Source organism: Salvelinus namaycush, chromosome 8 (genome assembly GCF_016432855.1).
Source record: "Salvelinus namaycush isolate Seneca chromosome 8, SaNama_1.0, whole genome shotgun sequence".
Lineage (NCBI taxonomy): Eukaryota > Metazoa > Chordata > Actinopteri > Salmoniformes > Salmonidae > Salvelinus > Salvelinus namaycush.
This window is the reverse complement of record NC_052314.1, coordinates 10,021,244-10,073,580: the sequence shown is the minus strand read 5'-3', so window position 1 is coordinate 10,073,580 and position 52,337 is coordinate 10,021,244. Positions and strand designations below refer to the sequence as shown.

General features: G+C 43.8%; 1 protein-coding gene across 1 annotated transcript; it reads right to left on the bottom strand.

The window, feature by feature from the left end:
• Nucleotides 1–38,933: 38,933 nt before the first annotated feature.
• On the bottom strand, nucleotides 38,934–40,418 carry LOC120051741 (kelch repeat and BTB domain-containing protein 13). The gene has a single exon (XM_038998624.1). It carries the CDS (start codon nucleotides 40,416–40,418, stop codon nucleotides 38,934–38,936), a length of 1,485 nt encoding a protein of 494 aa, XP_038854552.1.
• Between the last annotated feature and the right edge of the window lie 11,919 nt (nucleotides 40,419–52,337).

Below are 52,337 nucleotides of genomic sequence, written 5' to 3'. Positions count from 1 at the left end.
GATTTATTACCTCTGTGTGTGTGTGTGTGTGTGTGTGTGTGTGTGTGTGTGTGTGTGCGTGCGTGCGTGCGTGCGTGCGTGCGTGCGTGCGTGCGTGCGTGCGTGCGTGTGTGTGTGTGTGCGTGTGCATGTGCGGTCATACAGAGGACTATTGGAATGTCTAGGTTCCAAAGGAAGCGTGATAAGTTCCAGCTGTTTTGTCTTGCAGTGGTGGGTGGGCAACCTGACCTCATAGCTCTGTGTATACGTTATACGTGTGTGTGTACCTTACTTGGTCAACTGTTCCTCAAAAGTGCTCCAGCTGCACGGCACGAGAGATTAGAAAGTAAAGGGGGGGAGGGAAACGAGGGAGCATGGCCTTTCTTGGTCACGAGATGGGGAATGGAAACGTGAGTCCAGAGTCAGACTGTCACACAAACCTGCATGCCGCGGGCTGAGACGTGTCCAACAGGATCATTTCCAGGCTCCGTGAGTCAAGCTGTTGTTATGCTGCAAGATGAGGAATCGAAGGAGGAGCAGGAGACGGTGGAGGGGAATTCCAAATGCGGAGACCACTCCCTTCTACTCTTGTCTGCTTGGTTCCTTTTCTCTTTTGTGCAGCTTTTCTCTACTGTATGTGACATGTACAGCACAAACACATGATCAACACTGCCCAGGTCTATGATATGACTAGGGCCAGGTCTACGATATGACTAGGGCCAGGTCTACGATATGACTAGGGCCAGGTCTACGATATGACTAGGGACAGGTCTATGATATGACTAGGGACAGGTCTTAATGATATGACTAGGGTCAGGTCTATATGATATGACTAGGGCCAGGTCTATGATATGACTAGGGCCAGGTCCATATGATATGACTAGGGCCAGGTCTATATGATATGAGCAGGGTCAGGTCTATATGACATGAATAGGGCCAGGTCTATATGATATGAGCAGAGTCAGGTCTATATGATATGACTAGGGCCAGGTCTATATGATATGAGCAGGGTCAGGTCTATATGATATGACTAGGGCCAGGTCCATATGATATGACTAGGGCCAGGTCTACGATATGACTAGGGCCAGGTCTATATGATATGACTAGGGCCAGGTCTATGATATGACTCGGGTCAGGTCTATATGATATGACTAGGGCCAGGTCTATGATATGACTAGGGCCAGGTCTATATGAATTGAGCAGGGTCAGGTCTATATGATATGAATAGGACCAGGTCTATGATATGACTAGGGCCAGGTCTATATGATATGAGCAGGGTCAGGTCCATATGATATGACTAGGGCCAGGTCTATATGATATGAGCAGGGTCAGGTCTATATGATATGACTAGGGCCAGGTCCATATGATATGACTAGGGCCAGGTCTATGATATGACTAGGGCCAGGTCCATATGATATGACTAGGGCCAGGTATACGATATGACTAGGGCCAGGTCCATATGATATGACTAGGGCCAGGTCTACGATATGACTAGGGCCAGGTCTATGATATGACTAGGGCCAGGTCTACGATATGACTAGGGCCAGGTCTATGATATGACTAGGGCCAGGTCTACGATATGACTAGGGCCAGGTCCATATGATATGACTAGGGCCAGGTCCATATGATATGACTAGGGCCAGGTCTACGATATGACTTGGGCCAGGTCTACGATATGACTAGGGCCAGGTCTACGATATGACTAGGGCCAGGTCTACGATATGACTAGGGCCAGGTCTATGATATGACTAGGATCAGGTCTATATGATATGACTAGGGCCAGGTCTATGATATGACTAGGATCAGGTCTATATTATATGACTAGGATCAGGTCTATATGATATGACTAGGGCCAGGTCTATATGATATGACTAGGATCAGGTCTATATGATATGACTAGGATCAGGTCTATATGATATGACTAGGGCCAGGTCTATTTGGACAATGTAACTTTGGGTGCCTAACCATGATACTTTTAAAGCACTGTCATGTGAATGACACAAAGACATACAGTAATATCATAAAAAACGAAATGTAGTCAAATATACTGCTTCCAAGTAGTATATTTTCAATTGGATTTGAAAGCCCCTTGAGACTTGAAAGACACGTGAACACAATTAGATGAGATGGATCCCTTCCACAGCCATTGGAGTTTCCAAATGAGGTCATGGGAACGGTTCAGAGCAGTCGCTCAGGAGGAAAGGTCTGTTGTGACCACTGTGGATTGTGGTTTGCTTCACTAAGCTTTTCCATGCTGCCCGTACAGTAGCTTTATTGTTTTCACTGTTTAGAAAGTCTCGGGGGTGGTGTGGGGGGGGGGGGAGTCTTTAAACATATTTGTACTGTATACTACACATTTGAGTGTATGTGCGAGTGCGTACATGGGTGGCTGGGTGGATTAGTTGTGTGTATGGGTGACTGGGTGGATTAGTTGTGTGTATGGGTGACTGGGTGGATTCGTTGTATATATGTGGGAAGCTGGGTGGATTAGCGGTGTGTATGGGTGGCTGGGTGGATTAGTTGTGTGTATGGGTGACTGGGTGGATTCGTTGTATGTATGTGGGAAGCTGGGTGGATTAGCGGTTTGTATGGGTGGCTGGGTAGATTAGTTTTGTGTATGGGTGGCTGAGTGGATTAGTTGTATGTATGTGGGTGGTTGGGTGGGTGGATTAGTTGTGTGTATGTGGGTGGATGGGTGGATTAGTTGTGTGTATGGGTGGCTGGGTGGATTAGTTGTGTGTATGTGGGTGGCTGGGTGGGTGGATTAGTTGTGTGTATGTGGGTGGATGGGTGGATTAGTTGTGTGTATGGGTGGCTGGGTGGATTAGTTGTGTGTATGTGGGTGGCTGGGTGGGTGGATTAGTTGCGTGTATGTGGGTCGATGGGTAGATTAGTTGTATGTATGTGGGTGGCTGGGTGGGTGGGTGGCTGGGTGGATTAGCTGTGTGTATGTGGGTGGATGGGTGGATTAGTTGTGTGTATGGGTGGCTGGGTGGATTAGGTGTGTGTATGTGGGTGGCTGGGTGGATTAGTTGTATGTATTCTTTGTGGCTGGGTGGATTAGTTGTATGTATGTGGGTGGATGGGTGGATTAGTTGCGTGTATGTGGGTCGATGGGTAGATTAGTTGTATGTATGTGGGTGGCTGGGTGGGTGGGTGGCTGGGTGGATTAGCTGTGTGTATGTGGGTGGCTGGGTGGATTAGTTGTGTGTATGGGTGGCTGGGTGGATTAGCTGTGTGTATGTGGGTGGATGGGTGGATTAGTTGTATGTATGTGGGTGGCTGGGTGGATTAGCTGTGTGTATGTGGGTGGCTGGGTGGATTAGTTGTGTGTATGGGTGGCTGGGTGGATTAGCTGTGTGTATGGGTGGCTGGGTGGATTAGCTGTGTGTATGTGGGTGGATGGGTGGATTAGTTGTATGTATGTGGGTGGCTGGGTGGATTAGTTGTATGTATGTGGGTGGCTGGGTGGGTGGGTGGGTGGATTAGTTGTATGTATTCTTTGTGGCTGGGTGGGTGGGTGAATTAGTTGTATGTATGTGGGTGTCTGGGTGGGTGGATTAGTTGTATGTATGTGGGAAGCTGGGTGGCTGAATTAGTTGTATGTATGTGGGTGGCTGGGTGGGTTAGTTGTGTTTACGTGGGTGGCTGGGTGGATTAGTTGTGTGTACGTGGCTGGGTGGGTGGATTAATTGTATGTATGTAAGTGGCTGGGTGGGTGGGTGGGTGTATTAGTTGTGTGTACTTGGGTGGCTGGGTGGATTAGTTGTGTGTATGTGGGTGGCCGGTGGGTGGATTTGTTGCCGTTCTACGGGCTTTTAACCAACTGTGTTATTTTGTTTGTTTTTTCACATTGTTTGTAACTAATTTTGTACATAATGTTGCTGCTTCTGTCTCTTATGACTGAAAAGAGCATCTGAAAATCAGAACAGCGATTACTCACCTCGAACTGGACAAAGATGTTTTATTTAATGAGTCTGACGCCCCGTAGCACTCACGAATCGTAGCACTCACGAATCGTAGCACTCACGAATCGTAGCACTCACGGCCAGAATCCCTGCTGCAGTGTGTGCAAACCTGGTCAAGAACTACAGGAAACGTATGATCTCTGTAATTGCAAACAAAGGTTTCTGTACCAAATATTAAGTTCTGCTTTTCTGATGTATCAAATACTTATGTCATGCAATAAAATGCTAATTAATTACTTAAAAATCATACAATGTGATTTTCTGGATTTTTGTTTTAGATTCCGTCTCTCACAGTTGAAGTGTACCTATGATAAAAATTACAGACCTCTACATGCTTTGTAAGTAGGAAAACCTGCAAAATCGGCAGTGTATCAAATACTTGTTCTCCCCACAGTATGTGAGTATGCTGTTCATTGACTACAGCTCAGCGTTCAAAACCAGAGTGCCCACAAAGTTCATCACTAAGCTAAGGACCTTGCAACTAAACACCTCCCTCTGCAACTGGATCCTGGACTTCCTGGCGGGCCGCCCCCAGGTGGTAAGGGTAGGCAACAACACATACAGCACGCTGATCCTCAACACTGTGGCCCCTCAGGGGTGCATGCTTAGTCCCCTCCTGTACTGCCTGTTCACCCACGACTGCCTTGCCAAACATGACTCCAATACCATCATTAAGTTTTCTGATGACACAACAGTGGTAGGCCTGATCACCGACAACGATGAGACAGCCTATAGGGAGGAGGTCAGAGACCTGGCAGTGTGGTGCCAGAACAACAATCTCTCCCTCAATGTGAGAAAGACAAAGGAGATGATCGTGGACTATAGGAAAAGGAGGGCCGAACAGGCCCCCATTAACATCAACGGGGCTGAAGTGGAGCAGGTCGAGAGTTTCAAGTTCCTTGGTCTCCACATCACCAATGAACTATCATGGTCCAAACACACCAAGACAGTTGTGAAGAGGGCACGACAACACCTTTTCCCCCTCAGGAGACTGAAAAGATTTGGCATGGGTCCCCAGATCCTCAAAAAGTTCTACAACTGCACCATTGAGTGAATCCTGACCGGTTTCATCACCGCCTGGTATGGCAACTGCTTGGCATCTGACCATAAGGCACTACAGAGGGTAGTGCTTATGGCCCAGTACATCACTGGGCCAAGCTTCCTGACATCCAAGACTTATATACTTGGCGGTGTCAGAGGAAGGCCCAAAAAATTGTCAAAGACTCCAGTCACCCAAGTCATAGACTGTTCTCTCTGCTAAAGCATGGCAAGCGTTACCGGAGTGCTAAGTCTAGGACCAAAAGGCTCTTTATCATCTTCTATCCCCAAGCCATAAGAAGGCTGAACAATTAATGAAATGGCCACCCGGACTATTTATATTGACACCCCCACCCCTCCCCCTGTTTGTTTTTACACTGCTGCTACTCACTGTTTACTATCTGTGCATAGTGACTTTAGAAATGACCTAGACTAACATGTACCCCCGCACATTGACTCCGTACCGGTACTCCCTGTATATATCCTCGTTATTGTTATGTAATTTTGTTGTATCACTTTTTGATTTGATTTGATATTTTTTACTTTATTTTATTTTGTAAGTATTTTCTTAGCTCTTTTTCTTGAACTGCATTGTTGTTAAGGGCTTGTAAGTAAGCATTTCACGGTAAGGTCTACACCTGTGATATTCAGAGCAATTTGATTTGATTTTATATGGGTGGCTGGGTGGATTGGTTGTGTGCATGTGGGTGGCTGGGTGGATTAGTTGTATGTATGTGGGTGGCTGGGTGGGTGGATTAGTTGTATGTATGTGGGTGGCTGGGTGGGTGGGTGGATTAGTTTTATGTGTGAGCTCCTGAGTGGCGCAGCGGTCCAAGGCACTGCATCTCAGTGCTAAAGATGTCACTACAGACATCCTGGTTCAATTCCAGGCTGGATCACAACTGGCTGTGATTGGGAGTCCCATAGGGCGGAGCACAATTGGCCCAGCGTCCTCTGGGTTTGGCCAGTGTAGGTTAAATTAAAAGATGTAGGTGACTGGGTGGAATAGTTCTGTGTAGGTGGGTGGACTAGTTGTTTGCATGTGTTTCAGAAGGGGATTAGGGGATTCAGAAGGTGTGGGGACGCAAGGTTGTTCTCACAGATACACAACCTTGTAAAACTTTCATGTTGGGGGGGAGCGCACGCACCCTCTGCATTTTATATACAGTCTCCTTTCCACCTCTACTTTCTTCCCATCTCTGTTTCTTCACATAATGAAGAAGGAAGACAGTCAATGCATTTCTACATGTTAAAGACTCAAGATCTACAGCCATTTTCAACCAAAAACACACCAAGTCCATATTAGTGTGTAGCCTGATGCAATGTGTATCCAAGGAAACCAGTGTAATGCAAACCCATTGGTGGTAAGAAAGACCACATTCATCAGACGATCTCTCTATGACAACGGGTCATCTTTTTCTTCAAATGGGATGCATCAACAGCATGTTTGTCCAGGAGGTGTGCCCCGTCCCTCAGCGTGGGAAGATTCCAGATCCAACTGAAATTCCGGTAGAGCATTGTCACAGCGGAGTGGGCCGTTGCTATGGCGACCCCGGTGCATATCTGTGCATGTGTTTGTGTATGAAAGTGTGCCCCTTGTGTTGAAATGAGTTCTGGAGGAGGGAGTGCTAGACGAGATCCAATCAGATCAGAGTGTTTAGGTTTTTAGTGAATGCCCCCCCCCCCCCCCACCCCCAACATGATAGTGTTAACGACGTTGCACAACACTTTCCCAAACCTGCTGCCAAAACACCATGTAGGCCTACATTTCCAGTCGCTGTCACCCCCACCCCTTTAAAGCCCAAACCCTCTTACAGAAGAGGACCAGTGTGGGCTTTCCTCATAGGATGCAGGGATAAGAGGGGAGTTTAATACTAAGCTGTCAAGAGTCCACACTGACACCATCTTTTTAAAACGAGCTTGAGAATTCAACAGCATTCACCTCCTTGGTTACATAATGAGAGATGTCGAGAGTCTTCACATACCCCTTCCCACCCCTCATCCTCCCACCCCTCATCCCCCAACCCGCCTCCCCGTCCTCCCACCCCTCATCCCCCCACCCGCCTCCCCCATGTCCTCCCACCACTCAACCCCCCACTCGCCTCCCCCCCCTCATCCCCCCGTCCCCCCACCCCTCATCCCCCCGTATGGGCACACTGTAGTCAAACCAGCTCGAATATGGATCTACACAGCCCTCTCATACTTCAAATCAAAAATCTCTTGTGAGAATAGACATTCATTGTACACGTGGATACACTGGAGGTCTGTCTGCAGGGAAAATGTTATTCTTTTTCTTTCCTGCAGATGGCTGGGTAGGTCTGAATGTGTTTGTGTATGAGTCAGTGTGTGAGCGTTAGAAGGGAGGTCTGAATGTGTTTGTGTATGAGTCAGTGTGTGAGCGTTAGAAGGGAGGTCTGAATGTGTTTGTGTATGAGTCAGTGTGTGAGCGTTAGAAGGGAGGTCTGAATGTGTTTGTGGATGAGTCAGTGTGTGAGCGTTAGAAGGGAGGTCTGAATGTGTTTGTGGATGAGTCAGTGTGTGAGCGTTAGAAGGGAGGTCTGAATGTGTTTGTGTATGAGTCAGTGTGTGAGCGTTAGAAGGGAGGTCTGAATGTGTTTGTGTATGAGTCAGTGTGTGAGCGTTAGAAGGGAGGTCTGAATGTGTTTGTGTATGAGTCAGTGTGTGAGCGTTAGAAGGGAGGTCTGAATGTGTTTGTGTATGAGTCAGTGTGTGAGCGTTAGAAGGGAGGTCTGAATGTGTTTGTGTATGAGTCAGTGTGTGAGCGTTAGAAGGGAGGTCTGAATGTGTTTGTGTATGAGTCAGTGTGTGAGCGTTAGAAGGGAGGTCTGAATGTGTTTGTGTATGAGTCAGTGTGTGAGCGTTAGAAGGGAGGTCTGAATGTGTTTGTGTATGAGTCAGTGTGTGAGCGTTAGAAGGGAGGTCTGAATGTGTTTGTGTATGAGTCAGTGTGTGAGCGTTAGAAGGGAGGTCTGAATGTGTTTGTGTATGAGTCAGTGTGTGAGCGTTAGAAGGGAGGTCTGAATGTGTTTGTGTATGAGTCAGTGTGTGAGCGTTAGAAGGGAGGTCTGAATGTGTTTGTGTATGAGTCAGTGTGTGAGCGTTAGAAGGGAGGTCTGAATGTGTTTGTGTATGAGTCAGTGTGTGAGCGTTAGAAGGGAGGTCTGAATGTGTTTGTGTATGAGTCAGTGTGTGAGCGTTAGAAGGGAGGTCTGAATGTGTTTGTGTATGAGTCAGTGTGTGAGCGTTAGAAGGGAGGTCTGAATGTGTTTGTGTATGAGTCAGTGTGTGAGCGTTAGAAGGGAGGTCTGAATGTGTTTGTGTATGAGTCAGTGTGTGAGCGTTAGAAGGGAGGTCTGAATGTGTTTGTGTATGAGTCAGTGTGTGAGCGTTAGAAGGGAGGTCTGAATGTGTTTGTGTATGAGTCAGTGTGTGAGCGTTAGAAGGGAGGTCTGAATGTGTTTGTGTATGAGTCAGTGTGTGAGCGTTAGAAGGGAGGTCTGAATGTGTTTGTGTATGAGTCAGTGTGTGAGCGTTAGAAGGGAGGTCTGAATGTGTTTGTGTATGAGTCAGTGTGTGAGCGTTAGAAGGGAGGTCTGAATGTGTTTGTGTATGAGTCAGTGTGTGAGCGTTAGAAGGGAGGTCTGAATGTGTTTGTGTATGAGTCAGTGTGTGAGCGTTAGAAGGGAGGTCTGAATGTGTTTGTGTATGAGTCAGTGTGTGAGCGTTAGAAGGGAGGTCTGAATGTGTTTGTGTATGAGTCAGTGTGTGAGCGTTAGAAGGGAGGTCTGAATGTGTTTGTGTATGAGTCAGTGTGTGAGCGTTAGAAGGGAGGTCTGAATGTGTTTGTGTATGAGTCAGTGTGTGAGCGTTAGAAGGGAGGTCTGAATGTGTTTGTGTATGAGTCAGTGTGTGAGCGTTAGAAGGGAGGTCTGAATGTGTTTGTGTATGAGTCAGTGTGTGAGCGTTAGAAGGGAGGTCTGAATGTGTTTGTGTATGAGTCAGTGTGTGAGCGTTAGAAGGGAGGTCTGAATGTGTTTGTGTATGAGTCAGTGTGTGAGCGTTAGAAGGGAGGTCTGAATGTGTTTGTGTATGAGTCAGTGTGTGAGCGTTAGAAGGGAGGTCTGAATGTGTTTGTGTATGAGTCAGTGTGTGAGCGTTAGAAGGGAGGTCTGAATGTGTTTGTGTATGAGTCAGTGTGTGAGCGTTAGAAGGGAGGTCTGAATGTGTTTGTGTATGAGTCAGTGTGTGAGCGTTAGAAGGGAGGTCTGAATGTGTTTGTGTATGAGTCAGTGTGTGAGCGTTAGAAGGGAGGTCTGAATGTGTTTGTGTATGAGTCAGTGTGTGAGCGTTAGAAGGGAGGGCTGAATGTGTTTGTGTATGAGTCAGTGTGTGAGCGTTAGAAGGGAGGGCTGAATGTGTTTGTGTATGAGTCAGTGTGTGAGCGTTAGAAGGGAGGTCTGAATGTGTTTGTGTATGAGTCAGTGTGTGAGCGTTAGAAGGGAGGTCTGAATGTGTTTGTGTATGAGTCAGTGTGTGAGCGTTAGAAGGGAGGTCTGAATGTGTTTGTGTATGAGTCAGTGTGTGAGCGTTAGAAGGGAGGTCTGAATGTGTTTGTGTATGAGTCAGTGTGTGAGCGTTAGAAGGGAGGTCTGAATGTGTTTGTGTATGAGTCAGTGTGTGAGCGTTAGAAGGGAGGTCTGAATGTGTTTGTGTATGAGTCAGTGTGTGAGCGTTAGAAGGGAGGTCTGAATGTGTTTGTGTATGAGTCAGTGTGTGAGCGTTAGAAGGGAGGTCTGAATGTGTTTGTGTATGAGTCAGTGTGTGAGCGTTAGAAGGGAGGTCTGAATGTGTTTGTGTATGAGTCAGTGTGTGAGCGTTAGAAGGGAGGTCTGAATGTGTTTGTGTATGAGTCAGTGTGTGAGCGTTAGAAGGGAGGTCTGAATGTGTTTGTGTATGAGTCAGTGTGTGAGCGTTAGAAGGGAGGTCTGAATGTGTTTGTGTATGAGTCAGTGTGTGAGCGTTAGAAGGGAGGTCTGAATGTGTTTGTGTATGAGTCAGTGTGTGAGCGTTAGAAGGGAGGTCTGAATGTGTTTGTGTATGAGTCAGTGTGTGAGCGTTAGAAGGGAGGTCTGAATGTGTTTGTGTATGAGTCAGTGTGTGAGCGTTAGAAGGGAGGTCTGAATGTGTTTGTGTATGAGTCAGTGTGTGAGCGTTAGAAGGGAGGTCTGAATGTGTTTGTGTATGAGTCAGTGTGTGAGCGTTAGAAGGGAGGTCTGAATGTGTTTGTGTATGAGTCAGTGTGTGAGCGTTAGAAGGGAGGTCTGAATGTGTTTGTGTATGAGTCAGTGTGTGAGCGTTAGAAGGGAGGTCTGAATGTGTTTGTGTATGAGTCAGTGTGTGAGCGTTAGAAGGGAGGTCTGAATGTGTTTGTGTATGAGTCAGTGTGTGAGCGTTAGAAGGGAGGTCTGAATGTGTTTGTGTATGAGTCAGTGTGTGAGCGTTAGAAGGGAGGTCTGAATGTGTTTGTGTATGAGTCAGTGTGTGAGCGTTAGAAGGGAGGTCTGAATGTGTTTGTGTATGAGTCAGTGTGTGAGCGTTAGAAGGGAGGTCTGAATGTGTTTGTGTATGAGTCAGTGTGTGAGCGTTAGAAGGGAGGTCTGAATGTGTTTGTGTATGAGTCAGTGTGTGAGCGTTAGAAGGGAGGTCTGAATGTGTTTGTGTATGAGTCAGTGTGTGAGCGTTAGAAGGGAGGTCTGAATGTGTTTGTGTATGAGTCAGTGTGTGAGCGTTAGAAGGGAGGTCTGAATGTGTTTGTGTATGAGTCAGTGTGTGAGCGTTAGAAGGGAGGTCTGAATGTGTTTGTGTATGAGTCAGTGTGTGAGCGTTAGAAGGGAGGTCTGAATGTGTTTGTGTATGAGTCAGTGTGTGAGCGTTAGAAGGGAGGTCTGAATGTGTTTGTGTATGAGTCAGTGTGTGAGCGTTAGAAGGGAGGTCTGAATGTGTTTGTGTATGAGTCAGTGTGTGAGCGTTAGAAGGGAGGTCTGAATGTGTTTGTGTATGAGTCAGTGTGTGAGCGTTAGAAGGGAGGTCTGAATGTGTTTGTGTATGAGTCAGTGTGTGAGCGTTAGAAGGGAGGTCTGAATGTGTTTGTGTATGAGTCAGTGTGTGAGCGTTAGAAGGGAGGTCTGAATGTGTTTGTGTATGAGTCAGTGTGTGAGCGTTAGAAGGGAGGTCTGAATGTGTTTGTGTATGAGTCAGTGTGTGAGCGTTAGAAGGGAGGTCTGAATGTGTTTGTGTATGAGTCAGTGTGTGAGCGTTAGAAGGGAGGGCTGAATGTGTTTGTGTATGAGTCAGTGTGTGAGCGTTAGAAGGGAGGGCTGAATGTGTTTGTGTATGAGTCAGTGTGTGAGCGTTAGAAGGGAGGTCTGAATGTGTTTGTGTATGAGTCAGTGTGTGAGCGTTAGAAGGGAGGTCTGAATGTGTTTGTGTATGAGTCAGTGTGTGAGCGTTAGAAGGGAGGTCTGAATGTGTTTGTGTATGAGTCAGTGTGTGAGCGTTAGAAGGGAGGTCTGAATGTGTTTGTGTATGAGTCAGTGTGTGAGCGTTAGAAGGGAGGTCTGAATGTGTTTGTGTATGAGTCAGTGTGTGAGCGTTAGAAGGGAGGTCTGAATGTGTTTGTGTATGAGTCAGTGTGTGAGCGTTAGAAGGGAGGTCTGAATGTGTTTGTGTATGAGTCAGTGTGTGAGCGTTAGAAGGGAGGTCTGAATGTGTTTGTGTATGAGTCAGTGTGTGAGCGTTAGAAGGGAGGTCTGAATGTGTTTGTGTATGAGTCAGTGTGTGAGCGTTAGAAGGGAGGTCTGAATGTGTTTGTGTATGAGTCAGTGTGTGAGCGTTAGAAGGGAGGTCTGAATGTGTTTGTGTATGAGTCAGTGTGTGAGCGTTAGAAGGGAGGTCTGAATGTGTTTGTGTATGAGTCAGTGTGTGAGCGTTAGAAGGGAGGTCTGAATGTGTTTGTGTATGAGTCAGTGTGTGAGCGTTAGAAGGGAGGTCTGAATGTGTTTGTGTATGAGTCAGTGTGTGAGCGTTAGAAGGGAGGTCTGAATGTGTTTGTGTATGAGTCAGTGTGTGAGCGTTAGAAGGGAGGTCTGAATGTGTTTGTGTATGAGTCAGTGTGTGAGCGTTAGAAGGGAGGTCTGAATGTGTTTGTGTATGAGTCAGTGTGTGAGCGTTAGAAGGGAGGTCTGAATGTGTTTGTGTATGAGTCAGTGTGTGAGCGTTAGAAGGGAGGTCTGAATGTGTTTGTGTATGAGTCAGTGTGTGAGCGTTAGAAGGGAGGTCTGAATGTGTTTGTGTATGAGTCAGTGTGTGAGCGTTAGAAGGGAGGTCTGAATGTGTTTGTGTATGAGTCAGTGTGTGAGCGTTAGAAGGGAGGTCTGAATGTGTTTGTGTATGAGTCAGTGTGTGAGCGTTAGAAGGGAGGTCTGAATGTGTTTGTGTATGAGTCAGTGTGTGAGCGTTAGAAGGGAGGTCTGAATGTGTTTGTGTATGAGTCAGTGTGTGAGCGTTAGAAGGGAGGTCTGAATGTGTTTGTGTATGAGTCAGTGTGTGAGCGTTAGAAGGGAGGTCTGAATGTGTTTGTGTATGAGTCAGTGTGTGAGCGTTAGAAGGAGGTCTGAATGTGTTTGTGTATGAGTCAGTGTGTGAGCGTTAGAAGGGAGGTCTGAATGTGTTTGTGTATGAGTCAGTGTGTGAGCGTTAGAAGGGAGGTCTGAATGTGTTTGTGTATGAGTCAGTGTGTGAGCGTTAGAAGGGAGGTCTGAATGTGTTTGTGTATGAGTCAGTGTGTGAGCGTTAGAAGGGAGGTCTGAATGTGTTTGTGTATGAGTCAGTGTGTGAGCGTTAGAAGGGAGGTCTGAATGTGTTTGTGTATGAGTCAGTGTGTGAGCGTTAGAAGGGAGGTCTGAATGTGTTTGTGTATGAGTCAGTGTGTGAGCGTTAGAAGGGAGGTCTGAATGTGTTTGTGTATGAGTCAGTGTGTGAGCGTTAGAAGGGAGGTCTGAATGTGTTTGTGTATGAGTCAGTGTGTGAGCGTTAGAAGGGAGGTCTGAATGTGTTTGTGTATGAGTCAGTGTGTGAGCGTTAGAAGGGAGGTCTGAATGTGTTTGTGTATGAGTCAGTGTGTGAGCGTTAGAAGGGAGGTCTGAATGTGTTTGTGTATGAGTCAGTGTGTGAGCGTTAGAAGGGAGGTCTGAATGTGTTTGTGTATGAGTCAGTGTGTGAGCGTTAGAAGGGAGGTCTGAGTAATCGAGTGCCTCTTGTTGTTTTTTTTCGGCAAATTGTTCTTGACTCTCAGGCACTAGAGAAACGGTTACTTCTCACACTGGGCCCTCTGTGTTCTTTCACTCTGCATCTCACTAACTGTGGTTTCTGAGTAGACTGGCTGGCAGAGTAAGGAGAGTGGGGAGAAGGAGACAGACATGCTCTTATTGTGTGCTTCTGGGTTCCCATATAGTTTTTATGAAAATAGAATGACGGAGGGGGGAAAAACAAAATATTTATTGTGAAGGAAGGAGAGAAAGGGAGGAGCAAGATGTAGGGAAAAAGAGAGAAAATGTGAGAGACAATAAGAGAGTTAGAGAGAGAGAGAAAGAGAGACAAGGCGAGCTGTGCAGACGGACAAGGGTGGTGACGTGGACAGATAGATCAGGAGAGAGAGAAACAGACTGAGAGGAGAAAAGGAGGAGCTGGGCACAGACAGAAACAGAACCAGGCAGAACCCTCCGCAAAAAAAGAAACCAAAATAAAATAAATATTCAAGAATTACAACATTCAACTGCATAAAACAACCATACTTTCTGACAGACCACAAATGATAAAAGAGAAGGGCCTCACAAGAGGTGTAAAATATGCAAGAGAAAAAACAGTTAATTAAAAAAAGAAAACATTTGCATTTCCATCCCTGTCCAGCAGGTGGCCTATGTGGCTCTGCGTCAGGGCTGTGGAGGGCGTGTCTCGCTGAGTATTCGGTTCAGGGGGTTCGTTGTCGTGTTGAAGAACGCAGCTCACATCGGAGCCACAGTGGCGCTCTGTGAATCCCCCCTCTCTCTTCTCTCTCTCTCTCTCTCTCTCTCTCTCTCTCTCTCTCTCTCTCTCTCTCTCCCTCTCTCTCTCGCTCTCTCCGTCCCCCCTTGCTACGAGATGAGCACGCACTGCACTTCCTCTGCAGCCCGCGAGCCCCCACTGAGGCTTGCAGGGCATGGATGGAGGGAGGCAGAAAGGGAGGGGGGTGAGAGAGGGGAAGAGGGAGAAGGGGAGGGAATGAGTGAGAGAAAGGGGAAGAATGAGAGACAATTTGAGGAGACTGAGTAAGAGAGTTAAGGGAGAGTGGGGTAAGTTTAACATTTTTATACATTCAGCATCACTCGGTCAGGGGCAATATAATATTCTTTCTAACAAAGATATGTTCATATATTTCAAAATGTTGTGTATCCCTGGAAAAAAAATATATTAATGTAAACATTACAGTTTTACAAAAAAACTGGTCCCGTGGCACAATTTAGCCCAGGTATATGGGGTAAGTTAAGCCATCTACAAATGTCTGTACTTCATGAAATATTTTTTTTATTTAACATTTATTTAACTAGGCAAGTCAGTTAAGAACAAATCCTTATTTACAATGATGGTCTACCAAAAGGCAAAAGGCCTCATGCGGGGACAGTGGCTGCAATTACCACTACCTTTTAAAACCATGTCTATCTTTATATCCCAAACATAATTCAACACAATAAAGATCGCTTTTTTGTCTTTTAATCATTTGAATCATATTTTAAAGGTCAACTGCACTACCTGATTTGGCCTTGTTTTTCATCAATGCTCATTAAGAAAGGCTAGCGGCCGTGACAGAAGTCAAACAAGAGTTGTCTTGGGGTTGTGGTCTGATGTAAGTGTTTCATGCGTGTGTCTTTGCCCTTCAATCACAACAAACAAGGACAGTAGCTAGCCAGTTTGAGTTAAACATTATTGAAAGAAAGCTGGTAACGTGCATCAAACATGTCGTCAGGGTTGCTTGATTATGAGCTAGCTAGCTACAGTGCCTTCAGAAAGTATTCACACCCCTTGATTTTTCCCACATTTTGTTGTGTTACGAAGTGGGATTAACATGGTTTAAATAATCATTGTTTGTCAACGATCGAAACAAAGTACTCTGTAAAGTCAAAGTAGAAGAAAATATCTAACATTTGTAAAACAAAATCATGAAAAATAAAACACTTAAGTATTCAACCCCCTGAGTCAATACAAATTAGAATCACCTTTGGCAGTGATTACAGCTGTGTGTTTCTGGGTAAATCTCTAAGAGCTTTCCCCACCTGGATTGTGCAACATTTGCCCATTATTCTTTAAAAAATAATTCAAGCTCTGTCAAATTGGTTGTCTGGGAGTGCTAGACGAGCTCCAATCAGATCAGAGTGTTTAGGTTTTTAGTGAATGCCCCCCCCCCCACCCCCAACATGATAGTGTTAACGACGTTGCACAACACTTTCCCAAATCTGCTGCCAAAACACCATGTAGGCCTACATTTCCAGTCGCTGTCACCCCCACCCCTTTAAAGCCCAAACCCTCTTACAGAAGAGGACCAGTGTGGGCTTTCCTCATAGGATGCAGGGATAAGAGGGGAGTTTAATACTAAGCTGTCAAGAGTCCACACTGACACCATCTTTTTAAAACAAATTTAAGAATTCAACAGCATCCACCTTGGTTACATAACGACAAATGTCGAGAGTCTTCACAACTATACCCCTTCCCACCCCTCATCCTCCCACCCCCCATCCCCCGAACCGCCTCCCCCGTCCTCCACCCCTCATCCCCAAAATTCCTCCAGGATTTTGCCTGTGCTTAGCTCCATTCTGCTTCTTTTTCATCCTGAAAAACTCCTTAGTCCTTAACAATTACAAGCATACCCATAACATGATGCAGCCACCACTATACTTGAAAATATGAAAAGTGGTACTTAGTAATGTGTTGTATTGGATTTGCCCCAAACATACTGTAACACTTTGTATTCAGTACAAACATGTAATTGCTTTGACACATTTTTTGCAGTTTTACTTTAGTGCCTTGTGGCAAACAGGATGCATATTTTGGAATAGTTTTATTCTGTACAGGCTTCCTTCTTTTCACTCTGTCAATTAGGTTAGTATTGTTGAGTAACTACAATGTTGTTGATCTATCCTCAGTTTTCTCCTTTCACAGCCATTAAACTCTGGAACTGTTTTAAAGTCACCATTGGCCTCATGGTGAAATCCCTGAGTAGTTTCCTTCCTCTCCGGCAACTGAGTTAGGAAGGACACCTATGTCTTTGTAATGACTGGGTGTATTGATACACCATCCAACGTTTAATTAATAACTTCACCATGCTCAAAGGGATATTAAATGTCTGCTTTTCTTATCCATCTACCAATAGGTGCTCTTCTTTGCGAAGCATTGGAAAACCTCTCTGGTCTTTTTGGTTGAATTTGTGTTTGAAATGTACTGCTCGACTGAAGGATCTTACAGATAATTGTTTGTGTGGGGTACAGAGATGAGGTAGTAATTCAAAAATCATGTTAAACACTATTAATGCACACAGAGTGAGTCCATGCAACTTAGTATGTGACTTGTTAAGCAAATTTGTACTCTTTAACTTATTTAGGCTTGCCATAACAAAGGGGTCAAATACTTATTGACTCAAGACATTTCAGCTTTTCATTTTTAAATAATTTGTAACATTTTCTTAAAACATAATTCCACTTTGACATTATGGGGTATTGTGTGCAGGCCAGTGATTTTTTTCTCTCCAATTTAATCAATTTTGAATTCAGGCTGTAACACAACAAAAATCGGGAAAAAGTCAAGGGATGTGAAAACTTTCTGAAGGCACTGTAGCTAGCTAGCTAACGTTAGCTACAGTGCCTTCAGAAAGTTTTCACATCCCTTGACTTTTTCCCGATAGCTAGCTAGATCCCTGCTAGCTAGCTAACGTTAGCTAGCAGGGATCAAACCTGTCTTCAAGTACAACGTTAGCTATGCAAATCTTCCTATCACATTACATGTTAAGGAGAAGCTATGTATTTAGCTAGTAATATCACGGTATCATAGCGGCATAGCCTACCAAACAATGACAAGTAGCTAGGTAGCTAGCTAGCTAGCTATAAACAAAATGTAGCTTCATACCAACAACACACCAATCTCAGGTTTGATGGTTGACAGCCCAAGTAGACGCCAGTCGGATTTAATCCATATCCTGACGATCTTTACAAGATTGTTGAATAACTTTATTGAAGCCCATTTTCACTAGCGTAGCTATTTCCCAAGCAAGGGTAAGTACTAACCACTGCCTGGGGAAGATGTTCCAGTGGGCGAGTTTGTTTTGCGTGACCCATTTCCTGGTTGCTAAAATTCTAATAGTTCACCTAATTTCAGTTTATGTGACAAAACAAGCAAGTATAGTGTAGAGAGTCATGGTAACTTCTAAACCGTTGTGAAATATATTTTCCATAACCAAACGTATTGGTGTACAAAACTGAAAGTAAAAGTTGCAAAACTTAAGAACGGGAAGCATAGAAATAGCTCTCATAGAACAGATCTAACAATTCTTAGACTTGCGTTCATTGAGAATGAAAGATCTACAACACACATTTCTATGTTCATTTGGTCAGGTTGCCCAAAAAGTTACATATTGCAGCTGTAGCATAGGCCAGGCCCTGATGTTACTTCATATCCCAGTGATAACACCTTGCATTACACCTGGGAAGAAAACACTTCAATTTGCTCAACTTGCCATTGGCTCAACCATAGGCCCATCTTACACCAAAGGCAAACATCTTGACTATATTAGCCCACACAGCTACAAGGATGCACTTTCATGCAAGGTTTAGGACCACATTTTGAAGTGTATAGAGACACGAACAGATGTGTACAACAATCTTAAAAGTATCTACTTTCATTTGGATAAAAGCATCATGAAACCTCTAACACAATAAATTATTTTGACTTGGTGAAGATCAGTTTCGTGGACCTAACTTGTTTATCACTTTTTCCATGTGGTGTCTTCCTTCACAGACTCCATGAAATACTTCTTCCTAAATATTTGGTAAAATTATTCATTTTGTGCATGGTTTCATAGAAACAAGAGTGGCTCAATTTACCCCTTTGGCTCAACTTACCCCACTCTCCCCTATAGAGAGAAGGGCAGGGATAAGGAGAGATGATGTGGGAAAGAGAGAATAAGACGTCTTATCTCCCTGTTTCATTCATCTTACATACCCAAGTGAGGATACAGAACCAAACACAATCACAGTCGAAAAGTCACACACATGCAGACCTAATGCAATTTGGTATACTACGGTAGTATTACTACTCCTCAAAATTGAAGTCACTCATATAAAGTACCCCCCCCCCCCCCCCCACCCACACACACACTCGTGCACACACATACACACATAAAATACAATACAATGATAACACAATATGATGATTTAGTGTCCCTCTTGCAGTTGACGCACATCACGGGGGAGGGTGGGGCTCTTTAATACTGCTTCTGCAGCACGGCAGACAGGTGAACTGGGGACATGCTGGCTCCAGCTCAACATTCAGGACACAGCTACTGTACACACACTGCAGAGAGAGGAAGAGAGCGAGGGAGGGAAAAAAGTATGGAGAGAGAGCAGAAATAGAGACAGATGAGGAATTTCAGCGTAGTAGCGTCTAGAGCGTTTAGACTCATAATATTCCACCTCGTAACCAAAATACACTCTCAGGCTTACCACAGAGAGAGGATGGGGGAGGGAGAGAGAGAAGGAGGGAGCAGGGAGACAGAGAAAAGAGGGATGTCAGTGCAGTCTACTGTATTTAGTGTCATAACAGAGCAGAGGTGGGAGAAAAATGGAGAGAGGGATAAGGAGACAGGATAAGAGAGGGATAAGGAGACAGGGAGAGAGGGATAAGGAGCCAGAGAGAGGGATAAGGAGCTAGAGAGAGAGGGATAAGGAGCCAGAGAGAGAGATAAGGAGCCAGAGAGAGAGGGATAAGGAGCCAGAGAGAGAGGGATAAGGAGCCAGAGAGTGAGGGATACGGAGCCAGAGAGAGAGGGATAAGGAGACAGAGAGAGAGATAAGGAGACAGAGAGAAATGGATAAGGAGGCAGAGAGAGAGAGATAAGGAGAGAGAGAGAGAGAGAGAGAGAGAGAGAGAGAGAGAGAGAGAGAGAGAGAGAGAGAGAGAGAGAGAGAGAGGGATACAGAGACAGAGAGAGAGGGATAAGGTGACAGAGAGAGAGGGATAATGAGACAGACAGGGAGAGGGATAAGGAGTCAGAGAGAGAGAGATAAGGAGCCAGAGAGAGAGAGGGATACGGAGACAGGAGGAGAGAAGGATAAGGAGACAGGGTGAGAGAGGGATAAGGACCCAGAGAGAGAGGGTGAGGCAGAGAGAGAGGAATATGGAGACAGAGAGAGAGAGGGGGATAAGGAGACAGAGAGAGAGGGATAATGAGACAGAGAGGGAGAGGGATAAGGAGACAGAGAGAGAGAGAGAGAGGGATAAGGAGACAGAGAGAGAGAGGGTTAAGGAGCCAGAGAGAGAGTGGATAAGTGATAAGGAGCCAGAGAGAGGGATAATGGATGAGGAGCCAGAGAGAGAGTGATAAGGAGACAGAGAGAGAGGGATAAGGAGGCAGACAGATAGAGATAAGGAGCCCAAGAGAGAGGGATAAGGGATAAGGAGCCAGATAGAGAGAGGGATAAGGAGAGAGTGAGAGAGGGATAAGGAGACAGACAGAGAGGGATAAGGAGACAGACAGAGAGGGAAATGAGAGAAAAAGAGATAAGGAAAAAGAGAGTGGGATAAGGAGAGACAGAGAGCTAGTATCCTTGTTTTCTTTCGTTCATTCATCCTTTCCTGCCTTTCTTTCTTTCTTTCTTTCTTTCTTTCTTTCTTTCTTTCTTTCTTTCTTTCTTTCTTTCTTTCTTTCTTTCTTTCTTTCACCCAAGTGGCTCGAGTGGCACCGCGTTCTAAGGCACTGCATCTCAGTGCTAGAGGCGTCACTACAGACGCTGGTTTGATTCCAGGCTGTATCACAACCGGCCATGATTGGGAGTCCGATAGGGCGGCACACAATTGGCCCGGGTTTGGCCGGGGTAGGTCGTCATTGTAAATAAGAATTTGTTCTTAACTGACTTGCCTAGTTAAATAAATACATTATTTCTTTCTTACTGCAACAAGTGCTCACATATCTGATACAACTTGTCTATTTCAGAACATGCAGGGATACTATTGTAGGGATAATGATACTGTTGTGTTTTTTTCTAAGTTTGCATAACAAAAGCCGTGTAACAAGAACCTCGTTGAGCTAACGTGTAATCAGGGCCAGACAACAACATAGCCACATTTTCCAATTACAATTTTTGTTGCACAGGTACTAAAGAAGTTTTCTCAAACCACCACAGCTTACCTGTTACATAAACATTCTGTATTAGAGTGTGTCAAAACATGATCCTGTTCTTGACATACAGCCTACCTGGGCACCCGGTGTTGTTTTGAATTATACTTATTGTCATAAACTAAGGTTAAGATGACATTCCTACTGCTCAGCTCATGAGAAAGAAGGGCGGCGTTGTTTTGTTCATAATCCATTGTAGGGAGGAGAAAAAGAGCAGTGCTACTGTTATGCAAGCTCAATGGATTAGTGGGCGATTGTTGCTCACTTCTTTAATCCACTATACTAACGTGCTGAATGGCGTATGGTGGAAGAACTAGGACAGGACACAAACCAACGTTTAGAAACCGGCTAGACCAATTAACCTTTGGGTCAAACCATTTTTGCATGATTCTAACCCATGATTTGACCTATTTTAACTACATTTTAACCCCTTTTTTATTCAGAGCTGACATCTTTCCTTTCTTGTGTGTGTTTGTATATGTGTGTGTTGACACTAAAAATCAGGCTTTTGACATCTCAAGCTTATTTTGACATTGGGTGGAAGTGTGCCAAAGGCCACCATCGGTTAGTAGAAGTCAGCTACACACTGAGAATTCTTTATTTACATTTTTTATTTAACCTTTATTTAACTAGGCAAGTCGGTTAAGAACAAATTCTTATTTACAGTGACGGCCTACACCGGCCAAACCCGGACGACTGGCCGCCCTATGGGACTCCCAATCAAGGCCGTGATACAGGTTGTGATGCAGCCTGGAGAAAGAGGTGTGTTAACGTTGAGTGCGTGTGTGGGCGGAAGGGGGGGTGTCTACACACTTCCACCACTTAAACTACACTTAGCTACATTCACTTAAGCACAAGGTTTAGGTTGTCTGTTGGACATGGGAAACTATGAACATGCTGTTGTTCGTTTCTAGTTGACATGGTTTGCAGTTATCCCATGGATAATCAAAGCAACAACAGTCTGTTGGGAAGACAGTAGACACATGTCAACAGTTTTATGAATAACTGTGTATTAAGTTACATACTGCCACTGTCACGGGGACAAAGCTGGTATTAAATCTATAAGATAAAAAAATACCCACTGATTTTGAGACGCTTTAGAAGTATAAAAACCTTCATTATAGGAACAAGAACAAGCAGTCTGCATTCTAAAGGCCAAGCTGTAAGTCCCAATCCAAGGATTTATTACACATTCAAAAGTCTAGGCCTGCATTCTACGATTAAGTGTGCTTTCATTAGTTGGCCAGTTGAAGGCAAGGATGACCTGCATGGCCTAGGTTGCTGGGTTGGACTCTTACAGGAGCCCAACCTCCTGAGGGAGTAATGAGAGTACTTCAACAGTGTGTCGGCCATAGAGCTCCAAAAAAATATCCACTTTCAAAAGCTGCTCTATGAGTGCATCTCCACGACATAGCCAGGGATGAGACAGACCAAACAAAAATGCCACAGTGCCGTTTTATTGCTACATTTGTTTAATCAGGCCCAACATTCTATTACCTCACGGAGACCCTATAATTATAATAATTAGACCCTTTTCTTTTAAAGAAGAGGACCATTTAGGGCCCAGCTGAAAATGAACACTTTGTACATTGTTGACATGGGGCAATTGTGAACAACACACGTCCTTGTGTGGAAGGGGCGACTCAAGACTGAGGGAATCTCTTGATGAATGAGGGTCTCATTTCGGCGCCCGCCAGGACCTGTCGAGCGAGAATCGCTTCTTGTTCCTTTGGAGGCGCTCGCTAGACATCTTGGCTCCGCGGTGGTGGCTTTGCGCCTGGCTGCGTCTGAGGAGATTTGCTCTTTTAAGAAAACACACCGTGTGAAAACGGCAGCTTGAAAAAGGGGCTCCGCTTCTCCCAAACGGGGAGGGGGTGAGGTCATAGAGGTGGTACCTCAGTGGAGTCTTTGTTTAGGTTGTGGCTAGAACGTCTGAGGCATTTCTGGAAATCTCTGCAAACTGTGCCATAGTCTGTCTCTCTCTCTCTCTCTCTCTCTCTCTCTCTCTCTCTCTCTCTCTCTCACTCTCTCTCTCTCTCTCTCTCTCTCTCTCTCTCTCTCTCTCTCTCTCTCTCTTTCTCTCTCTCTCTCTCTCTCTCTCTCTCCTTTTCTGCAGTTCCTTGGCTGCCCCAGCTGATTGTGAGGGTTTGGGTTGATTGTGAGGGGGCCCTCTGTTTGCTCAGACAAAAGGCCTTCTTTCTGCTGAAGAAAGCAGAGTTTCCGGCGTGAGTTTGCTGATGGCCCATATAAGGGGATGGGGCCAGGGGGGCATGGGTTGGAAGGGGGAGTGGTGATGGGGGGAGGGGGGTGTGAGTTAGTCGCAGGCTGGGGCGGTCCGAACAGAGCCACAGCTGCATCCTAACACAAAGACGAGAGAGAAACACTGACCACTGTCTTCAGCCTGAAAAAAAAAAAAACTTCTCTTGAAAATAATGGGACACAGTTTGGCTAACTTGACAGGGATGACACTTTATTAGCTTAGCCTTTTCAGATCCGGATCACATCAGTTTCACCTGATTTAATCAACTCTGCAACTGTTGCCAGAACGGGGTGACGAATCAGACCGCAAATAACCCTAATATACAGTATCTTTCAAAGAAAGACAACAGAATAAGAATAACCCTGTCATGCACACACGTACATACATATTCCCTTAATGCACACTTAATGCACATTACCCTACTACACAAAGACTGGCTCATTCTCTTTACCCTACTACACAAAGACTGGCTCATTCTCTTTACCCTACTACACAAAGACTGGCTCCTTCTCTTTACCCTACTACACAAAGACTGGCTCCTTCTCTTTACCCTACTACACAAAGACTGGCTCCTTCTCTTTACCCTACTACACAAAGACTGGCTCCTTCTCTTTACCCTACTACACAAAGACTGGCTCATTCTCTTTACCCTACTACACAAAGACTGGCTCATTCTCTTTACCCTACTACACAAAGACTGGCTCCTTCTCTTTACCCTACTACACAAAGACTGGCTCATTCTCTTTACCCTACTACACAAAGACTGGCTCCTTCTCTTTACCCCACTACACAAAGACTGGCTCATTCTCTTTTATCCTGTGGAAGTTGGAGCCTTCCTTGATATAAGACTTCTGACGCTGCGTATGCAAGGAGGCAGGGAGGCAGGGAGGCAGGGAGGCAGGGCGGCAGGGAGGCAGGGAGGCAGGGAGGCAGGGCGTAAATCTCCTTCCTGGTGCAAATAGACAGATTTATATGCCTCTCCCCAGAAAATAGATCAATGACTGGCTGCGGCACAGACGGGTGAAGGGGTTCGAATCGCTCTGTCACTGTCACAGTGCCCGCTGCAGCGGCCGGCTTTTACAGCTGGGAAGCCAGACAGACATGGAGAGACAGATCACTTACTGTAAAATGAAAACAAATATGGTTATGCTTAGGTCATACAGAGGGAAAAGGGATGCTTCATAAGCCAGGTCACCTCACTTAAAGCCTCATAAGTCACTATGGCAACAAGTCAAAATACTTCCACTCAAGCTAAGGGACCTGCAGTAATACTCTGCCTGGCCCTACCACTTGAGGGAGAAGCTATCCCTAACCAGAGCCATATACATGTATATTGTTCTAATTCTACACATTCAGTTACACAGCATTGTTTAAATATTCCCCATGTAATGTTAATGGGGAGTAACATGGCTGCCATAGAATGTTGAAGTGTTATGTAAATGTATCATAACGCAGAAATCTGCATTGGCCCAACTCTCTAAATATATGGCTCTGCTCCTAACCACAGATAGTAGATCAGATGACCCTACCCCAATCCTAACCCCCGACCAGAGGTAAGGGGCGACTACTCCCTACTCTCTTAGACAAAAGCTGGATACACATCACAGCTGTGCTGACCCACCTCAGATCAAATATATATTTATTTTTCATCCTCTCCCTTCTAACAGAAATGCTGCCTAATGACCAGGTCTCAAAACTATTTAACGTACACAATGATGTTATGCAGTTATGCAGTCATGTCCAAAATGATTGGCACCCTTGATTTTTTAATTTATAATATTGTTTTATACTAATATAATTGCTCAGATAAATATTTTGTTTAAGAAAAATATATATATTTTCTAAAAAAGATATAGGTCCAAATGATTGGCACCCCTGTTTTCAATACCTTTCAATACCTCACCTTGCGATGATAACGGATCTGACTATTTTTCTAAAAATGTTTTAAGAACACAATGGGAGGGATCTTAGAACATTCCTCCATACAGAATCTTTCCATATACTTGATATTCTCCGTCTGCGCTTATGGACGGCCCTCTTCAATTCATACCACATGTTTTCAATGGGGTTCAAGGTCAGAGACTGACACAGCAATTACAAAAAGTAGATTTTGTGGTAAATTAATCATTTCTTTGTGGATTTTGATGTGTGCTTGGCATTAAAGTCTTGCTGGAAGATCCACTTGCGGATAAGTTTCAGCCTCCTGGCAGAGGCAACCAGGTTTTTGGATAAAATGTCCCAATACTGGGTAAAGTTCATGATGCCGTTGACTTTAACAAGGGTCCCAGGACCAGTGGAAGCAAACTAGCCCCATAACATCAAAGATCCTCCACTATATTTTGCAGTAGCTATGAGATTCCTTTCTGCATATTCATTTTTCTTTCGATGCAAAATCCACCACTGGTGTGCGTGGCCAACGAGCTGCATTATCAAGTCATCTGACCATAGCACCAGTTCTAATCCAAGTGCCATTGCCATTTTGTAAACTCCAGATCACATTTGTTGGATGACATGAACATAGAGCTCTTTGCGTGACACACCAGTGGTGGGTTTTACATCGAAAGAAAAACAAATATTACTCGTTAAACAAAATATTTTTCTCTGAGAAATTATATTAGTATAAAAATAGATAATTTCCAAAATGTTTTGAGAATATAATACAGCTCCATATTTGTATTACTTATTTTATTATCTTTTCTGCTTATCTTTATCACGGGAGCCAATCATTTTAGCATACAGTGCATTCATAAAGTATTCAGACCGTTTAATTTTTTCCACATTTTGTTACATTACAGCCTTATTCTAAAATGGATTAAATAAAATTCAAATCCTCATCAATCTACACACAATACCCTATAGTTAGTGAATTTTCTCTGGTTGGGGCATCACTGGCTAAGGGCAGGTTTTCATCAAGGAGCTGGCCGCTCGGCAGGTACAGAGCTGGCCACCCGGCCAAACTGAGCAATCGGGGGAGAAGGGCCTTGGTCAGGGAGGTGACCAAGAACATGATGGCCACTCTGACAGAGCTCCAGAGTTCCTCTGTGGAGATGGAAGAACCTTCCAGAAGGACAACCTTCTCTGCAGCACTCCACCAGTCAGGCCTTTATGGTAGTCAGGCCTTTATGGTAGAGTGGCCAGACAGAAGCCACTCCTCAGTAAAAGGCACATGACAGCCTGCCTGGAGTTTGCCAAAAGGCACCTAAAGATTCTCAGACCATGAGAAACAATACTCTCTGGTCTGATAAAACCAATATTGAACTCTTTGGCATGAATGCCAAGTGTCACGTCTTGAGGATACCTGGCACCATCCTTACGGTGAAGCATGGTGGTAGCAGCATCATGCTGTGTGGATGTTTTTCAGCAGCAGGGACTGGGAGACTAGTCAGGATCAAAGGAAAGATGAACGGAGCAAAGTACAGATAGATCCTTGATGAAAACCTGCTTGAGTGCTCAGGACCTGAGACTTAGGCGAAGGTTCACCTTCCAACAGGACAATAACCCTAAGCACACAGCCAAGACAATGCAGGAGTGGCTTCGGGACAAGTCTCTGAATGTCCATCTCACTCATAAAAGCATGCATACATGCACTGACACACACACACACACACACACACACACACACACACACACGGACGGACACACACACACACACACACACACACACACACACACACACACACACACACACACACACACACACACACACACACACACACAAACACACTGTAACAGGCAGTAGGCAATCCCACGGCACCACCACCTTAAACACTCTTCTCCTTGAATGGATTCTAATGGGGCAATTTGCCACAACTTTTCCCTATCCTCCCACTCCTCCATCTGACGCCTCACAAATTGCCTATCTATTAAAAAGCCCTGGATATGACATGTGGTGCACAGGGACCCAACCTCATTACATGCCTTGTGGGAGATTATTAAAATGTCTCCTCTGATTTCAGAGTGCTTTTACTCGTGACAGGATGAGGAGGAGGACGGATACAATAACCACCACATCTACACACTTGACTTGGCGAGGCATGAAAAAGGAACGCAAATAAAGTGTTGGTTATTCAGGTTATAACAGGTTATTCATTAGCAGTACAATGACAGAAAAATAGATGATCGATGTCAAGGAGATAGGATAAGCAGGAGATAGGATAACTGAAGCAGGAGATAGTATAACTGAAGCAGGAGATAGGATAACTGAAGCAGGAGATAGGATAACTGAAGCAGGAGATAGGATAACTGAAGCAGGAGATAGTATAACTGAAGCAGGAGATAGGATAACTGAAGCAGGAGATAGTATAACTAAAGCAGGAGATATGATAACTGAAGCAGGAGATGGGATAACTAAAGCAGGAGATAGTATAACTGAAGCAGGAGATAGTATAACTGAAGCAGGAGATAGGATACCTGAAGCAGGAGATAGGATAACTGGAGCAGGAGATGGGATAACTAAAGCAGGAGATGGGATAACTGAAGCAGGAGATAGGATAACTGAAGCAGGATATGGGATAACTAAAGCAGGAGATGGGATAACTGAAGCAGGAGATAGGATAACTGAAGCAGGAGATATGATAACTAAAGCAGGAGATAGGATAACTGAAGCAGGAGATAGGATAACTGAAGCAGGAGATAGGATAACTAAAGCAGGAGATAGTATAACTGAAGCAGGAGATGGGATAACTAAAGCAGGAGATAGTATAACTGAAGCAGGAGATGGGATAACTGAAGCAGGAGATAGTATAACTGAAGCAGGAGATAGGATAACTGAAGCAGGAGATGGGATAACTAAAGCAGGAGATAGTATAACTGAAGCAGGAGATAGGATAACTGAAGCAGGAGATGGGATAACTAAAGCAGGAGATGGGATAACTAAAGCAGGAGATAGTATAACTGAAGCAGGATATAGGATAACTGAAGCAGGAGATGGGATAACTAAAGCAGGAGATAGTATAACTGAAGCAGGAGATAGGATAACTGAAGCAGGAGATGGGATAACTAAAGCAGGAGATAGTATAACTGAAGCAGGAGATAGGATAACTGAAGCAGGAGATGGGATAACTGAAGCAGGAGATAGGATAACTGAAGCAGGAGATAGGATAACTAAAGCAGGAGATAGGATAACTGAAGCAGGAGATAGGATAACTGAAGCAGGAGATAGGATAACTAAAGCAGGAGATAGTATAACTGAAGCAGGAGATGGGGTAACTAAAGCAGGAGATAGTATAACTGAAGCAGGAGATGGGATAACTGAAGCAGGAGATAGTATAACTGAAGCAGGAGATAGGATAACTGAAGCAGGAGATAGTATAACTGAAGCAGGAGATAGGATAACTGAAGCAGGAGATGGGATAACTAAAGCAGGAGATGGATTAACTAAAGCAGGAGATAGTATAACTGAAGCAGGAGATAGGATAACTGAAGCAGGAGATGGGATAACTAAAGCAGGAGATAGTATAACTGAAGCAGGAGATAGGATAACTGAAGCAGGAGATGGGATAACTAAAGCAGGAGATAGTATAACTGAAGCAGGAGATAGGATAACTGAAGCAGGAGATGGGATAACTGAAGCAGGAGATGGGATAACTAAAGCAGGAGATAGTATAACTGAAGCAGGAGATGGGATAACTAAAGCAGGAGATAGGATAACTGAAGCAGGAGATGGGATAACTGAAGCAGGAGATAGTATAACTGAAGCAGGAGATAGGATAACTTAAGCAATACTTATACTCGTGCTTTTACGAGGCTAATAGATATCATTCATCAGACACAATGGGGACTCAGTGATTTGCACTTCAGTCGACTGCAAGAGACCGAATCGTTTGCTAATGTGTCTTTTTATGGGCCACATTTAGTACAAATCTTTGGCTGGCTGGTTTCCCAATATAGATGTTTTAAAGCAACACAACCCACATTAGGCTTTGACCTTTACCAGTGTTGAGAGAATATGGAACTGAACTTCATGCGGGACAGTGCCCTTATCCATTCAATTTCCATTTCGGATTAGTTGCTTGGCCAAAGGGGAGTCGGATAATTGCCATCTGATGGAACGGAGAGATCTGATGGAAAGTTGCACATCAAGTTAATGCTCCATACTAAAGGGACAATGTCCTCTTTTAATACTCAGTAGACATGTTATTGCTTCCAGATTTAGAGACACTATACGTTCTGAGCTGAAACAAAGAAAACAGAGGTTCCATATCAGTTTTGATAGATGTCCTTAAATTATGTTTTCCTCTCAAGATCAAGCACTCCAAGAGATTCAGACCTAAAATACCCCATAGACTCATTGACGTATTCCCATTAATCGCCCCTTTTAAAATTGATTAGAGGTGGGGAAATGCTCCCAAAGGAAGGGAAATGGGAAGCTCTTTCATTACCGTAGCTACCTCCCAAGACTGTAATCCTCAGAGAGATGGTATTCCATAGAAATATGAAGAAAACTATGTTAAAATGTTAGCATCAAATTCATTCTTATTTTTCGTTCAAACACTTGATAATCAAGGAAAAGCAGGTGTTGCTGTTCTCTTTGTGTTGTTGATAGGAGGCTACACGACCGCCTATCTTCCCTTTGTTATAAAAAATTATCCTTTATGTACCATCGCTACGACATTGATAGACTAGCAATAACTAAAGCTGTAATAAATAATATACGCCATTTAGCTGACACTTTTATCCAAAGCGACTTATAGTCATGCTTGCATACATTTCACGTATGGGTAGCCCCAGGATTCAAACCCACAACCCAGGCAGTGAAAGCGTCATGCTCTACCAACTGAGCTACAGAGGACCACACAAATTGCTTAAAGACGTCTCTCAACAATGGTATGTTTCTATATGGGGCAATTGAGGTCACATGTTTTAGGGAAGGCCCTAATATGGTGTCAGAGGTATCGCACAAAACAAGTGTTGACCCATTTTCTCCAAGTCGACCTGGAGGTGACATTCCACCTCAGAGGTCAAGAGTAAGATAGGACTTCCTTATCCTTTAGGATGTATTGAAGGATATCCGTTTCAGAGAAGTTCCACAATGCAGGTTTGATTAAATTACTGTACGTCCAGGATTTCATTTTTTACATCAAGAAAGGAATGGTCTGTGTAGAAGTATGCAGAAATACAAGGACAATATTTATGAGCTATTTGGTGCATTGCAACATTAATTTCTATGATATTTGCTGTAAATGTGGCATCATGGCTGCTGATCAAGGCTGTACCATTCTGAGTTCCTCTGTCGTCAGGATGGGATCCGGATAAGGTGCCCAGGGTCAAAAGGCACCACAGGAGCCATGATATCACTGCTAGGCTAGCATGACCCAGTGCCTGTGTCACAGAGCAAAGCTTTATTTAGAATGACCTAATTCTTCCTGTAGCTTACAGTGGGCGGTTGGACCGATAACACACAACTCTCTGGCTTCCCTTCTCTCTCATGTAAACACAGACAGAAAGAAAACGTAAACCATCATCGACTTGTTGACCCCAAACGACAGTTAATAGCTAGACATAACACATTCACAACACAGACAAAACACATTGAGTGTTTTCAATGAAGTTTAATGTTTTCAATTGTATGTTTTTATCTGGTGTTATCCAGCCATAAACAGTTGGATACAACAGACAGCTCTAACAGTCATTGTTCTGGAAAAAGGGGTTGAACTGAACCCAGTGAACTAACATAACCATCCTCTCTGACAATACGATCAACTTCCCGCTACACTTCCTGTTATGAGACTGACCCCTCAATCTCAGTAATACCTGATGGGACAGAGACACATGTCCAGAGTAACAAAACCCAGTCTCCATTTTCCTGTTTTGAGCCGCTCTTGAGGAGGTTTATTTTTGACGTTTGCTGCTGCTGGACTGGTTGCTGGATGGAAACCCACATAACCCCCTTAAACATACCCTCAGACACCTCCACATCCTACTGTATCATGAAGGATATACACTCCAGTTCTGAAGTAAACCATACCTTGTTTGGGCAACGGCAAAGTTGTAACACCATGACATGCGCTTTGTTCCTCCCACTTACTGTATAGCAAAACGACTTCAAAAGAAGAATAGGATGGATCATGTTTTGTGAAGAGGGGGTGGGAACGGAGGTCATTGGTTCACTTGTGGAAAAGCGCATCAAAATATTGGCTAATATTCAAATCAATAAAGTATTATTATAGCCAAAAAGGTCCACAGAAGCTGTATGTCTGTTCATAAATACCTTCTTCTGTCACATGACCATGTCCCCTGACCTTCCAACACACATTTCCTTCCTCCTGTTAGCCTGTCAGCATTCATCCTGTCACAGCTACTTCCTGGGCAGTCGTCGCCAATCATTACAATACCTCTCTGAGCTGGTAGCCTAATGCAAGCACCATCAGTGCTTAGAAGTACAGGTTGGGATATGGACTTACTGCAAATGGAAAAGAATGTTAATCATAAAACATGACCAATGTGGCATTAGCACCGGACTAACAGTTTCAGAAATAAAGAAAATGGATATTGGACAGTAAGTTATATGAATGAGAGCGAGGCCAATACTATTTTGTGTTAGGTGACTATTGCATCCATAAATAGCTGAAATGACGTCACACCCTCTAACACTAATCTCTCTTGACTGCATGTTTTCCCTATAGTTTTTTTCTCTTCAGCAGAACGGCCTTGATCTTCAAGTGATTCGAGTGACTGAAGGATTCTCACATCATTTGTTTCCTTGGACAGCATTGCTCACAGGGCCACACAATAAAAACAATCAAGACTGTCAAATTGTATTAAAAGTGCCTTTCAATGGGAAGTAATTATAGCTTTCTAGCGAATATAATTAGCATTGTGTGATGTAACTAAAGGGACCAGAGTTGCCAGTGAAATGTCCACCAGTCACTTTTTTATCACATCTCCTGGTATCTACCGGAAGCAAAAAGGTTTTCAGTGTTGTTTCATGTACACATTGGAAAGGAAAATAAGATGTCAAAAATATTTTTGAGTAAGGCCACACCAAGATTATTAACATATGAGAAAGCATTGATCATGGCTCTGTTAAAAATGCATGCCCCCAAGGGAAGAAGAGAAAAACTTTACATCAGAAATTGTATTTTTAGATATAGTGTATCTTCCAAATGTGTAAATGTGCTTGTTAGCCCGTTTGTGCTCAAAGCTACTGTAGGTAAATCAATAAAAACACAAACCTATTTTCTGGTTCATTACAAACTTTTCACTCTCATGATGTATTTTACATGTTCCATTCCATGAGATGCTTTGGATGCTAAAAATATTCTATCTAAGGTCCCCACACAGCCTCAAAACTCACTCTAAAGAGATTTCAATCTAATTCATTTTTTAAATTCCAATAAGTTACAGCTGAGAGCAGCTTATTTAAGACTTCACCTATAACGTTTGACAAGTACTGCCATGGTGCAAACCTACTGATGTCACTCTGATTTAGCAGGGGTGTTGTCATGTTTTACAGAGGCGGCTGTGGGAGCGAGATGAGCTGTGTCTCGAGGCGGGTAAAACAGGGTCCCATCTGTGGAGCGTAGTGGACATACACAGTGGGGTGGTAACATGCCCTGGGGCCAGGATAACCTCAGATGGCTGACTGCATAACCAACACAATCTCCATGTTGACCTTGGTTGAACTGGATGCATGTTGGAATAATGACATGAGCTATGGGACCATAATAGAGAAACTCAAGTCATTGTGCTCTCTGATATTGTCTTTTTCTCAACTGGATTTGCCCAACTCCTGTGTCTTCTCTCCGTCCTCTTTCGCCTCCTTTTAAAAAATGTAATCAAGGAGAAGGAACGTGGACGAAAATGCGCTTGTATGAAACGAGACTCACCTTTCCATTCGCCTGTAATCAGGCAAATTACGTTTACAGGGGTGGAATCCCAAAATAAATGTGTAAAGTAATCCAAACAAATTTTGCAAGTTCTGCAAGACAGTTTATATACTGAACAAAAATATAAATGCAACATGTAAAGTGTTAGTCCCATGTTTCATGAGCTGAAATGTTCCAAATACACAAAAAGCTTATTTCTCTCAAATTTGGTGCACAAATTTGTTTACATCCCTGTTAGTTAACATTTCTCCTTTGACAAGATAATCCATCGACTTGACAGGTGTGGCATATCAAGAAGCTGATTAAACAGCATGATCATTACACAGGTGCACCTTGTGCTGGGGACAATAAAAGGCTACTTTAACATGTGCAGTTTTGTCACACAACACAATACCACAGATGTCTCAAGTTGAGGGAGCATGCAATTGGCATGCTGACTGCAGGAATGTCCACCAGAGCTGCTGCCAGAGAAATTAATGTTTATTTCTCTACCATAAGCCACCTCCAACGTCGTTTTAGAGATTTTGGCAGTACGTCCAACCGGCCTCACAACCACAGACCATGTGTAACCACGCCAGCCCAGGACCTCCACATCTGTCTTCTTCACCTGCGGGATTGTCTGAGACCAGCCACCCGGGCAGCTGATGAAACTGAGGAGTTTTTCTGTCTGTAATAAAGCACTTTTGTGAGGACAAACTATCTGGGCCTAGCTCCAAAGTGGGTGGGCCTATGTCCTCCCAGGCCCACCCATGGCTGCACCCCTGCCCAGTCATGTGAAATCCATAGATTAGGGCCCAATGAATTCATTTCAATTGACTGATTTCCTTATATGTCACATGTTGCATTTATATTTTAGTTCTGTAGATATAAAAGGATAAGTACAATATCATTTTAAACATCTGCATGCTTCAAAGTGGATGTGACAGATATAATAACTCTTCCGTGAAGGACTCAAGTAGGATACACATGACTATCCTCAATGAAAGGTGGCTATCGAAGAGAGGAGGGCACACTTCCATTTGCCTATTAACAAAGTGACACTCTCATCGACTATTCGACTAGTTATTGGTTTCCGGGTCATTGAGAGGACGAAGGACAGAGGACAGACTTTTCTCCAAATGAGAAAAAGTCATTGTGTTTGCATAGACTACCGGCATGATTACTGAATGTACAACTGATGCCACCATTCTGATTCTGTCCATTGGCCAATGGGGCATGGAGAGTTATCATAGACAGGATAACTCCTTGGATGGGTCTTGAGTATGAAATTCTGCATTTAGTAACAAAAATACAATTAGAAATCAACATCATCAACATTAGTAAGAGTTTAGTCATGATTACAGGTGACTGGCCTAAAATAAAACAGGTATTTTTATCCTTCTAGTCTTTCTTTGGAGTTGTTCCTCTTCGAGGGTCTAGGCTGGGTAAGGTTATTGTAAATTGTACATTATCGTAAAAAGGTCTATGCCAATATAATATGATTGATTGATGAGCAACATAAAAAATGGTAACCTGCCGATGACAGCTGTGTATGCTATTACACTCACGGTTGACCAGGTTCTTTCTGAGCTTCAGTCTGCATTCACTGCTTTACAAAAAATCTTTGTTGAAGTGAAATATGTGCTGAAATGCAGATAAACCCAAGTGTATGTTACTCTCAGAACACTTAAAAACGTATCTGATGATTTGTACTTTGGAAATGTACTTTGGATGGTGCCCACATTGACCGTGTCCTCGCTTATAAATATCTAGGCATCTGGATAGTGTCACGCCTGCTCCCGCTCTAAGGCGCCAGGCTCCCCAGCATTATGCACTCCTGCCACCATCATTACGCACACCTGCCTTCCCTCCGTCACGCGCATCAGTGATTATTGGACTCACCTGGACTCAATAACCTGTTTATTACCTCCCCTATATTTGTCAGTTCCCCATCTCTGTTCCCCACTGCTGCATTAATGTTTGTATGTCTTTGTATACCCGTGCGCTGACGCTTAAATCAGTTTTACCAAATTTCTCTCAGCATGTTAAATGTGCAACCAGAGGGAAAAGAACTCTGGACCAACTACACTCCACACACAGAGATGCATACAAAGCTCTCCTTCGCCCTCCATTTGGCAAATCTGACCATAATTCCATCCTCCTGATTCCTGCTTACAAGCAAAAATTAAAGCCGGAAGCACCAGTGACTAGATCAATAAAAAAGTGGTCAGATGAAGCAGATGCTAAACTACAGGACTGTTTTGCTAGCACAGACTGGAATATGTTCCGGGATTCCTCCGATGGCATTGAGGAGTACACCACATCTGTCATTGGCTCACAGCAACACCATCATCCCAGAAACCCTAGGCCCACTCCAATTTGCATACCGCCCCAACAGATCTACAGATGATGCAGTCTCCATTGCACTCCACATTGCCCTTTCCCACCTGTACAAAAGGAACACCTATGTGAGAATGCTATTCATTGACTACAGCTCAGCGTTCAACACCATAATGCCCTTAAAGCTCATCAATAAGCTGAGGACCCTGGGACTAAACACCTGACGGGCCGCCCTCAGGTGGTAAGGGTAGGTAACAACACATCCGCCACGCTGATCCTCAACACAGGGGCCCCTCACGGGTGCGTGCTCAGCCCCCTCCTGTACACCCTGTTCACTCATGACTGCACGGCCAAGCACAACTCCAACACCATCATTAAATTTGCCGATGACACAACAGTGGTAGGCCTGATCACCGACAACAACAATGAGACAGCCGATAGGGAGGAAGTCAGAGACCTGGCCGTGGGGTGCCAGGACAACAACCTCTCCCTCAACGTGATGAAGACAAAGGAGATGATTGTGGACTATAGGAAAAAAAGGACCAAGCACGCCCCCATTCTCATCGAAGGGGCTGTAGTGGAGCAGGTTGAGAGCTTCAAGTTCCTTGGTGTCCACATCACCAACAAACTAACATGTTCCAAGCACACCATGACAGTCGTGAAGCGGGCATGACAAAATGTATTCTCCCTCAGGAGACTGAAAAGATTTGGCATGGGTCCTCAGATCCTAAAAAAGGTTCTACAGCTGCACCATCGAGAGCATCCTGACTGGTTGCATCACTGCCTGGTATGGCAGCTGTTCGGCCTCCGACCGCAAGGCACTACGGAGGGTAGTGCGAACGTCCCAGTACATCACTGGGGCCAAGCTTCCTGCCATCCAGGACCTCTATATCAGGCGGTGTCAGAGAAGGCCCTAAAAATTGTAAAAGACTCCAGCCACCCTAGTCATAGACTGTTCTCTCTGCTACCACATGGCAAGTGGTACCGGAGCGTCAAGTCTAGGTCCAAGAGGCTTCTAAACAGCTTCTACCCCCAAGCCATAAGACTCCTGAACATCTAGTCAAAGGGCTACCCAGATTATTTGCATTGCCCCCCCCCCCCCCCCCCCCACACACACACACACACTTTCCACTCTCTGTTGTCATCTATGCATAGTCACTTTAATTAACTCTACCTACATGTACATACTACCTCAACTAACAGGTGCCCCCGCACATTGACTCTGTAACGGCACCCCCCTGTCTATATTGTTATTTTTTTATTACTTGTTACTTTTCTCTTATTCTTATCCGTATTTTTGGAAACTGCACTGTCGGTTAGGGGCTCGAAAGTAAGCATTTCACTGTAAGGTCTACATCTGTTGTATTCGGCGCATGTGACTAATAAAATGTGATTGAATTTAATTTGTTCCTGTCCTGTTACCTGTCTGTTCCGCATTAAATGTTCAACTCCACGTACCTGCTTCTCATCTCTAGCGTCGGACCTTACAGATAGATGAAAATCTATCTCTTTAAAAGCATATTGATGAGTTAGTTAAGAAGTTAAGAATTAAAAGGGTCTTCTTCTATAGAAATAGGTCCTGCCTCTTGCTAAATAGCAGAAAGCAGATTATTCAGTCGATGTTCCTACCAGTTCTAGACTATGACAACATTATCTATATGAATGCAGCTGCCACTATATTAAAGCTGTTAGATGCAGTTTATCATGCTTTATTACGGGCAATAGGTTCAGTATGCATCCCTGCGTTCTTTACCAGAAAGTAGGCTGGCCCTCTTGATGTCAAGTAGGCCGATTCATTGCTCTCTTTTTATTGATAAAGCTCTCTTACAAAAACTTCTGCTGTACCTAACATCATTAATAACCTTTAGATGTACAAGTTACCATACCCAGTCTCAGGGATCGCTAACTCTAGAGATCCCTTTGCTCTCCTCAGAGTTAGGTAAATCTGCGTTTAGTCTTTGCACCCCATGTATGGAAAAATCTACCACTAGATGTACTGGTGCCTCTCGGGAAGTTGAAATTGTTGATTGGGGCCCTCTTTGCTGAGGTATGTGATTGTTTCTCTTGAGTGTGTTTACCAATCTTGTAAATTTGTATTACGTCGTATTTGTCAATTGTGTCTACGCAGGGCTCCCTTGTAAAAGAGACCTTATTCTCAACGGGACTCCCTGATAAAATAAATGTGAAATACAAAAAAGAAAAGAATGGGAAGGGTAGTATAACAGTGATCTGGGGAACACACAGATCATGTAGTAACACGCTAATAATGTGACGCACAGAGCAGATGTTCATATGAAGGTCATGCAGAGCAATAGTCCTTTCCACACTCCAGTAGTCTGTGCATGATTTGTGTGTTTGGCTCCAGCTCTAGACTGTCGAGACGTTAGCTTGCACGCCTCTCTGCTGGCGTCTAGCAGGCAGATGGGAGGAGTGATGGAGGGCGCTACATAAGGACGCTGTCCCCGCCTCACCTCTGGGATTTTAATTTTGAGTCAGGATGGACATATTTAGCATTGCTGGCTGCGGTGGCGTGTACCCAGCTGCCCACTGTGCCTATCTCTGCCTGGTATACACAGCGCTTATACTCCCACACTCTCAGTCAGTCAATGCCAACAGGAAACCAAGGCTGCAGCCCGCTAAAAACAGAATCTTTGTGTTACGGGAAAACTACAGTAGCTCTGAAATGCAGAGGAATGGGAGCTAAGAAAGAGCTTGGACATGACTGATGAGAGGGACGTTGTTGTGCATTGTGGTCAAATCACTGACGTGGATGTATTGACTGAGACATATTTCTTGAGTCAAATTGAAAAAATAATGCTCTATGCTGAAGGTTCCTTAGTCTGTGGATCTGGACTCTAGATGAATGATAATGGTAGATTTATTGTCACGTGAAAGAAACACAAATAACTCATATTTACAACACAACATAGCATATAACTTAATTTACCATTTCTAAATGATGGCATGTGACTTGCAATCCCTGAGTAAGTCCTACAAAACCACATGTCCTGGTCTGTTTAATAATGTTTTCTAATCAAAGTACTATTACAGCTTGCCCATGGCTGCCCTGATTCAACCGAAGTCTTTCTTTCTTTGAATCTGGCTGCCGAAAAAATGGGTTTTACACCAAGCTTTAGAATAATCAATATATTTTACAATGTTCGCCTAAATTGAGTCTTGGATGCATTGTTGTCCTAACTTGACCCATGAAGACTCTCCTCCACTTGAAAATGTGAATATCCCTTTGAACAAGGTTACGACAGGATTTTCCACTGTTATGTCTTACTGTTTATATTACAAATAAAACGTAATTGTAAAAAAAACACCCAGTGCAGACCTGTGTCCTTTTTTATTTAAAAGAGACGTATATCGCATTCCTGGATATTCAACACACAGTGATGAAAAATGTCACACATCAACTGAAGAACAAATTTACCTGTCATATAGGTCTGACACACACTTACGTATTGACCTTTTAGACCTGGCAATGATTCGCAGGGCCTCAAAGGCGGCAGGTAGCCGAGCAGTTAGAGCTTTGGGCCAGTAACCAAAAGGTTGCTAGTTTTAATCTCCAAGCCGACTAGGTGAAAAATCTGTCAACGTGCCCTTGAGTAAGGCACTTAACCCTAATTGCTAAAGGGTTTCTCTTGATATTGGCTGACCCTGGCCCCACTCTCCGAGTGTGTCTCAGGGGGAGTTGGGATATGAAAGAAAACACATTTCCAATTCACACATGCATACAAAACACACTTGTACATGTGTGAAGTAGGACAAATATAAGCAGCCACCATATTATTATTATATTTCACACTTTCAAGAAACGGTCACACAAATCCACATGAAAGGCCAAATATATCTGAATCTATCTCAGTTGTAGGTCTTTTCATTGAGGCAATGTTTAGTTTGGTTTTTCAAAGTCATACTCTGAGACTATATCCATCCCTTCGCCGGTTTGCTCAGCTGGCAATTAATTATCACCTGTAAGATCCCATCTACCTCGTCTTCTCGAGGGAATTTCTCAGATCTGATCATGGGTCTCTTTTCTCTCAACATTGTCCATATCCATCTGGGATGCCATTTAATATGGACCCTCTGCGTCCCTTGGGCAGCCTAAGAAAAAATGTCCACAAGGAGCCACTTCTTGGGAAACCCTTCATCTGGTTCCTGGGCTTCCACGTTTTCCCCTCAATAGCGTACTCCAAAGTCATGGTTCGGTTCAGCGTGTAAGCCGAGTCGCCTCTCACCACAGCTGTGAACAGGGAGCCTTTGCTATTGGAAAAGTGCCCTGGCAAGGCTGTCCACTGGCCTGTGGTGAGGTTGTAGCAGTCCATCATGCATCTCAGGAAGTCATCTTGTGGCCCGTTACGCATGACATACAGGTTATCCCGGTGAGCCACCATGGCGTGACCGTAGCTCTGATGCCTTATCAGAGTGCTGACAAGCAACCACTGGTCTATCCTGGGCAGGTATTCATAGATTTCGGTGGTCTCCATGGGCTTCCACAAGCACACAAATATCCGTCCCATGCCCTTGGTGCACGCTGCTCCGGTGACTGGTCGAGGCAAATGAGCCACAAATGACCACCTTCCAGTCGCAACTTCGTAAGTTTCCACTGATGACATGATTGTTCGCTCGTACTCGCCCCCAATGGCATAAAGACATCCATCCAGTCCCACAAGAGAGAAGTTGTACCGCAACTGTTTTGGACTGGCTATCATGGTCCACTGGTCAACCTCCACACTGTAGCAGAAGCAGGAGTCCACAGCATATTTGCGGGCACCCTGCACCTGTATCCCTCCCACGACATACAGCTTGTTGTCCAGAACGGTCAGTCCGGCCATAGAGGTACTGGCCTCTAGGGGTAGGTCTGTGAGGACCTTCCAGTTTTTCCCATCATCGTCCAGGTAGCACAAAGTCCTGTTGCCAGCGTGGATGGTTTCATCCACACCACAAGTCGAGTGGGCTCCAACTGCTACAAACGCGCTAGGAACCAGTGACTCTACATATGCAACAAGTTCTGTTGGTAAGCTTTTCCTGACTTCGACCTCTAAGTCATGGTACATGTTCCGGATAAACAGTGCAGCAGCATGGTAGAGGGTCATTAGGCCAAAGGTTGCTGCGGTGTGATACATTAGCAAACAGTTATCAGAGTCGATCAGGTCCGTGAGATGTTTGGCAAGAGGCTCCACCTGCAGGAAGGCAGCGCATTCTATGGCCTCCACGATTTCGTCAGCATCCAGGATAGGTCTCTTGCCTCGTAAAACCACCAGTGTGATCAAGAATCCTCGAGCACACAGACCCTTCAAGTGGATTTCCTCCTGCCGGCATTCTTTCATCCCCGAACGGTAGAGAGCTTGGAAATACTCGCAGCTCTTTACCAGGAAATCTCTCTCTTCTGTAAAAACGGAACCCTCCACTACTAACTTTAACTTGGCTATCCCTAAATCATGTCCTGGGACCCGATATGGCAAATCCCTTTCGCGCAGTGCATTATCACAGCTGTTCCATTCCATAGCCTCATTGTTAGACATTGCGGTTGTTATTCCTCCAATTATATAATTTCGGATATTATTTCAATCACTAACTAAGTTAAACGAACAAGAGATAACAACATTTCCGAAAGACTTCTCTCTAGAACGGAACAAAACAGAAGTGGGTCTGCATATACTTGGTCTACTCCAAAGGGAAGTTCCATTCTTTTCACAGCTATGGAAATAGCACTAGCTATACATAGCGCAGGACCAGCAACAGACATCAGTTGCGTGTTGAGGTCAGAAAAGCAAACAGCGTCCCACCAAAAAGGAGGTCAGGGATATCTGTTAAAAATGCAATACATCAAGAATATTGTGTTTGTTGACAACTCTGACATTCAAGGCCAAAGAAATGTCAATTTAGGTCAAATTAATTTAATCTATACTTGAGGGTTAAGTTTAATGCTATTACAGCTATCTACGGAACTCTGAATGACAGTAAGGTCAACCTTTAATTATAATGCAACTAACTGGAGATGTTACTGTACGCAGCAAATAAAATATTAGACGTGTGCTACTAAGAAATAAGATGTATCACATTAACCACACCATGGAATAGTATGACCCACATTTTACCATTGTCTTGCTGATAAAAAATAAATATTCAATCTCTATTGAATAAGCCCTGCCTTAGTAAATGGTAATGATTTCTAGCTCAATTTCAATCACAATGGCAACAAGCCTTTCAGATGAAACATCTCTAATAACACTTTAATGGGGCTTCTCAGATGAGGAAGCAGCCTGCTCCACTCGCATTCGTAATCAAAGGTAATTAACAAAGCCCGGAAGCGTGGAAACGGGGTAATTGTAAGGTCAAAGGTCGCCCTGAACTGCATTAAAGCCTCTTCGTGAAGTTAACCCTCAGCCCCACTTATTGAAACTCATTAGCTTCACTCACCCAGACAGCATGGCCCTTCTGGTGCCAGCCATCGTTTCCATGGAAACTGGCCTCCAAGACGTCTTCTCTGTTGTCGCACTTTGAGCTCTGACCTGTGGAGGTCACATGATCTAATCTAAGTCAAGAGTCTTCTCGTGCCTGTACTCCTGTGCAATGCACCACCACGTGGATGCACTCAAGGCTTAAATCCATTCACATGGTCATCATAATGTATGACTATCAGTCATGTTGACGAAATTAAGTGCTGTTGAAAGTTTGAGTTTAGTCACTCATAGCAATTAAACCATGTGCTAATGTACTGCATTTCACAGCTGTAAGACTTACATAAATATATACACATCTATACAGTATTTACACATATATACAGAGTCATACAGTATTCAGGAAACATCAATTCATATCTTGAAGGAGACTATGATTATCACCCTGTGAAACTATCATGAAGCACCACACATTCGAACTATCAACATTATTGAGACAAGATGTAACTAGCAACATAGGGAGACACACTCAGAGGTGATTTAAGTCATATACTTCTCACAGTGCTGTATATTGTTCACTTCCTAGTCTACAGATGTTGTAACACTCCCATTAGACCTCAACACAAACAACTAGGTGAGGGCGGTAGTGAGGAAGAGTCAGCTGACCACTGTCAGACAATCAGTTAAGATGATGAGGGCGGTAGTAAGGAAGAATAAGCTGAGCACTGTCAGCCAATCATTTAAGGTGATGAGTCATAGTGAAGCAGACTAATGAGGCAGAAGTCACATGACCTCAATGTTTTTGTTTTGACAACCGTCCTCCCCCTCCCGCACCCCAACACCACCACTACAACACACACACACACTTTCACAGTTTTAAAAGTAATTGGTATCAGACTGGATTGCTGTTGTGTTGTAATGCTATTTTGTAAGGAGACTATTATGAAAGCTGGGTCACACACACAAGCTCCAGGGACTCTCATAACCAGATTGTTCTGCACCAACTGAACGAGGCATTTCATGAAGTGTTGGCTATTGTATGCATTTTCAAATTATATAAAGTTTATGAAATGAATTTCACAAGCGTCTGTGCCTACTGGGTGTTTGCAGGTGCAGGCATGCATTGAATTCCAAAGAGTAAACGTAGGCAAAGGAATTTGAGTCCTCTCAAAGTCCAAAAGGTGCCAGAGCATGATAAAGTAGAATCACATAGTGGAGATGTTTTCCCGTTTAGTCCATCCCTTTCAATCCCAAAACACAGATCATCCATGAAATCAAAGGTATATTTTTAACCATGTTAAGAAGCTGTATACTGTTTGTTTACAATTGCTTTGTTTACAAACATTGGAGTAAGACAAGCTTATATTTGGGGTTCTGATGGGGCACGACAATTGAAATAAGCTCATGAGGCATTTATAAGTCATATTCTTCAAGAATCAATGGGTATATATCATTAACTAAAAATAAAAAAAATGTATATAGCATCTGCAGACTGCCCCTTTAATACACATACATATATACACATCTATACAGTATTTACACATATATACAGAGTCATACAGTATTCAGGAAACATCAATTCATATCTTGAAGGAGACTATGATTATCACCCTGTGAAACTATCATGAAGCACCACACATTCGAACTATCAACATTATTGAGACAAGATGTAACTAGCAACATAGGGAGACACACTCAGAGGTGATTTAAGTCATATACTTCTCACAGTGCTGTATATTGTTCACTTCCTAGTCTACAGATGTTGTAACACTCCCATTAGACCTCAACACAAACAACTAGGTGAGGGCGGTAGTGAGGAAGAGTCAGCTGACCACTGTCAGCCAACCAGTTAAGATGAAGAGTTAAGATGAAGACTTAACTGTAACACTCCCATTAGACCACAACACAAACAACTAGGTGAGGGCGCTAATGAGGCAGAAGTCACATGACCTCAATGTTTTTGTTTTGACAACCGTCCTCCCCCTCCCGCACCCCAACACCACCACGCTCTCACACAAACACACACACTTTCACAGTTTAAAAAGTAATTGGTATCAGACTGGATTGCTGTTGTGTTGTAATGCCATTTTGTAAGGAGACTATTATGAAAGCTGGGTCACACACACAAGCTCCAGGGACTCTCATAACCAGATTGTTCTGCACCAACTGAACGAGGCATTACATGAAGTGTAAGCTACCGTGTGAATGTTCAAATAATAAAAGGTTTATGAAATGAGTTTCACATGGCCGGCTCTAGCCTTTTGGGGGCCCTAAGCAAGACTCGGTTGGCCCCTTCCCACCCCACACCTTGTGGCAAAACATTTTTTAAGTACATTTCCTGCAATTGTACACATTTTGCCATGGGGCGTAGAGAAAATGTTGCAGTTTTAAAGCAAGTTTACAGCGATTCTACAAATTCTGCCATGACTTATGCCATGTTAACATGATATCTGAGTGAAAATGACTAACAAAATCAATGTGGGCCCCCTGGAGATCAGGTCCCTGGGCACATGACCTCCGTGCCCGGTCAGTTTTCGGCCATGATTACTACATGTTTAGATAACTGGCTAGACTAACTACCAATCTAAAGATTGTTAGCTGACATGGCTAATTGAGTGACTGTCAATGACTGACATAACAAGAGAAAAACTGCTGAATGCACAACCAAATTTCGAAATTGCACCTAGTGTACTCTACTATTCTTACTCAAAATAGTAAGTTGAGACCCCGATTGAGTCCCCCCCCCCCCAAAAAAAAGCTGGCCCTGGAGTTTCATAAGGATTTGTGCCTAACGGGTGTTTGCACGCGCAGACAAGCATTGCATTCTAAAGAGTAAACGTAGGCAAAGGAATTTGAGTCCTCTCAAAGTCCAAAAGGTGCCAGAGCATGATAAAGTAGAATCACGTAGTGGAGATATTTTCCCGTTTAGTCTGACCCTTTCAATCACAAAACTCTCACACTGTGACGAAGTATGTCATGTGTTGTGGCTCCTCTCATTACCTGTGCCCTTGGCTGGAACAACAGAGCGTAACAGGACCCACTGATTGTAATCCCTGCAAATGCATATATGTTCTGGCAGAGAGCTCTACCGTCCTCTGATATAACAGAGGTGCGAAGTGTCTTTAGCTTTTCATTATTGCTCTTCCTCAACCACGGAAACTACAGTCAAGCTTTGTTGGATTGTATTTTCATAGCGGTTGTGGTGTAGAGAAATCATAATCTAGGCCTACTATCATAACTTTCATTCAAAACATAGAGTGGAAAACAGAGTGGACTCCATTCATGGACGTCTAAGGAGGAGCGAACAGTGCAGGGATGACTTTCCCTCCAAAGGTCAGGGAGAAACTCTATCACATCAGGACGGGTTAAGGGCTTATTTATGATGTATCGTGTAGCCCTGTTACACCTCAAATGTTGATAGGAACACATTAACCCCCCCATGAATTACGCACTTGGAAGGTGAGTCTGACACCTAGGAATTTGGATGACAGAATGATAACTTGCCAGTGGTGAAACGCTGACACTGTTTGGTCACCAACCATCCCTGTCCAGGCCCTTAGTCAGCAGCAGCACACGGGCTATCAAATCAAATCACATTTTATTTGTCACATGCGCTGAATACAACAGGTGTAGAACTTACATTGAAATGCTTACTTACAAGCCCTTAACCAACAATGCAGTTTAAGAAATAGAGTTAAGAAAATATTTACAAAATAAACTAAAGTTAAAAAAATCGAATCAGATCAAAATGTAACACAAAAAACAATAACGAGGATTTATACAGGGGGTACCGGTACGGAGTCAATGTGCGGGGGTACATGTTAGTCGAGGTCATTTCTAGTGACTATGCACAGATAATAAACAGTGAGTAGCAGCAGTGTAAAAACAAAGGGGGTCAATATAAATAGTCCGGGTGGCCATTTGATTAATTGTTCAGCAGTCTTATGGCTTGGGGGCAGAAGATGTTAAAGAGCATTTTGGTCCTAGACTTGGCTCTCCGGTACCGCTTGCCGTGCGGTAGCAGAGATAACAGTCTATGACTTGGGTGACTGGAGACTTTGACAATTTTTGGGGCCTTCCTCTGACACCGCCAAGTATATAGGTCTTGGATGTCAGGAATATGGGACCCAGTGATATACTGGGCCTTACGCACTACCATCTGTAGTGCGTACGGTCAGATGCCGAGCAGTTGCCATACCAGGTGGTGATGAAAGCGGTCAGGATGCTCTCGATGGCGCAGCTGTAGAACTTTTTGAGGATCTGGGGACCCATGCCAAATCTTTTCAGTCTCCTGAGGGGGAAAAGGTGTTGTCGTGCCCTCTTCACGGCTGTCTTGGTGTGTTTGCACCATGACAGTTCACTGGTGATGTGGACACCAAGGAACTTGAAACTCTCGACCCGCTCCACTTCAGCCCCGTCGTTGTTCATGAGGGCCTGTTCGGCCCTCCTTTTCCTATAGTCCACAATCAGCTCCTTTGTCTTGCTCACATTGAGGGAGAGGTTGTTGTCCTGGCAAGGATCCAGTTGCAGAGGAAGGTGTTTTGTCCCAGGGTCCTTACCTTAGTGATGAGCTTTGTGGGCACTCTAGTTTTGAACGCTGAGCTGTAGTCAATGAACAGCATTCTCACATAGGTGTTCCTTTTGTCCAGGTGGGAAAGGGCAGTGTGGAGTGCGATTGAGATTGCGACATAGTTAATAAGGAGTTGCTGATGTATTAGCGTGACCTATTGTGATCAATAATGTATACAATGTTGTTTTCAACTCTAGTCTGTGGATTAAACCCTACTCAAAGCTGTAACCCACATTTGTTACAATTGATGTCAGAGGTGGGATTATGCCACAGCCAGGCAAAAGTTGTTTAGCAATGTTGCTTCTTAACTCAGTACTCAAGGACCCTGATAACAGGTGCACAGCCTTTGGCACAGTCAGTAGGGTGTTGGGTTGTCAAGCGTGATGTCGTGGCTCCCACTCTTGGCTTGCCCAAAAATGTGATACAATATCTCTGGAAAGTGTCATTTGTAAGCATGACAAATTAGTCCGAATTGATTCTATGTATTATGTAACAAACAACAAATAAATTAAAAGTCTTTCATTTTTATAGCTTTTACTATTTTGGCACAACAGGTTCTGTTGCCCTTTAGGGGCCATTTTTAGAGAAGATAGATCCACTCTGACGGTGACCTCCCTGGACTGTAAATAAAGGGCTTGAGTGGAATTGGGGGGCAGGTGGTCGAGGGGTGGGGGAGACGGGCAAGTCACAAGTCACTGACGCACAGAGAGGTCACAGAGGGCACAACCGCAATAGGAGTAGAGTGGTGGTGGTGTTGGAAGTGGGTAGGGGGTGGGGGGTGGGGGGCGGGGTTGGAAATGGATGTAGTGTCACAGGTGCAATGGTAGAGGGGGGGTTACTGCCAGATTGATCTGATGTAATATTAGACTTTGTGTGTGTGTGCACGCATGTGTGTGTGTTAGGATTGTGACGGTCATGGAATTTTGGATGACGGTTATTGGTCAGCCAAATGACCGCTGTCACTGTAATAACCGCACAAATAGCAACAAAAATGTAATGTTTTAAGACAGCACATGTTCTCTTCCACTACTGTACAGTCCATGTTACAGCAGAAACGTCCATGTTACAGCATTTTCTAATACGTGGTTTTAACAGGGTATTAAGTGCATTGGGGTATACAATTATGTCTGAGTGAGAAAGAGAGAGTAAAAGCAAAGTACAGAATGATTACCCACCATGTAATTTCCCCAGCACACCTTAAATATTAGCTGGATCATTTCAATCAAGCTCATTGTCAGTGCACGTGCATCACTAGCTCTATGGAGCACCAGTTCCAGGTGCATTATGAACCTGAGCTACCAAAGACCTAATTGAGCAACGTCAGTGCCAGGGCCAATGAAAGGAGGCCTGCTGGCATTGTAAGCGATCCACTCTGCATTTCAGAGAGAGAGAGAGAGAGAGAGAGAGAGAGAGAGAGAGAGAGAGAGAGAGAGAGAGAGAGAGAGAGAGAGAGAGAGAGAGAGAGAGAGAGAGAGAGAGAGAGAGAGAGAGAGAGAGAGAGAGAGAGAGAGAGAGAGAGAGAGAGAGAGAGAGAGAGAGAGAGAGAGAGAGAGAGAGAGAGAGAGAGAGAGAGAGAGAGAGAGAGAAAGAGAGAGAGAGAGAGAGGGCAGTAAGGTGAATGACCTGTAATGATATCATACTTACTTAGAGCAGGCCTCCATATTCTGGTCACTATTTGGCAGGGCTTAGTGGAAGATCCACTCATGGAAGGCAGCTGTCAGGCAGCAGGTGTGTGGCAACATTGGTCTGTAGTGGATATTTCTGAGTCCTGATTCAAGTATACTTGTCACTCAAACAACAAAAGTGAAGTTTACATTCTAATTTTCACACAAGCATACCACCTAGAATGCATGACTAATATATTGCTTAATTATATGATTGCTTCATGGTGTGATTGCTTCGTGGTGTGATATATTCAGGGAATGATTGCTTCATGGTATGATTGATTGAATATTAAATCACATGATAAAAACAGACAATTGAAACGCCTTGTGTTCAAGAGCATGGTGAATGCAAACAGTAAATGGAGTGTTGAGTGTGTGTCAGTGTCAGCCAATTGCATGTGTGTTTGATTTCTCACCCAACAAACAACAATAAAACAGGTGTGTGTGTGTGTGTGTGTGTGTGAGTTCAATGACAGACTACAAAGGAGAGTTGACAAATCAACATATCCACTGAGGGGCGTGTGGTCAACAACCAATCAAAAACCAAGGGTGTTAACATACTCCACCAACAGAAGAGCAGTGTGTGTCAGTGGTCTCTTCTGTGGATTATTTTAAGGGCACTGAGTTTGGCACTGACAATATTTCAGTCATATATTAATATATTGTCAGCTGTTGATAGGTCTAGAATTATCCCCTAGAAGTGACCTATAGTACATATGTGCACAGTGCCTTTTACAAGGTCTTAAAGTACTTTGCATTGTATGGGGGCGGATTATCCCATCCACTACAGCAGCCATTTTGTAAAAGGAAGGAGTAGGTAGACGTTGCCCCGAAATGGCCATCCAGGGTGAGATATTTTTGTATCACCCTCATGGTTAAGGTTTGGTTTTGAGATTGAGTATATCTGATCCTAGATCTCTAGTTAGGGGCAACTTGGGGTAATCAGATCAGATGTCCATGATACTATAAGTGGCAGGTTGGGCATTCAGCCAGTATACCAGGGTAAACACTGTTGTGAAAGTGCCATGGGACCTAGTGAGCACTTGGTGTAACATCTGCTGTTTTTGTTGTTGTTGTTGTTGTTGTCTTTGTCATTTCCATTGTATTTCATCTTATCTATAGATAAATATCCCATAGGCAGCCGGTGGCACCTTAATTGGGGAGGAGGGGCTCATAGTAACGGAATCAATGGAATGGTATCGAAAACATCAAACACATTGTTTCCATCTGTTTGATACCATTCCATTCAGTCCATTCCAGACATTATTATGAGCCGTCCTCCCCTCAGCAGCTTTCTGTGAGATATAGATTGATAGAGAATACAGTAATTCCTTGAGGGTGAGCTACTTCCTCTCCTGATCAGTTCCTATGGTAAATGTTGTCATGTTTATTTATAAACTGACAGCTTGATAGGCAATGTGAAGTTGACAGCTTTCACCATGGTGGTGTCACATTTTTATCCCAATGGGATGGGGGAGGAGGAGAGGCATGGGGTTTGGTGTTCCTCCTCCTCTCACCCCCACAAATATCCTTGATTTCCCCCTTAGCGACATCTAAATGTAGTCTGGCTAACAACTAACTCTCGAAGTCCTCCAGTGTGTCACAGCACTTCCTGCTCTGTGAGCCACGTGGGTCGCGTCAGCCAGGCTAATCTACATGTACATCACCATTTTAATATTTCCTTTGATTAAAGTTGGAGTCACATTTGTGACATCAAATTTAAAAAGGAAATTAACTTAAATAGGGATCAGGCAATTAAATAAATGTTAATAAAAACACATTGTATTACTTTGCATTAGTACTCATCAGGAAAGTGAAGAAAACAAATAATTTAAAAAAAATGTATCACGAATGTATAATATATCATTAATTAATATAATGTATTTGAATAGAATTACCAACAAAATGATTTGCTGTTTGAATTATCTCTGACTATAGTGCCAGCGGTGTAGCAGTAAATAATATAATAGTATGTTATTTTTCTCTGGCACAATGTTCAGGGTCAACCTTCTATCTGACAATTGACTGACAGCTGAAAGTACTGAGGAGACAAAGTATTCCATTTTTACTTAGAACAGTAGAACATGCATATGTTCCCCAGATGAAATGGATTGAGTGGAATGAACATTTTCACAGGTGGCAGAGCTCCATCTTAAAAGTATGGACCCATACTTTTGGTGAATTTAGGAATTTTGTTTTCTGATCGATCCCTAATCCCTAACCACATACACCCAAAAACACAAAATTACAGAAAGAAAGAAAATGTTCTTTCCTGTCAGAAAGGTACATGTTAATTCCTCATCCCTCCATTTCTTTCTTTCTTTCTTTCTTTCTTTCTTTCTTTCTTTCTTTCTTTCTTTCTTTCTTTCTTTCTTTCTTTCTTTCTTTCTTTCTTTCTTTCTTTCTTTCTTTCTCTCTCTCTCTCTCTCTCTCTCTCTCTCTCTCTCTCTCTCTCATTCTTTCTTTCTTTCTTTCTCTGTGTCTCCTTCTCCATTTCCCCTGGAGCGTTCCATCTGCTTAAACCCTGATAAATGCCTCGCTGGCAAAAGAAAATTGAGTGGCCCCATCAATCCCAGTGAAAGTCGAGATATTACCAAGAGGACTGAGGGCTTTTTTTGTGGCGCACAGAGATTCAGAGGTGGGAGGGACGAGTAGAAAGGAGGAAGGCAGTAGTGACCTAGATTCAGCGGGGCACCCAGACATAATACGACAGGTCACATGATAATGGCCCTGCCTCAGCCAAAACAATAACACTGGAGATCTGGGAGTGAGGAGGCCGAGGGCAAGGGATTATGGGATATCTGCGTCGGAGAACGCTTTGATCTCCTAACTCCTTGCAGGTGCTGTGAGGCAGCTCACCACAGGAGAAATCAGTTCTTAGGATGGAATCCTCCCCAAAACAAATGGCTCTGATCTCAAAGGAGGAGGCAATGTGGCTAACCACAGGAATTCAACATTTTTACAGATAAGTGTATTTTTTGCCTGATTCCCCACATCGGCTCCCAACCATTCACCTTGTCAGTGCAATGTTGTTTACAATTCTCAGGCCCCACTCCACAAAACAAAGATACATATGGACATTTTGGAGACTGTTCTGCTCTGATATAAGCAATGATAAACCATGACAGCTCATGGGATACCCTGTTCCATCTGAAACTAAAACCACAATAAAGTAAGACTGGATAATATAACCCTACGAGTCAGAACGAGACACATCTATCTGATGGACGACCAAAAGCACCTTTCTCAGGCTTCACCTACACCATATCCACATTCCATCAATTGCAGAATTATTGGAATTTTAATTTCACCTGCCCTGCCCAGACTAGACATCATAGATGGTTTCAAATAAAAAACAATTTTGTCACATGCTTCGAAGACAACAGGTGTAGAATAACAGTGAAATACTTAAAGGTCCTTTTCCAACAATGCAGAGTTAAAGATAAGATTTAAATATATATATATATTGAAATAGTAACACAGTGAATAACGAATGAAAATAATGAGTAAAAATAACATGGCTATATACTGTATAGGGAGTAGAAAAAAACATGGCTATATACAGGGGCTATCAGTACAGAGTCGATGTGCAGGGGTACGAGGTAATTGTAGCTATGTGCTGTTCATATAGGTAGGGGTAAAGTGACTAGCAGCAGTGTACAGTATGTGGTGAGTTCGAAAGTGTGTGTGAATATGTGTTGCGGTGTCAGTGTAAGTACAGTTGAAATCTGTACATATACCTGAGCCAAATACATTTAAACTCAGTTTTTCACAATTCCTGACATTTAATCCTTGTAAAAAGTCCTTGTCTTAGGTCAAGTAGGATCACCACTTTATTTTAAGAACGTAAAATGTCAGAATAATAGAAGAGAGAATGATTTATTTCAGCTTTTATTTCTTTCATCACATTCCCAGTGTGTCAGAAGATGACATACACTCAATTAGTATTTGGTAGCATTGCCTTAAAATGGTTTAACTTGGGTCGAATGTTTCGGGGAGCCTTCCACAAGCTTCCCACAATAAGTTGGGTGAATTTTGGCCCATTCCTCCTTACAGAGCTGGTGTAACTGAGTCAGGTTTGTTGGCCTCCTTGCTCGCACACGCTTTTTCAGTTCTACCCAAACATGTTCTATGGGATTGAGGTCAGGGCTTTGTGATGGCCACTCCAGTACCTTGACTTTGTTGTCCTTAAGCCATTTTCCACAACTTTGGAAGTATGCTTGGGGTCATTGTTCATTTGGAAGACCCATTTGCGGCCAAGCTTTAACTTCCTGACTGATGTCTTCAGATGTTGCTTCAATATATTCACATAATTTTCCTCCCTCATGATGCCATCTATTTTGTGAAGTGCACCAGTCCCTCCTGCAGCAAAGCACCCCCACAACATGATGTTGCCACCCCTGTGCTTCACGGTTGGGATGGTGTTCTTCGGCTTGCAAGCCTCCCACTTTTTCCTCCAAACATAATGATGTGGCCAAACAGTTCTATTTTTGTTTAATCAGACCAGAGGACATTTCTCCAAAAAGTACTATCTTTGTCCCCATGTGCATTTGCAGACCGTAGTCTGGCTTTTTAATGGCGGTTTTGGAGCAGTGGCTTCTTCCTTGCTGAGCGTCCTTTTAGGTCATGTTGATATAGGACTCGTTTTACTGTGGATATAGATATGGCCAAACAGTTCTATTTTTGTTTCATCAGACCAGAGGACATTTCTCCAAAAAGTACCCTCTTTGTCCCCATGTGCATTTGCAGACCGTAGTCTGGCTTTTTAATGGCGGTTTTGGAGCAGTGGCTTCTTCCTTGCTGATC

Bases quoted from the DNA above. Each gene is read 5' to 3' on its own strand.
- LOC120051741 (XM_038998624.1), bottom strand. From the start codon at position 40,418: ATGTCTAACAATGAGGCTATGGAATGGAACAGCTGTGATAATGCACTG.